Source organism: Equus asinus, chromosome 15 (assembly GCF_041296235.1).
Source record: "Equus asinus isolate D_3611 breed Donkey chromosome 15, EquAss-T2T_v2, whole genome shotgun sequence".
In the NCBI taxonomy this organism is placed as follows: domain Eukaryota; kingdom Metazoa; phylum Chordata; class Mammalia; order Perissodactyla; family Equidae; genus Equus; species Equus asinus.
Genome location: NC_091804.1, coordinates 7,277,899 through 7,338,846, shown reverse-complemented (window position 1 = coordinate 7,338,846; position 60,948 = coordinate 7,277,899). Strand labels below are relative to the sequence as shown.

Here is a 60,948-nt window from a genome sequence, read left to right as displayed (position 1 = left end):
AGTAGCATGCCATTATATACCATATAGATAGAACAGACATAAATAACCTCAAGGGCACGCATAATAGTAAAACGTAGTAAAATAATTAAGAAATAATGAGTTTCAGTATTTTTTACCTTTGTTTTTAATGTAATCTATTTCACTGTAAGTTTGTATAATTAAATTTTTAATAATGACTGTGTTTAACAAATTGCTCGAAAAATTCCTAAAAATGTAATAATCAGCTCTTATGAGCCAGCTGGCTTCTTTACACTACTGAATATAACAGTCATCTGGATAGGAGTGGAGTGCGTGTGCGTGTGTGTGTGTGTGTGTGTGTGTAAGAGAGAGAGGGATTGAGAGAGAGAGAGATCCAACAGGATTTGAAAATGTTAGGAAAATGAAACCGTGCATGTTTCTGTTGACATTTCTGCACACATCTCACTCCCTATCTGAACTGTGGGTCAGTGGCTTTATCTGATGCATCAATATGTTCCCTGAACACCCAGCCCTATGCCTTGATTCTGGAAAAACTCGCCTTAGGTTGTGTCTCCCCAGAAGAAGAGCTCGAGAAGAAGATTTGAGTGAAAGCAGTTTATTTGGAAGGTGGTTCCAGGAATCACCAGGAAGGCAGTGGAGAAGGGAGACAGGGGAGGGAAGGCAGCCAACAAACAGTGCATCGTCAGCAGGTTTCTGTTCTGGGCAACTGAAGCCAAATCCCATTGAGAAACTCTGGGAGACAGCGTGGCATATGCCTCAGAGTTACCCAAACGGAGACGCGAGGAGGCTGGAGGACTTATTCACTAGCTCCTATCCATCATGGGTTGAAGGCTGCTCCTGGCCTTTCCAGCCCACCCCCGAGAGAAAGCCCAGAGGAAGAAGGTCGTTGGGTTTGCAATCAGAGGCTGTTGATATGCCTAGGAATGGCAGAGGGGTTGTGAGCAGGGCACCAAGAGTGTAGGTCCATAGCTCATAAATATTTCTTGAATGAATAAGCAAACGAATGAATGAATGTGGGGCACTTTCAGCTCCTTTAAACGCAAATTTAGGTTTAAAGGTTTTTTTTTTTCAAAAAAAAAAAAAAACCTTCCCGTTTTCCGTTTATGATTGTGACACAAAGTGTGCTTTTTTTTTGTTTTTAATTTTTTTTTAAAGGTTGGCACCTGATCTAACATCTGTTGCCAGTCTTTTTTTTTTCCTTCTTCTCCCCAAACTCCCCCAGTACATAGTTGTGTATTCTAGTTGCGAGTGCCTCTGGTTGTGCTGTGTGGGACACTGCCTCAGTGTGGCATGATGAGCAGTGCCATGTCCGTGCCCAGGATCTGAAACGGCGAAACCCCTGGCGGCTGACGTGGAGCCCGCGAGTTTAACCACTTGGCCACGGGGCCAACCCTTAGAGTTTAAAAGTTTTAAAACAGAATGCAGATCCTTCCACTCCACAGCACATTTATTGTATACTTTTGCAAAATCTAGAACAGAAAACCTATGCTATCCCAGACGATTTAAATTCTGCAGCAGTGTTACTTGAAAAAAGAAAAAAATCTCTGTAGATAGACTATAGTAACTGTCAAAAAGAAAACTTACTCAAAGAAAATACATGGTAAGCATGAACTCAAATTACCAGTTTTTATGGTTACTAGCGATCATAAGAGATAACCGGGGTAAGAATGTTTGGTTTGTTGGATGGGTGAGTTTGGAAGTGAGCTTGGAGATAGGAGCTTTTGCAAAAATGGCAGTTGACCCAGTGGCTGGTTATAAGTGAGTCCCCAAAGAAAACTGGGGAAAAAAGTAGATGAATGATGTTGTCTGGCACCTTCCTGTCTCTTAAGTGCTTTGCAAATGATCCTTACTATAACCATGAGAGGAAAAGCATTGTTATTGTTATCCTCAGTTTAGGTGAGGCAGCTGACGTCAGAGAAGTGCAGTAACTTGCTCAAGAAATAAGCCTCGCAGACTCCAAAAATGGCGTCTTTCCATGACACATCCCTCTGCTTCCCCCACAGAAACATCAGTGGGGAAATGAGCAGGTATAACAGACCCTACACGAGTTAATGAAAGCTTGGTCCTTTCTACTGTCCTTCCAGGCCTCCATGCATCTCCCACTCAGCCTACTCCTTGGATAACAGTGAGTGCTAGGTAAGCTGTCAAAAATGTTTTAATTGAACTGAAGGCACCATCCAGTTGTACTGTCCAATAATACCGTCCTAGGAATTCTGGACTCTTACCTACCTCACTGTCTCAGACAGGAGGTACCAGTCATGAGAACGCCCTGAGGTCAGCCTGGCATGGCTCGATGCCACACACTGGACATCTTGGGACAAAATCTGAAGGCCTTTGAGTTAGAAGGCACAATGGGGCTCAACTTTCTGTCCCTGAGCAGACAGCATCCTTAACTAGCCTAGCTAGTTGGACATCTTGGATCTTCTCTAAGATTACCAGCAGTGAAGAACTCAGGACTCCAGACTTTATCCTCCGTTCCTGGTTTACTTTGCTCATTCATTCATTCAATAAATATTTATGGAGGACTCCTGCATGCTAGGTTCGAAGAAGTCAACAGAAAACAAGACAAATAGGACCTTATGCTCAATGAGCTTATAGTCTAGCAGAGATGGGGGAAGGCAATTAATAATTCATTAGACTAACATTCAGCTTGTGGTTAGTGCTCCAAAGTAAATAGAGTGAAATAGTATACAGGAACTGTGAAAGACCTAACTGTCTTCTTTTTCCTCTCTTTCCAGTCCATCCTGCTCCCTTTTAGCAAACTTAACTTTTCAAAACCACTCCTTCCATCTTGCCTTGCCTCCCCACCATCTCAAGTCTCTGTTCTCTGCCTGACTTCTGTGGAACCCCGGAGCCTGGCGCCCCCTTACTTTGCCAAGCTCCACCTATTCCTGTCTGTGCCCACCCTGTGCCCCTGCCCAGAGCACACTCCTCCCCCATCTTGAGCCATCCCCACACACTCCACGTTTTAAGGGCTGCCTTTGGTCATCCATTCTGGAATCAGACACTCAGTGTGCCAGGTCCCCTCTTGGGGGGGGAGGTGCAAAGTTGGATGGAACTTGGTTTCTCTCTGCCCTTGAAGAGCCCACAGAACTGCTTCCTCCACAAAACCTCTCGATACATTTTTCCCCACCATTGGCTCCATTTAGAGGCCACCCCAGCACAACTGGGCCTCAGAGTTCACTGGTAGGTTCTGTGTACAGGAATTATGATTCTTCAACAATGATGAAAGCTTTAAAAGGCCTGAGTCGTACTTTTTTCCTTCTGAATTCCCTGTGATTTCCAGTTCTGCAAGGAGCTGCTTTTAGCTCTGGGAAGTCCTTTCTTATGTCTATCTTAAATTACTGCTACCTCACTGTGTACTTACTTCTTAAAGTCTTATTCTTCTTGGCTTTAGGGCAGAGCTAAGGCACCCCACTCAACGCTGGGTGTCTGTTAAGCACTCACGGAGTGCGTGTCAGTTGATTAGGAAGTGCCTGGCACTTAAAATCGTTATTCTATCCCCTCCTCTAGGTTCTTCCCTCCGACTGAAAAACTGCAGCTCCTTAAACCTTTCTTCAATGTCTTCTCCCCAACCACTTAATCATTGTGTGACTCTTCTCAAACTCTGTTAATCAGCTTTAAAAAAAAAAAAAAATCGGTGGGAGGTTTGAAGAAGGTCTTTAAACCAAAAGCAATAAAGAAAGTATAACAAAATCCAGAAAGGGCCTGCAGGGCGACTGAGTTCAGCTCTCTGCCTTTGGCCTGGCAGCCGCACGACCAGCTAGTAGATCAAGCAGACTGTCTTGGCTGGGCACAACTGTCCAGCCTCCCATCTGAATGTGTGTTGCAGAAAAATTAGATTTAGAGGGAGGAGAACTTAGCTTGTAGCCCCATCGACACTTCTTCAGACTACTGATGACCACTGGGTCAGAAAAATCCAGGCCTGGGCAGGATTTAGTTAGTTGGTATAATTTTGGGAACTTTTATTTCTTCCAGTGTCATTTTGTTGTGAGTCCACAGACCCTCACAGAGTTTAGGTGCCATCTGTATGTGTGGGAGTGTGTGTGTGTGAGAGAGAGAGGGAGATGCACGCAGACTAATTCACACTAAAGTTTTCCTGACTTACTATGCAATGACTCTAAAACATTTTCACCAAACTGCCTCTAATGGCAGGGGAGAGAGAGGGTGGACCCTGAAGACTGGGGCCTCTGGCCTCTAAAGCATCTGTATCAGGAAAGCATTAAAATTTATAGTAAAGATCCATGTGGGGGCTGGCCCGGTGGCGCAGCGGTTAAATTTGCACGTTCCGCTTCAGCAGCCCAGGGTTCGCCAGTTCGGATCCCGGGTGCAGATATGGCACCGCTTGGCAAGCCATGCTGTGGCAGGTGTCCCACGTATAAAGTAGAGAAAGATGGGCATGGATGTGAGCTCAGGGCCAGTCTTCCTCAGCAAAAAGAGGATTGGCAGCAGATGTTAGCTCAGGGCTGATCTTCCTCAAAGAAAAAAAAAGAATCAAGGGAGTGCTTTTCCTGTATGACCCACCTACAAACCTAGATTAAGCTTCTTGGAGGGAGCCCTCACCCTCCTTCTGCAGAGCACTAAACACACCAGGGCCTACAGAAGTGTTTTCTTTCTTTCAGGCACGCACAGAAATTAATGAGCTCCATCTTTGGCATGGATTAGAAAATTCCGCTGTGGCGTTGGCAGGGCTTACGCCGGCACCAGAACATTAAAGAAACCTCGCATTGAGGGCTACGAAGAACAAAGGTAAGGACTAACGGATCGGGCCTGTTTCCTTGTTCACAGTCAGGAAAAGGAGGGAAAGGAGAAAGGAAGAGGCGCCTGGCTGGGAGAGGTGTGTCCAGCCGAGGGAGGGACTTTCCTCGAGCTGTTCTCAGACCGTCAGTCTCTGCAGGCAGCACAATGCCCTCCCTGTTCCCCGTGCCCTCACGACGCTGTGGCAGACTTGGAGCCTTACCTGGCACAGCGTCAGTGGCAAGCATTCAGCACTGTGGCCACCGGGCACATCTTGGGCAGATTCCTTCAGCCACGGGGGTGGGTTCCCACTCTCAGCAGAGGTGGGAGCCAGCTGCGTTTGCCTCGCAGTCTCTTGTTTTTGGGGAACAGTCGGCAGACTGAACTGAATAAATACACCATGTCACCTAGCGATCCATAAGTATTTGTTCGTCATCCAGTCAACGACTTTTGAGCACCTACCGTGATCGAGATCCAGCAGTGAAGAGAACAGACATAGACCCTCTACATAAGCAGGTTTGGGATGGGAGGTGGACAATCAGCATTAAACAAATAAACAAAATAATTTCAGGTACTAATAAAACAGGATGATGAGATAGAAAATGATAATGAGGAGCAGGCTATTTTAGGATGCTTAGGTAAAGCCTCAAGTGACATTACAGCTGAAATGTGAATCACCTGAAGGAAGATGGGAACTCAAAAATCTAGGCAGAAGGAATAGCATGTGCAAAGGTCCTGAGGTGGGAACATGTTTGACAGTTTCAGGGAACTGAGTGAAAGCTGGTGAGGAAGTAGTGGTAATGAACAAAGTGTAAAGAAAGGCAGGGACCAGACTTATTATGAGCAACATCACATCTAATGCTGCAAAGTGTGTTACAGTTTGCAGAGGGCTTTGAACACGCACTATCTCAATTCTGTCATCCAACAACCCTATTAAATAGAGAACGAAACAAGCTCAGGAGGTCACTTCTTCAAGGTCACAAAACTAGGAAGTAGTGGGACAGGGACTCTGACCAAGACTCTGTTTACACAACTCCAGAGGGTGCTCTCCATGCAGGGGAGGGTAATTTGTATCATTCCTTGTATCATTCCTTGGAGTTTGTGCAGTGCACAGCCTGGGCCACTGTATGCAGTGACCCTGTGCCAGCTCAGGTCTATTTTCTCCAAATTTCTATGTTTCTTTTCTGTTCTAGGAGATGTTGGCAATACAAAGAATAAAGATATTATTCTGAATCTTGGTGAGCACATGATATAAAGAGAAACGATATATGAAAAGATGGTGGCTGATGTAAGAAAGTATTTGTTTCTGGCAAGGACATTACAGATAACTTAGTAGGGGATGTGAGATTTGAGCCTGGCTTGAAGATTTAGATTGGTGGATACGCAGGAAAAAAGTCCATAGGACTTCATCACACAAATGTGCACTAAAAACGTAGTGTGTCATAAACCACCATAAGCGCTTGCTTCCAGCAGCTTGTGATTTAAAAAAAAAAAGAATATTTATTATTCTATCACTATGCCTTAAAATTCACGCATTTTAAGTGTGCAGGTAGATGAGTTTTGACAGATGTGTGTGCTGAGCAACCACCACTGTGATAGAGCTCTGGAACATCTCCTTTACACGACAAAGTTCTCTGTGTCCCTTCACCCACTGCCCTGGCCCCTCCTCCAGGCAGTCCCTGGGCTTATCTCTGCAGCCATAGTCTCACTTTGTCTGTTCCAGAACGTTGTATAAATAGAACCAAGTGTGTACTCTTTTGTGTCCAGCCTCTGTCACTCAGTGTGTTTTGAGGTTTATTGTGTTGTCATGTATGTACCAGTAGCTTGTTTCTTTTCCTTGCTGGGTAATAGTCCGTTATAATAATAGACAAGAGTTTGTTTCTTCATTCTCCTGTTAACAGACATCTGGGCTGTTTCCGGCTTGGGAGTGTCACGAGTGAAGCAGCTGTGAACATTCTTGTCCGATTGTGGAGATGTTTTCATCTCTCTTGGGTAAATACCCAGGGGTGGAAGTGCTGGGTCATAGAACAGGTCTGGATGTTTGACTTATAGAAAACTACCAAGCGATTTTCCCCAGTGGTTGTGACATGTTACAGCACACAGGGTTTCAGTTATTCCACGTCCTCACCAGCACTTAGTGTGGCTGCTCTTTTTGGTTTTATCCTTGCTCCTGAGTGTGTGGCGGTTTTCATTTGCATTCCTCTGACCACTAGTGATGTTGAGCAGTTTTTCACAGGCAAGTGTTTTCATAGTTGTAATTCTTTGTATTCTCTGCTTTTCAAATTTACACCGAATGTGACCATTCTTTTGTTACTCCATAGCCTTCATGACCATTATATTAAGGGCTCCTAATATTCCAACAAGGGAATTCTCTACAATTTATTTAATCATTCCTCTATTAGACATTTAAATTATTTCCAGTTTCCCACATTTCTAAATAACACTGAGATTAACGTGAGAGTGTATATATTTCTCCCCATATTTTAGGTTATTCCCTTTAAATTAATCACAAAAATAAAAGGATTGACTCAGGGCATTTTTGTGGCCTTGGCAGTGTGAAACACGAGGTGGACGTTTAGCCCACTGGTCTTCAAAGGCACAGTGCAGGACCCTGTCACGCTCTGCGCAGAGGGCTCCCGCTCCCGCCCCTTCGGTGAAGGTGGTCCTTTTCTCTAGAGGCCTAGCTAATGGCTGCTTTGTAACTAATTATTTTTTGAGTCCTGGGTAAAGCTGAAAAGGTTAATACTGTTATTGACAAAATGCTCCAGCCCTGGAGGCTTCGTTCTCCCTCTAGCCAAGTTAAAATAAGGAGAAAGAAGAACTCTGGGGGGCCCTGTTCCCTGAGAAGGACCTGTGCAGGTGCGCAGCCAAGCAGCACTTGGGTCCATTCAGTGGCAGCCCCAGAATTTCTGTAGATGAAACGTCTGATTGAAGCCAGGCTGGAACGTGACTTGAGTGTTTTTGGGCTGTGCACATTTGGATTGTGTGTTTGTGTGGGGGGGCTCTGGGAGGACCAAGGAGGATGAGGAGGAGTATGTGGGAGGAGTTGGGGGGACTAAGGCCCCTTGCAGAGGCACCTGAGGAGAGGGGTTAACTCTGTGTGGGCTGAGGCTGTGCATGGCCATGGCATGGGGGTGGGCGCCTAGGAAAGCATATTAATCCTATCAGGCCAGGAGAGAACCTTATTAATCCCTCTCCAAGCATCCAATTGCCCCCAAACCTGCCAAGAGCCATATTTTATATGGTGCCGGGTCCACCTCCGAATTCCTATTTCAGGAGGAATTTGCATAACAAATCAGTCTCCTGCAGGCACCATATTCAGGCCTACCTGTATGGAAGGAAAGGCCTTCGGGCCAGGTTGCCAGGCCCCTTCTCCCCTTCCCCTTCTCCCCTTCAGCTGAGCTCCTGCACTTCCTCAAGTTGCCCTTGACGACACTCCAAAGGGCAACCAGCGGAACGGCCTCCATCTGTCCTGAGACCTGACACTCACCAGCAATTCCTTTCTTTTTTCTTTTTTTTTTAAAAGATTGGCACCTGAGCTAACAACTGTGGCCAATCTTTTTTTCTGCTTTCTCTCCCCAAATCCCCCCCCAACCCCGGTACATAGTTATATATCTTAGTTGGAGGTCCTTCCACTTGTGGCATATGGGACGGCGCCCCAAAGTGGCCTGATGAGCAGTGCCATGTCTGCGCCCAGGATCCGAACCAGCAAAACCCTGGGCTGCCACAGCGGAGTGCGCAAACTTAACCACTCAGCCATGGGGCGGCCCCCCCCTTTTTTTTATTGTGGTAACATTGGTTTATAACATTATATAAATTTCAGGTTTACATCATTATATTTCGATTTCTGTGTGGATTACATCATGTTCACCACCCAGAGACTAATTAGAATCCATCACCACACACATGTACCCATCACCCCTTTGCCCTCCTCCCTCCCCCTTGCCCTCTGGTAACCACCAGTCCAGTCTCTTCACCAGAAATTCCTGACTGTGCTAAGCCACAGTACAGTCTTTCCCCCTCTAAATGTGAGCTTATCAAGGACAAAAACCTTTCCGTATTCATGATGTCTTAGTTTGGGTTCTCCCAGAAGCAGACCCTGAAATGAGAATTCAAGTGCAAGTCGTTTATTTAGGGGGTGATCCCGGGAAAATCTGACCAGGGGAGTGAGGACGTGAGCCAGGAGAGGGAGGGCAGAAAGATAGGGTGTGTTTTCAAGCCAGTTACCACTGTGGGCAACTGAGGCTCAGTCCTGTGACGGCCTCTGAGAGATGGTCCAGAGCACGCCTCCAAGTTACCACACCTGGGCGGAGGCAGCTGGGGTCTTTATCCCCCAACCACTAACAGTCTTGGTTGAGGATGTTCCTGAGGAGACTTCAATTCCGGGCCTTGCAGCTGCACTGCCTGTAGGCTGGGTGCGCTCCAGCAGCTGGAAAAAGCCCCCAAGCAAAGAAACACAGGTGCTGGCATCTGGAAGTCAGGCTACCTTTGTGCACTGAAGTAGTAAAGCCAAGAGTCTATGGGCCACGTGTGGACAACGTCTGCAGCACAGTGACAAGCAGATGCTCAGTAAAGCAGGCTGGTTGAACCCAGAGGCCTCAGCTAGCTTTGGCTCCAACGCTATAGCTCCTGTTTACTCTCCAGCAACCCCTGAACGCTGCCATTAGCCAGCAGCGCCATTTTAGGATCAAACCCAGGAGCCCAGTACCCCTTACACTTTTGAGCATTGCTTCTCAAGGTGTAGTCCCAGGACCAGCAGCAGCAGCAGCCCCTGGGAACTTGTGAAAAATGCAAATTGTTGGGTCTTACCCCAGACCTACTGAATCAGGCACTCTGGGGGTGAGGCCCAGCGATCAGCGTTTTAACAAGCCCTCCCGTGGGTTCGAAGGTATCCTGAAGTTTGAGCAGCTCTGTTTTAGACTCAAAAATTTAGAACAGTCTCCACGGCAAGGGCATTTGCCCTCTGGCTAGAGTGGTTCCCACTCCAGGCCTCAGGCACTGAAGGAAAAAGGAAATGGAAACTACAGACCTTTTAGACTTTGGCCCCTTTTGTGGGTTTTTCTTTTCTCTTCGGGCTTATTAAATACAGGTTGTACCTAATTACCTGCAATGGAAAGCGGTGCAGGCGTGTGCACCGTAGGAGATGACCTCACAGACACCGTGTCGGGTTTGACTGAAGAGGTCGAGGGAGGGCGGGGAGCTTTACGGGCCTGTTTGTTTTCCTGAGCTAATATTTAAGTTCTTTTGCTTGCCCTCTGCACACAGCTGGTGGGTAGTAGGAGAAAAGTCAGGGGTCTGCCCTGGACTCAAACCAATTGTAGAGAATGTGCAAAGGGACTAGTCGAGGGTAGCCCCTTCAGCCAGTTTGCGTGGGGAAACTGTAAAAGATGGACTTGATCTGCGTGCGCTGACCCAGGCCAGCAGGGGTGGGCACGCGTAGCATTGGGGTGGTTTCCTGAGCCGCCTCCCGGTTGGACAGTCTCTGGCAGGGCAGACACCCCTCCCTGCTTCTCCAGCAGCGCCGGCCAGGATCGGCACCCTTCAGGAGGGGCTTCCTGTCCCCTGACAGCAGACCTGGAGGGGGCCACCCCAGTGGTGTGACATCACAATGTAGCCCATTCAGGATCTTGGGACCCGCTTGCTCCTGGGCCCAGGATATAAGCTTAACCTCGCAGGGCTGGCCTCACCAACAGGGCCACGGCAGCAGAGACAAGCTCTGATCTACCAGGCACTCTGGGTGAGTACTCAGACTTCCTGAGAACCACGGAAAGAAATGCAGCCAATGGCAGGCTGGTCGCGCCCTGGGGTCTCGTGCTCACAGCAGCATTACCCAGTCTGGTAGCCAGGAGAGTGCCAGCACGTGCTGGAGCCCTTCCCGGGGAAGCCGACTCACCTGCTGCAAACGCCCCTTTTCCGACCTCTCCCTTGGGGCCCCTATCTCCAGGAAGTGTTGTTCTCGCACCTCCAGGCCCGGTTGCTACCTGCCCCAGCTCCCTGGGCAAAGGCCAACAGTGTGCTTGATGGAGGCTCCAGGGCAGGGAGGCCAGGCTCGCAGACGGCAAACCCGCCAGCACATCACTGCAAGTCCCAGCCAGGGTGGCGGGAGCCCTGGGCCCTGGGCCGCCCACACAGCAGTGTGAGCAGGCGTGCTTCGGGCGCTGTGAGGGATGCCCTGTGGCCCTGCCTCCCTGTGTGCTTTGCCTTCTCTCTTGGCTGTTTTTAAATCTGACTCCCCTGACCCTCCAGTGTGTCACATCTCCTCCTTCCCTTGAGGACAGTGAGAGAGATTTGAGACCATGACGGGAGGTGGGTACGTGAGTTAGGACTCTGGAAGAGCAGGCAAAGTCAAAGCAGGCGGTGGGGATGGGGCAGGGCCGGAAGCCGTCTCTCTGGGAGGACGCGGGCTCTTCCCAGCTGGGCCACCAGCAGCTGGCTGAGGGTGACCTGAGGCCCAGTGCCTTCTACAGCCAACAGTGGGGACCAGTGCGGGGGCACCAGGAGGCAGAGGCAGCCTCCCTCACTGTCACACGCTCCCACAGCCGGTCCGTCCGCCTGCTTCCTGCAGCCAGGTGGACCGCTCACCGTCTGCGAGAGCAAACAGGTGTGCGCGGCCGCAGCACACCTCACGCACCGAGATTTTGAGCAGACTCCCGGCTTTACTTGAGTGTGTAAGGCAGAAAGCGAGGCAGGTGTTCGGAGAAATGTTTTTCCTACGTCCAAGACGTAGTGGTCCACTGAGCCTGCTCCGTCTCAGGCCCCCCTGAAAGAAAAGAACAGTGTAGCGGCCAGAGCCACAGAGGCCTGTGGTCCTGCGCCAGCGCCAGCCCTCCTTTGGAGAGAAGGGTGGGGAAACAAACACTTATGAAGCACCTACTATGTGTCAGACCCACTGTGTGTGTGTTATTGCTCTTAATTCCTCCCAGCAGGAAGATGAGGTTGGTATTCTCATGCTTGTTTTATAGATACAGAAACTGAGAACCGTGTTCTGTGCCCAGTGCCACGTTTTAAGAGGGACATTAACCTAGAATTTATAGACACTCTGTGTGCAGACAAGCGTCCCCAACATCAGAGTGCTCTGATAATAGAGCGGGCTGCTTTGCGAGGTGGCAAGCCTGCGCTTTGGAAGCGCCCAGGCGAGCGGGTGCCTTCTGTCAGCAGGGCTGGGACCGCTGTGAGGGGTCGGGAGCCAGACCAGAAGATCTTTAAAGGCCATTCCGAATCCCAGTGAGCGGGGTCTGGGTCTCACTACCTTGTTAATCTCCTGTGTTTGAATCAAGTGGGTCAGGCCTTGCAGGGCGGCTGTGAACTTTGTTAGAGGGGAGAGCTGGAAGGGCCGTTGAGATGGGCTCTGCCGACCTGCTGGGCCCCGGGGAGCAAACAGGAGGCCAGGCTGGCTAAGGGGTGGCCCAAGGCCAGAGCCAACTCACAGGATGAATATTTGATAAAAGAAGGAAGGAAGGAATGACAGCTCCACGATGGGAACCAACCTGATGCTAATCAGGCATCCCTTAGCCCACCTCTCTTTCCTTCCTAAGACTTTCCTATCAAGATTATGATTCGACCCGCATTTACTGAGCACCCACTGTATGCCCAGTGTGTTCACAGAGATTGTTTCAGGTAATCCACCCTAACCCATCAGATGAATGTCATCGCCCCCATTTCTCAGATGAGGACAGTTGGGTAACTCCCCCAGAGGGCACGGAACTTGTGGAGATGTCACAAACACTAAATGACAACGAAGGTCTGGCTAACTCCGAGGAGAGCGTGCATCTCCACCTGCTGCCTCTCGGCTGGAGCGAGGCAGCCTTGTCCTCTGTGTCCTTCCTAAAGACAAGCTGCTGGGGACTTGCCCAGTCCTCAGGGGCTGTTTCAGCCCTCCTGGCCCCTGTCCTGGCTCCCATCGGGCCCCCGTGCCTCTCTCTGATGGGACAAGACAGAGCGACTGTTTCCACACCAGCAGATGTTCTGCGCCAAGGAAGAAAAGATGCTAATCGAAATCAGCTTCAGCTAATTGTAGCAATTTCCCTTCTGCGTGTTGCCCTGAAATAGTAGCCGTGCTCTGTTCGTTTTTCACATCAGGGAGCCCCAAATTGGCAGCGTAAATGAGGTTGCAACGAAGTCAGTTAAACAGGCCTCTTTGCTGGCGGTTGCCATGGATGAGGCCTTGAACGTTCTCTGGGTAAGACCTCGGCTCAACTGTTCATGGACTTGGCATCTTTCTTGCTCCCTGTGGATAATTTGGACCCACTGTTGGGCTGGAAGAGCCCCTCTTAATCCTGGGGAAAACCGGAACCTCAAGTGATTTAATGACTACCAAGCCCAGGAGCACACGGTCTGACCTTGGACCCTGGTTGACTTCTGATTTGTCCTCTAGCCAGGGCTGGCCAATAGAACTTTCTGCGTAGACAGAAGTGTTCTCATTGACACTGCCCCGTACGGTAGCGGTTGAGTGCTTGAAATGTGGCTAATGGGACTGAGGGACTGGATTTTCAGTTTTTACTTTATTTTATTGTAAGTTTAACTTTAGTGTAAAATGGCCTGTGTGGCTAGTGGCCCCTGAACTGGATAGTGTGGCCGCAGCCTGCCAACTTTTGTGCTGTCATCTCCTGACCTCGTCCCCCTCCCCCAGCTTTCCCGCTCCCTCAGCATCCACACCAGCCACCTGGGCCTCATGCAAGCCAGGCTGTTCCCTCCTCGGGGTGTTGGCGCTTGCTATTCCCTCTGCCAGCGTCCCCCTTCCTCTGGTCATCTCCCAGTCTGCCCCGTGTCACATCAGGGCCTCAGATCAAGTGTGTTTTGTCGGAGAGACCATCCGTGCATTGTCAGATATTGTCCCCACCGCACTCCAAGTTGCTTCGTATCTCTCTGAAATCATTGTGTATTTTAGTTCAGGCTGCCATAACAACGTGCCGTCAACTGGGTGGCAGGAATTTACTTCCCGCCGTTCTGGAGGCCGGAAGTCTGAGATCAGGGTGCCCGCGTGGGTGGGTTCTGGGGAGGGTCTGCTTTCACGTTGCAGGTGGCCGTTTTCTCCTTGCCCTTCACATGGTGGGGAGAGAGAGTGCTGGCTGGAGTCCCTTTTGTAAGGGCACTAATCCCACTCACGAGGGCTCCACCCTAATCACCTAACCATCTAATCACCTCCTAATGCCACCACACAGTGGGTCAGGGTTTCAACACAGGAATCTGGGGACGCAAGCATTCAGTCCGGTGCATTGTGTTTGTGTTTTCCTGTCTGTTGCTGTCTCCCTGGACAAGAGCTTCAGTTCCACAAGAGCAGGGGCATGGTCCATCCTCGTCACTGCTCTACCCTGGGGCTGGAACAGTGCCTGGAACAGCACGTGGCAGGTGGAAAGTGCTCAGCACAGTGTCTCGAGTGAGTGACCATCTTGCAGAGAGTCTGGTGGCCATTCCTCAGCTGCCTCCTCTAGTGAGGAGGAAAGACAGTCACTGCCTCAGTATTCTTGTGCTGTGTAACAAAATAACCCCAAAACTTAGTGTCTTAAAACAGCAAGGATTAGTTATTTCTCCTGATTCTATCGGTCAGAAATTTGGGCAGGGCTCAGCTCCATGTGACATCAGTGAGGGTCACTTATTCAGCCACATTTAGCGGGGGGCTGGGCTGGACGAAGCAGCCCAAGAAGGCCTCCCTGAGCCTTCTGGAACTCACAGGTCCTCCAGGTGGCGTCTCCGTGCGGTTAGCTTGAAGGTCTCAGGGTAGCTGGACTTTTTATGTGACAGCTGCCTTCCCAGAGAGGAAGGGGAGCTGCCGTGCCTCTGGGGGCTGGGCGTGCACTGCCAGCACCACGTCCACCACATGCTGCTGGTCCAAGCAAGTCACAGCTGAGCCCAGAGAAGAGGGGAGGGGAATTGTCCACCCCCGGTGGGCAGGGCAGCAGTGCATACAGGCAGGGAGGAACCCATGGCGGCCACCTCCACACACAGCCACAGTCACTACAAATAACCCTGCAGTGGCACTTCTTAAGCTGGAAAGTGCATCGGGACCACCTGGGGGCTTGTTAAAATGCAGGTCCTGATCCAGGAGGTGTGGGCTGTGGCCTGAGCTTCTGTATTCCTAACAAGCTCCCAGGAGATACCGAGACTGCGGTCCTTGACCAGCCTTGGAGTAGCAAGGCTGTATTCGGGCACATGCTGTGAGGGCCGGTCCTGTGTTTAGGTTTGGCCTCACAGTGTCCCAGATACCACCATGGTTCGTCACTCTGCCGGGTTAAGCATTGCCCGCTCTTGCCGGGGTCCATGTGATCAGTCCCTTCTCCCTGGCACCCAGGCTTGTGCCTACACCATGCCACGGGGAACTATCCTGCTCCGCCTCCCAAATGCTTCCCAAGTGTTGCTTCACCAAATCTACAGCCCCTTGCTCTTCTAATTTAACACTTGATGCTGGCTGTGCCCCTTGTAAAACTGGTGGGATGGGGCTCCTTCAGTTACAGGATAGAACCAAACTCAAAATAGTTTAAAGGAAAAGGATTGATGGAACATACCATGGCTTCAGGAATGGCTGGATCCAGACCATCAGTGATGTTGTCAAGTAGCTGTTTGTCACCATCTTCAGCTCTGCCTTCTCTTGGTATCTCTCTGGCAGGCTATCCCCAAATGGAAGAAGAGACGACCTCCTGCTGTGCAACCACAGCAGGATAGAGGCACCATTTCTTTCCTGATCTTTCCAGCAAAAGTGACAGAGTTCTTTCTGGTCGGCCACACTAGGGTCCATGCCCACAATGAACTAATCACTGTGGCCAAGAGGATGTGTTACCTCATTGGACAGGCCTAGGTGTGTGTACCCCCCTGGAGCCAGGTGGTGTGGCCAGCCTGACCCAAGTCACGTGGAATGAGAGCAGGAAAGGTGATTCCCCCCGGAAAACTAGAAAGGAAAGAGAGCTGTTGGAAAGCCAAGAAATTACCACGCTTGACCATGAGAACTGATGTTCTCTGATAGCTGGGGAAGCAAAGGGCAGGGGTCTTATCAACTCCAGGGAGCACACAACTAACCAGACCTCCTGACCTCCAGCACCAGAAGAGACTTGAAAATTAGCCAAGGCCTGTTCCACTGGCCCAAGGGATGTTAACTGACCTTACTTAAAAGGCTGTGTGGTCCAGAAAGGTTAAAAGAAGATGGGTTAGGCCAAGTCAGCAGTTCTATTGCTGTGCAGGACTTGTCAGGGCATTGAATAAGCTGGAGTACGCTGAATCGCCAGGGGCATGATTAGAGGGTATCATTCTGTTGGGCACACTTTGGGAAATTATTAACCTAACTCCACCCATTTTATAGATGAAGCAACTGAGGCTGAGAAAGAAAAAGTGACTTGGGCAAGGTCATGCAACAACTTAGTACCGAGCTTGTCCCTAGCTGCTGTCACAGTGACATATGTGAGGCTGCATGGAAGCCTCGCCTTGTGCCTCAGGGCGGCCCTGCCCCCAGCACTGGTCATTTTCCTGCCCTCTTTTCTCACAGACATGCCTGCCCAGGACTCTCAGGCCCTCACAGTACGGCCTCCATGAGGGCTGCGGCCCCCCAGAGTGCTGACCCGGCCTGGGACGTGCCCCCCGCTGCTGCAGACCTGAAGGGGACTGTTGACAGGGTAGGAAGCCAAGTGGCTCCTAACTCAGGAAAACACAGCCGCCCTACCAGCCGGGTGACGGCAGCAGGAGGCTGAAGGACTCCAAGCTCAGCCAAACGTGAAAGAGCGACAGCCAGGGGCAGTGAGAGTGCTGGCAGGAGGGCCGGGCCGCTCCCTCACCGCCTAGGCCGTGCGTCAGGCCTGAGGCCCGCTGACGTGAGGCGGTGGTTGCACCAACGTTGTTTTGAGCTCTTCTCTGGGCTGGCACTTCACGTGTGCTCCTTCCAAGTGGCTCAATGACCCACATTTGTGAAGAAGAGAAAGTGGCCCTCACACGAGGGGGTCAAGCTCTTCTCCTTGCCAAGTCGTCAGTCTTGCACGAGTATTGAACTCTCCTGACCTCAGCTGCGTCATCTGTTAAACGGGGCTGGAATGAGTTCCTGCCTTGGAGCTTTGTTGTCTGTGAAGTAGCAGCGGCCTAGCCCCTCCGTAGTAAGGACTCCTTCAGAGGTGGTGGCAACGGAGAGGTGACATCAGGTCCAGGTTACCAGCTAGGAAGGGACAAAACGAAGGTCCAGAACGGGTCCCCAGCTCCCCGGCTTGGCTCCTGCCTGCCCCTGCACTGCCGCTCAGAGAGGAGCCACATTCATGAGCAGACAGCTATGGCTCAGCGCCCAGAGAGGGTCAGAGGGCTTTTCTGAGTCTTCCTCTGTGTAAGATGAGGATGGCATATGTGTCTCTTTGGTCACTTTGAGATGACTCTGTCCAAAGGCCAGGCAGATGAGTAGATGTGGTGAGCAGGGTTGGGTGTGTGTACCTGAGCCCTCAGAGCAGAGCCAGTGCCAAGTGTGACTCAGGTGGGTATCTGCCATCAGCACTCGAGGCCACGTGGAGGGAAGACACTGGGCTCACACCCAGGTGTTTTCAGCCAGGTGTGCCTGCACTGGAAACCAAACCTTCACCAGCGGATGCTTTTGAGATGAAAATCCCCCATGGATTTCAGGGAAGGCACTGGGAGTCCTGTCTGGCCACCGAGTGGGAAGGTGGAAGTACAGGCAAGAATGGTGGTTTCCTGCTTGTGGACACACTTCCTGGGGAGGTCAAAACAGTCCCCAGGAAACCACGTCCAAGGCTGCAGATGGGAACCACTTACCTAGGATGAAGATTTCGTAAGCGTCGACGCTTGACAGCAGAGCTTCCTAATCTAGGGTCCTTGGTCCACAACCCCCTGACATTTGATGTCCAGTTTTATCTATATGTGCAAGTTGGGTATTTTTCTGGAAGGAAAATCTACAGCAGGAGAGGTAAACTGGTGGCATGGCTTTGTTTTGCTGGGTTCACATCACGTTACAGATATTTGAATTACTGCCCAACATTTAAAAATTGGGAACTTGCACATAAAATTCTAAATTTTTGACCTCTCTTGAAATAACAAGGTCTGGCCACCAGGGACGCACATTCCTAAGAGGGAGCTGCCTCCTTTAGGTGGATGTGAGACCCCCAGCATCCACAGTCCACACCATCTTGTGACCTCCCTGATGAATGCCATGTCAGTCCACGTTTATCATTGCCCTCGCACTGTTTGTCCTCACTGATTTATTTTTCTTCACTTGTCTGGATCCTCAGGGTTTTGCATTTATAACCCCTAGTCTGAACTTTTAATAGATGCTCAAGAGCATGTTTGATTTCCAAAAGGTGATTGAAACGAAGATCCCTTCCAGCCTAAACTCTTCCATGACAATCCAGTGTTGAGACTTGACCCTTAGTAGGAGTAGAACATGGCCCTGCCCAGGCCGGGAACCACCAAATCTCTCCCCACAAGGAATGCGGTTGTGCTTTGTGTCCAGGATTGTGTTTACAAATAGGCAGGGTTGTCTTTTGATGGCTACAAAACACCAAAAGATCTCCAGAAATTACCAAAACTCCGGGGTACAGTCTCTGCCCCAACCCCTGCCCCGAGTCCTATTTGCAATACAAGTAGTTCGTTATCTGCTCAGATGGTAATGCAGTAAATGAAATCAATGGCAATCTTTGGGAAATCCTTTCGTTGTGACCTTGAGAACCTAGCTTTTGAATGGAGACAAATCAGAAAGAGAAGAACAGAACTCTCTGGCTGAGACCTACTTTCTGAAGCCAGGGCCAACAAGGCTATGATTGTTTTGAGTCCTAAGTAAGTCTCTGGCGTTTGGGAAGACTGAGCAAGTCACTTAGAGTGGATTTCTGAACTGACATTCACAGACGCATAGACGCACACTAGCACAACATGAGGAACTGTAGGGCCTGAGAAGGTACTGGAACTGCTGTGCTGAGGACCAGCAACAAAGGCAGGTGCACACACTGTGAGAGCCAAGAGATAAGGGAAAGTTGACTCCTGGACTAGGCGCTCTGTCTGCCAGGAGACACACGGCAACATATGGGCCTTCCTCATCTTGGAATGGAATGAATGAGATGCTTAACACACCGCCCAATCACACAGCTCCACCTCTGCCACGAGCTGTCGCCTTGCTGTCCCACAGCCCAGTGCTGCAGCCCCAGTTTGCATTCGCACCCGAGGAGAAGAATTCACTTCAGAGCTGGAAGGAGACAAAATGCCCAGAAATCCAACAGAAGCCTCTCTCAGCGACTCAGTGTTTGAGCGCACACGAGTCTGGGGCACCCCTACGTGTGAGGCCCACAGTGCCCTGCGTCAGTCCCTGTATCTTGTCTGTAAGATGGGGCTAATCACAGACCGAACTCCTCACCCAGGTGGGCAGATTAAATGAGATATTACGTGAGAAGAGCTCCGCACAGTGCCTTAGGAATGAGGGTAGGCACTAATTGTTATCTTAGATTGGGTTTCCCAGGCACCAGCCCCGAGAGTCTAATTTAAGTGCGAGTAGTTAATTTGGGAGAGGGTCCAGGTAACACAGGTAATGGAGTGAGGGTGTGAGGTAGGGAAGGGAGGGCGGCCGCTCGCCGTGTTCCAGAGCAGGTTACTGCCACAGGCAGTGGAGGCTCAATCCCTCTGGGGACGTCTGGGAAGGAAAATGAAACTCGCCTCAGAATTGTCCCACTTGAGCGATGCAGAGACTGGATCTTATCCACCTACTAGAGCCCATCGGCTGGGGCGGCTCCCAGGGCTGTCTCGTCCCCAGCACTCCAGCCCTGCCTGCTCGCAGGGCAGAGAGGCACAGGTGCTTGCCCTGGGGACTGTGAGCCCTGAGGGATGTGGCAGGCAGGGGCGGCATCAGCTAAAGTTGCATCTCTTCTTCCTCTGACTCCTGATCCTGGAGAGGAAAGGAGGTGGGTTTTGGAGACACCCAGACCTGAGCTTCTATCTCATCACTACCTTCTAGTAGATGTGTGACCCTCTTTGCCCTCTGGGCCTCCGTTTCCCCATCTCTCAAGATAGGAACAATTCTCCCGTACTGCCAAATAAATTTTGAGGACTAAGTGTGGTGACGGCCACAGAGGTAGGCACGTAGTAGGTGCTCAACAAACGTGAGTCCCCACTGGTTCTGTTTCTCCCACTTGCCTGCAATTCTTATTCTGTTCTAGTCCCAGGGTGAGTCCCGCCTGGCACCAGACGTTCTTTCCAGATGAGCAGGAACACGCTGACATTCAAACTGGTGTTTGCCTCCGAGGCGATTTCTGAGTGACGTGTCGTCCTACCGCAATTATCTCCCTAGCTATGTATTATCGTGCTGTTTCCCTTTTAGCTGAGAGCTTTGAGAGTCTGCAGCTTTCATCACATCCAGGGAGGAGGGCATAAGCAGCTGACCTAAAAGAGGCCAAGCCAGGAGAGAAATCCCAACAGGAAGACTTTCTGACCCCTGCAGCTCACCCGGCAGCCCAGGGTCCAGAGTGTGGGCAGATCCAGAGGCTCTGCCAGCTCAGCTGGTGTGGGAGAGGGCTGCCAGGAAAAATGCAGGATGCCCAGTGAAATCGGAATTTCAGATAAACAACAAATAACTTCTTTAGTGTAAAAACGTCTTGTGAAATACTTGGATCATGCTTATACTAATAAGTTATTTATTGTTTCTCTGAAATTCAAATTTAACTAGGCATCTCCTATTTTTATTTCCTACATCTGGCCACACTAATCTGGAGGAACAAACCCTCACGGGAGGTTTGGGTTAGAGACCAGCCCAGCAACCACCCAGTCGGCCCTGCAGGCAAAGAGGAGCGGAGAAAGGCCACCTGCACCCAGATTGCATCTCCGGGGGCTTTACTCCAGGGCCGGTAAACCCCTCCTCAGAGTCATCGTTGCCTTAATACATTGCTAACTGTACAGTGGAGTCAGTCACAGATCCACTCGCACTACACTTAGATGTGCAAAGAAAATGCGCTTCTTTATTCGCGGGCAGCACCACCCTATGGGGTACATACAGGGAGCCGTGGACTAGTCGGCAGGGTGCTGTGTCCTAGGTGGGTTCCAGGGAGCAGACCTGAGACCAGGATTCAGGTGCACGTGGCCCAGTGAGCAGGAGGGGGTGGGGAAACAGGAGGGCCCGGGAAGGAGCTGAGCAAGGCTGGTGCCAGCTGGAGTCCGCTTCCCCTGATCTCACGGGAGCTCTGGAGCAGGTGCCAGAGAGGTGGTCCCATCTAGAGACAGGGGGACTGGGTTTTTGTATTTCAGTGCCAGGGTCCCTGGCTGCCATCAGACAGGATCTGGACCTCCTAACCTTCTAGGTGTCTCCAGGTGGGATGGCTTCCCTTGCCAAGGCAATACTCCAGGGAAAGTCACCCCAGGGAGCTTTGGTGGCAGCATGCAGCAGATGGGGGTTGGGGCACCAGCTGGTCCAGGGGACCTGGGTGTGGTGCCAACAGCACCTAGTACGCTCTCTCTCTTCAGTTTCAAACTGTGTCCTTTCAGTGTGAGTAGTCAGCAATCCAGGCGGCTTTAAAGAGTCTCTGTGGGGAGTGTGTCTCCGTAGTGTCCACTCTCCCCTCCCACCCCGGGAGTGAGGTGGCTTTGGGGTAGGAGCACCACCTGTGAGGCTATGGCGGTGGGGAGACAGGGCTTTGAATACTCGTGGAATCTGCAGGATGAAGGCCTGATCCAGTGTGGCTGCTCTGGTCCACAGCAGTGACCGGACCCCTCTGGCCTCTTAGGGATATCTTGGCACCCGCTTCTGGGGGCTATGGCTTGGTCCTTTGCCCTGGTTGTAAGCTCCCACTTTGGGGACCTCTTTGTTCTGACTCGGGGCTTCGGCTCACCCATCAGCCCTCAAAGAGCCTTCTGCCCTGTGCTCAGGCATGGCTGTCTGGCCACCATTCATGGTTGCTGTACCGCTGCCCAATACGCTCTGGAAGTGGCTTGTTCTCATCGTCTCCTAGTGAGCCCAGGGAAGCAGGCCGCTAGATCTCATGCACCATTCCCACAGCCTGGCCAATGTTCCGGACTTTACCCTCTGGATCTAACGTGTCTGCCCACTTTGGGACTTTTGTCCTAGAGAGGGAAGGTTGAGCCCCTGCCCCTGTCACCTACTTCCCAAACATCTTCCTTCTTGTGGATGATGGGGTGAACTTTCTCCTTCTTTCTAGAATCCATAGGGCAGGAGAGGTAGGCTCTCCCTTTCTCTTTCTTTCTTCTGGGGAAACTCCTTCTCCTTCCCCAGATGACATTGCCTTCCCTTCTTTCTGGGGCATATGGCAGAGAGAGGAGGATTCAAAAAACTCTACCCATAAGGAGGTGTAAACCAAGAGGTTTAAAAATATGTATTACACTACACCCATTTCATAGCAGAATTATCCTCAATAGTCAAAAGGTAGAAGCAACCCAAATGTCCATCGATGGATGAATGATGGTAAAATTTGACATACAATGGAATGTTATTCAGCCTAATAAAGAAAATTCTGACACATGACACAACAAGGATGAAACTTGAGGACATTATGCTAAGAGAAATAAGCCTGTCACAAAAAGACAAATACTACTGTATGATTCTACTTACATGAAGTACCTGGAATAGTCAAATTCGTGGAGCCAGAAAGTAGAATGGTGGTTGCCAGGGGCTGAGGGGAGGGAGAAATGGGGAATCGTTGTTTAATGGGGATGAAAAGTTCTGGAGATGGGTTGCACAACAATGTGAATATACTTAACGCTACTGAACTATACACTTAAAAATGATTAATGGTCAATTTTAACACAAAAATTTATGTTTTGTGTATTTTACCACAATTAAAATTAAAAAGTGAAAAAGTGTGTGTGTATATATATCCATTTATCTATATATATATATATCTGTTCCAAATACAGATGTCTTTTCCATGGAGGGCACCTAATACACTCATCCATTCCTTAGATGACTTATTTTATTAGATTGGCCCCTGATCCTTAGCAGAGAACAGGACCCCGAAGGAGAGGAATATTTTCTTGAAGGAAAGATGCAACCAGAAAGAGCCCCAGCTAGAACCACTATCCAGACAAAGGGTGTCCAGCATAGAAGGGGTTTTAGAGAAAGGGGACAATTAGATTCAGGGGAAGGGGCTTGGGAGACTTAGGGTCTTGGGACAAGAAAGGTGGAGTTTAGACAAGCTGGGGAGACAAGCGGCTTCTGGGGTCCTTGCAAGTTGTCTTGGCTGCAGGCTCACTGATCTTAGTGCAGGTCTACAAAACTTTACTCAAAACTGCCGGGGCCAGGAATTTTGGGCCATTCCCATGTTTTTTAATTTTAGAAAGGCGATATGGTGCCTCTGCTGTATATTACAGCCCACTCCCAGTGGAGTCTGCCCAGCACCCTGTAAGTAAACCCGTTCATGTTCCTGTGGCAGAGTGTCTAACTATTCACGCTAAGTGGGATAACAAAGGCTATAAATAGCCTCCTGTCAGTTCAGGCCAGGTTTTTCTTCCAAATATTTTTCAAAAAAAGGTCTCCTGGTTTTCAGAGCTTTTTGGATTTGAAAATGACAAAATTGGGATTGTGGGCCTGTATGAATTTTGTACCATCTAAAGGCTATAAATTAACAAAGATGCAAAAAGTTGGAAGGGACCAGAACGATGAGTTCCAGCTGATCCAACGTTCTGATTTTGTAAATAGGAAACAGAGGAGACTTGCCCAAGGTCACCCCGCTGGTCATCGGCAGACCTGAGACCAGACTCAGCTCTCCTACCCCCAACCCAGCACACCTGGAGGGGTCTAGCAGCCCTGGGTTGCCCTTTGAGTGGGGTCTGGAATCCACGATGTCAGTCCTTGCTCTCCTTTCTAGTCCCCTGAAGAAGTGAGCTCTTGCCTCTGGGAATGTGCCCCCTTCTCACTGACTGCACCCTACTTGCTGGACCTCATCATGGGCCAGTTAAGCTTTTTCTGGGAGAAGCCCCTGCGGAAGGCCTTGTCCTGTGGGTTCACAGACTTAACTCAAGGTTTTGCATACAGGCGGTGCTCAGTAAAGGTCAGAGAATCATTGAATTTATTTGGACGTTTAACACTTGTAGACCCATCTAGAGAAAGATCCATAATTAAAGTATGTGTAAAACAGCCCCCAAGATCTTGTTTGCCGTTGTAGAACTGGAGCTGAAGGCAAGGAAGGCAAATATTACCTTTATTTTTGAATGATAAGCATTAATGGTCATTGGAAAATGAGTTTGTCCATCCCTGATGCTTATGTCATGGGAGTGATCCTGCTCCAGAACTCTGGGTGGAATGAAGATGCTTCTGTGACCAGTATAGGACTTGGCACATAGTGGGTGCACCACAAACACCTGTTGAACGAGTGAGTGAATGAATGAATATTGGGGGTGTATTAGTTAGACTCCTTGTTCCAAATAGCACAATCCCAGCTTAACCTGAATGAAACGAAAGTAGGAAATATTGCCTGACATAATTGAAAAGTCCAGGGGTAGGTGCCTTCAGGCATGGCTGGATCCAGGCCTGCAAATGATTATTGGGGAATCTCTGTTTCCTTCTCTCAGATCTGCTTTTCTTCACGTTGCTTCCTTCTCAGGCGGGCTCTCAGGCACAGGTGATGACAAAGATGCTCACCAGCAGTTCTGCACTCATATCCTACCAGCCGAGCAATCCTTGCAGAGAAAGACAGCATTTTTTACCAGTAATTCCAACAGAAGTCCCAGATTTGGCCTGGGCTAGGTAATGTGCCCATTTCTGAACCAATCAATTTGCATTCTCCATATCTTTGAAGCTTTGAGCACATAATAAAGCAGCTTTTAATAAAGGGTGTGAGTACTTTGAGCACATGAATTTAAGTTTTAAAGTAAAGGTAGGAAGAGAAAATGACAACATTTGAGCAAAGGAAGCAAGTACGATAACTACAAAGGAAAGGAGATTTTAATCTGTGCTAGTTACTCTATATGATCCAAACTTAAAGCTTCCTAGTAGGCTGAGTAAAAAGGAAAATATGATATTTAAAAGTTCTTTTTATCATAAAGGTAGAATTATACTAATTTTTAAAGGCGTATTTTTTTCTTTGCGTTAAATTCCAAAAGATTTATCATGTGGGACGTTTTGTAGAAGAAAATGTGGGCAGCAGCCTCCTCAACAATGTTACCACGTATGCGGATTTCCCCCTTACCCCTTGTTACCACTCAGTAAAGGGTGAGGGCAAAACATGAAGTGTAAGTGTATGGCAACAGCATGGGTGCCCAAATATAAAGCAAACACGAAAATAAGATAGTCCCTCATTTTCTCAGCAGGAAGACCCCCCCCCAAAATAGTTTTTGGCCATTTGAATATATAAAATTTTAGAGATAGAGATATAGATAGATGTCTACTTCTACTATTTGATTTTATAATCTAATTATACACATTTAAAATCACATATTATATAAAATAATGTATTCAGAAAGAAATATTGCACTTGTCCCAATTACATTTCCAGAAAACAATAGCGTTCAAACTATATTCTTGTATCATCATGACACATCAGTGTCTTCATCATCAGAATCCCTTTTCGAGTCATCTCATATGGTTTTCAGAGAATAATGACTTCACTGCCAGCTAATCGTTGTTGAGAGATGTCACTTTTGGGGTTTGTATATAATGCTTTCACTGGAAATTGTATCCCAAGCCCCACATCCCCGTTTGTGTGGCGTTAGAGCAGACCCCACTGCCACCCCGTTTGTCTGATAGGGGCCTATCTGTGATGGCCTCCTCGTAAAGGCCTATCGTATAGATTTTTTAAACAATATTTAAATGATGTCATATGTTTGCAACTAGAAGGTCATTCCTTTGGGAATCATGATTAAATACCATTGACTCTTCTATTCCTCATCTAACCAGGTGGGTGACTTCTCTGAGCATAAACCAGACTTGACTGAAGTCATTTCCTCCCAATGTGTCCTCCCCAGACAGTGCTTTGTGGCTCGGAATACAGTAATTGAGAGGACACCCTGTGACATGAGCGTCTCTGGCAGGGCGGGACTGTGTTACGGGGTTTGCAGTAGTTTGGTCCTATGGCGGCCGAGTGCTTGTCTGACCATAAAACACAGCCGCACTGAAGCCCACCCAGGAGATGCCGCATGACATGGACGGGTCCCCCTTTGGAGGGCTCGCTGAGCTTTACTTGGTGTGTGATCTTGAGCAGGTCACTTAACTTCTTGGGCCTTGGTTTTCTTATGGATGAAATGAGGGGTTTAGGCTAGAACTGAAAGGAGTTTCGGGGTGCACAAGGGGGACCATGGGGATGGCTCTGTGCTTCCAGGGGCAGGGGGCTCTGGTGTCCTCACCTCATTCCCAAGTCAACAGAGTAATTCTGCTTTGATCTATTTTATATAAAGGGATTCCAGGTAAAATTTCCTTTGAAGTAAAGATCCCTTTAAAAAAAATTTTTTAAAAAAAAAGGACTAGGCCGTTATTGAGGTCTGCCTGCTCTGAAGTTCTCGCACTTCAAAGCCATCAGGGGTCATAGTTAAATCTTCCTACTGATGGCTAATGAGGATATGATGTGCCTGGTGACTGGGGGAGGGGGTGGACACAGCCTGTGAGTCAGTGAGCATATGTCATCTGGCGACACAGAGTTACGGAGCCCAACAAGAAGTCCCACCTAGCTGGAATCACGTCATCCTAGAAAACGTGCTCATAATTTTGTGAGAGACAAGCAAATGGCAAGGAAGCAGTGGTTCTCCAACTTTGAAGTATATTGGAATCATCTGAGGGGTTTTTAAAAATCCCAATCTTTTGGTCTGGGGCCTGGCCCCATGGCCGAGTAGTTAAAGTTCTGTGTGCTTCACTTTGGCAGCTCAGTTTTGCGGATTCAGATCCCGGGCATGGACCAACTCCACTCACTGCTCACACTGTGGCGGCAACCCACGGACAAAAACTTAGGGGAAGATGGGCACAGATGTTAGCTGAGGGCTAAGCTTCCTCAAAGACAAAAAGAGGAAGATTGGCAATGGATGCTGGCTCAGGGTGAACCTTCCTCAGCAAAAAAAAAAAAAAAAAAAGCATTCTAATGTCCAGGCTACACTCCATGCTAATTACTTCAAACTCTGGAGGAGGGACCTAAGCATCAGTAATTTGTAAATCTTCCAATGTGAGTTCAATGTGCCATCAAGTTTAAGAATAAACAGCATTGGTGCAGCCACTATGGAAAACAGTATGGTGGGTCTTCAAAAGATTAAACAGAATTACTGTATGAGCCAGCAACCCCACATTTGGATATGTATCCAAAACAATTGAAAGCAGGACCTTGAAGAGAGATTTGTGGACCCATGTTCATAGCAGCATTATTCACAGTAGCCAAAAGGTGGAAACAACCCAAGTGTGCATCGACAAATGAGTGAATAAACAGGATGTGGTATATACACACAATGGAATATTATTCAGCCTTAAAAAGGAAGAAAATTCTGACCCATGTTACAACACGGTTGAACCTTGAGGACATTATGTTGGGTGAAATAAGCCAGTCACAAAAGGACAAGTACTGTACGAATCCACTTATGTGAGGTACCTAGAAGTCAATTCTTAGGGACAGAAGGTAGGATGGTGTTGCCAGGGGCTGGGGGAGTAGGGATGGGAGTTGTGTTTAATGGGGACAGAGTTTCAGTTTTGCAAGATGAAGAGTTCTGGAGATTGGTTGCACAACAATATGAATATACTTAATACGACTGAACTGTGCACAAAACTGGTTAAGATGAGGGGGCCGGCCCTGTGGCATAGTGGTTAAGTTCAGTGCGCTCCACTTTGGTGGCCTGGGTCCACAGGTTCAGATCCTGGGAGTGGACCTACACCACTTGTCAGCCATGCCGTGGTGGCATCCCACATACAATAGATTGGCACAGGGACAGTCTTCCTTGAGCAAAACTAAGAGAAAGATTGGCAATTGATGTTAGCTCAGGGCGAATCTTACTCAGAAAAAAAAAACGGTTAAGATGGTAAATTGTATGCTATGTGTGTTTAACCACAACTAAGTGTAAAATAATATAAAAAGAATAAGCCACATCATGTAACGCCTGCTACTCAGAGTGTGCTCTGTGGGCCGGCAGCCTTGGCATCTTCTCGGGAGTCTGTTAGAGATGCAGCATCTCAGGGCTCGCCCCAGACCTTCTGCCTTGGAACCTGCCTTTTTAACCAGAGTCCCCAGCGTTCTGTGTGCACATTCAACATGGAGAAGCACCTGAATGTTAGACCAGGGTTTGGAAGATGGAGCAGCCAGGGTCATTTGCCTACTTCTTAGAGAACCCGACATTCTCTGAGAGGCCGCATGCTCAGGAGGCTGACCTCACCCCTCCGCCATGCTGTCCCACACTCCTGGCCAGTGGCTGGTTTACGGGTGGGTGTGTTGCCTGGTTCTGGCCAATGAAAGGGAAGTTCTGCTGAAGAGGTACTGGGGACACCCAGGCAGAAATGGCCTCTCCTTCCTTTGGAAGTTTTCAGGTCTGGGACCCAAGCAAATTCTTTAGGCATCTTGGAACCTTGGGGGCACTAGCCTGGTCCTTGATGACGCAGAGCCCCTGACTGACAAACCCCTGGGTCCACCTCACCGATGGATTTCTGGGTGTGTGAGAGTGGAAATGCATTTATTGTTGACGACTGTGTGAGTCAGGGTCTTCTGTTACTTGCAGCCCAGAGTTTCTCAACCTTGACCCTATCGACTTTTGGGGCAGGGCGCTTCTTTGTTGTGGGAGGGCTTGGTGTGCCTTATAGTCGGTCTAGCAGCAGCCGTGCCCTCTGGATGACATTGGATGACAGGAGCACTTCCCCCTCCCTCAGTTGCGACACTCAGAAGTGTCTCCAGACACATTGCCAAATGTTTGGTGGGGGAGGGGGACAGCTCGCCCCCAGTGGAGAACCACTGTGGCAGACATAAGCCATCCTAATGCATGCGAAGACCTGTTCTTGAATGGGTCCTTTGGAGGGTAAATATGGCTCGTGTGCTCCCAAGTGTTCCAAGGATCAAAGTGAGATCAGGTGTGTGAGAAAAGCAAACACACACGAAGTCTTGCTAATCAAACCTGTCTGTGATGCTGCTGGTGCGCTGATAACACTGTTGTCGTTTCCATTTATTCTTTTAATAGGCAGAGATGTTTACCTTAACAGGTGACCAATGAGGATGGTGAGTGGAATTTTCCCTCGGTGAAGCTGGCGAGCCCTGCCAGCACTCTCTCGGCCTTCCTCCTGCTTAGAAATCCTGATGTCTTGCTGGCCAGCCCTGGGCCGGGCCACCCAACCCGATCCATCATCCTGTGAGGCAAGGGCTGCTGTGGAGCTTGCCGTTTAACGCATTTTCACAGATGAAAAGAGATCTTATTTAGCTGCTGAAGAGAAAGACCAATGCCCTACATATAATAGTGTACTCGCAGCTCACTCATCTGTGTATTCGAGACCCCCAGAGTCAGGGGACCTGGACAACCTCTCTTGCCTTATTTTCCCCTTCCTAGAATCAGCTGACACATTGAGACTACTTTCCTTAGGAGCCCCCTGACTCCTGAAGTCAGTGCCTTCGAATTCATCACCTCTTGAAGAGTTTAGTTTCATCGAAGTGTCACGAAACATCCCCCGGGGCAGGAAGGCTTCCAAGGGGAGCTGGACTTTACAGAAAAGTCTGGAGGAGAATTGGGAGCATGGGGACAGGGGAGGGGACCAGAGCTGTGAAAGAGGCATATGAAAGCAGTAGATGCATCGGTCATTTATGTTGTCAAGTGCTTACCATGTGCCAGGCGCAGTACTAGGGGCTGGGGCTGGGGTGGGGAGAAAAGGCCATTAAGAGGCAGCTGCGGCCCTTGGGGGCCTCAGAAGCTACTGGGGAATACGTGGTAGATGTGATCCTGTACCGTGGTGTGGGGTAACTTCCCCCAGTACCATGGCAACTGTCCCGATTCTGTGTTTTGTCCCCACCTCTGCAGCCCATGTGCTTTTCAGGTCATTAACTCGCTTTCCGAACCAGAGGTAGGACACATATATCAGGCCGTGGGCATGTTGTAGGGCCCGGCACATGATGATTTAGACTGCGGAAGGCATTCGTTGGTGGCTTCTAGGGAAAGATGGTGTTTTCTTTTGGAGGAGGGGGGCGTGACTTGCAAAAACCATGCCAGGCCCTGCTGCAGCCCAGTTGTTTCCACGAAGGAGTCAAGCTGAGGATTGAGCCCACATGCAGTCATCCCGCGGGATCCACGGGGGTTGGTCCCAGGACCCTCCAAGGATACCAAAATCCACTGATGTTCAAGTCCTTTAGTCAGCCCTCCCATGTCTGCAGATTCCACATCCAAGGATTCAACCAACCATGGATCGTAAGCATGGTGCACCACGGATATGGACGCCGACTGTATACACAAAGGCTGAGGCAAGTCAGTTGCAGGGAAATCAAGCCGGCGCCTTGATGGAAACATATCTGACCCACCTCTGGAGTTTTTGTAGCATATTGTTAATGAAACCTCCTTACTGTAAGCCAGGTTGAACTGGAATTCCTGTTGCTTGTATCATAAACCAAGGGGATGTGAAAATGAGCAAACCCTAAATGTGGATTGGCTGAGAAGAGATGTTCATGCAGAGAGCAGCAAGGAAGTCTTTGCTCAGACCGGGAGGACGGTCCTGGTTTAGCAAAATGGCTGGTCATGGTGGGCCTGTTTTACCCTGGGGTACAGACCTTATGTGTATGGAGACATGACATTTGGAGATCTGAGAGGGAATATTCAGGATGTTGGCTACCTTTGGCAGTCTTCATTAAGGTCCCATAAGACTCACACTTAGGGGGAAGGTGGCCCACTGGAGAGTGCAGAGGGATGAAAATACAGCTTTGCTAAGAGAGGGCCTTTCTGCCTACGGCCTGTAATCTAAAGTGAGTGGACATTGATGAGCAAGTCCTGCTGCATTGGAAAATCAGATTTATCTGGCTAAAGTTAGAACACAAGCAGTAGATCAGGTGAGTTAGCAAGAGAAAAGATTGGGGTCCCAGAAAACATTGCCCCCATTTTCCAGGTCTCTCCCGAGGATCTTGTCTTAAGGAAGTCACGTTTGTTAAAGGGGACAGTTGACATATTGTGAAGATGCAGCTGGGATACAGCTGGGGGCAAGGAGAAAATCTAGGGTGACTACCCACTTCAGAGATGAAAGAAAGTACCACTAATTTGAGATGCAGGGCAGTGGGCAAGACACAGAGGCCAGTTGCCAGCTCAAGGATTCTGACCTGAGATGATCCCCTGCTCAAACTACCAGCCTATGGACTTGAATAGAAGAAACCCATTGAATTCTTAAGGGAGCTGAAATGTCAAAGAAAGTAGCCAACTATTGCCTGAGATTGCCCATTCCTCAGGGCAATCCCTGGACATGTACCCACAAAAAGTAGGGTGCTAAAACAATGACTCTCCTTGGAAGGCATCAACCCCAGGCCCACTCACATCTTAACAAGGAAGTGGACAGGGCGATACCAAGCCCACAACTAGGGGCTTGCATCTTGTCTGACCAAGGGACTTGCTTTCCCACCAGGGCAAGGAGTCCACAATATCTCCTCAATATTGCATGTACTATTAACCAATGACAATTGAAGTATTTTCCATTCTCTTCTTCTCCACATATAAAATTCCCATTCTGGAAATTCTTATTGCGTGCAGCCTGGCTTTTCTCAACATTGCTGGCTATGTTGCTGGTAGTGAACTGCAGAATTTAGTTGACAGGTTACCGTTCCATGAGTAGCTACTTCCAGACATGTTGGGAAGTATGATGCATCTCCCAGAAAATATGCACTTGAATCTGAATCCAGTAACTGGGTGAATCACAGGGCTTCAGCCTTTGGGGGAGAGTTAAGTCTGTTTTAGCCAAGTGTGGTGTTTCTGATGATCACATAAGGGAAGAAGAATGTACGGATGTTGGTTCGCCAGAGGAATGGACCATAGTGGGATGTTATGGTTACTGCTTTAACACCCATCTCCCCTTCTCTAGACAACAATCCTGATTTTGTTCAGGTGACTACACTTCAACTCACAGCTAGTGTGGCTTAGGGAAAGCCAACGCCACTCCCAGATCTAGGATGGGGCATCCAGCCAACACTAAGCTCACACTGGTGATCCTGTGCAGACCTTCGAGACTGGGTGAGGCTCTGCTTGGAACTCCTCAGAGACATGTTCTCTCAATTCTTTCAGAGTGCAGTTGTTGGGAAATATGAGTGCTGAAGCAGCCATTTCACCACCATGAGTGGGACTAACCAAGACCGAAGCCGACACGAGGAGGAAAAGTTGAAAGAATCAGAAATGGGTCTGCGACCCTGGTCATACCATACCCACCCTTACTCTTGGGCTTTTGAGTTATATAATGTCTTTCTTAACATTTGAGCCAGTTTAAGAGTTTTCTGTTACTTGCAACCAAATGATCAGCTATTATAGAGTGCAGTAAATGCTAAAATGAAAGTATGAAAAAGGTGTTGGGTGGTTAAGAGAGAAGGTGGGTTAATTAGGTAAGAGAAGCAAGCTGTTTCCTTAGGCATTTAGGGTGGGAATTGTCGGAAAGGAGCTTTGCTGTTCCTAGCATTAAACAGACCCTTTTGGTGGGATTATCTGCATATCTGCAGCCACCGTCACACATCTCTTAGTCCATGCAGGTGGGAATGGATGTGTAAAGGCCTTCGGTGCAGGGCATTGACCTGGCATCTGAAAGTCCCCAGTTCATGTTGGATGGGGGGAGCAAACCTGCCATCTGTTGCCCGCAGTCTCTCGGTAGGCTGAGGGAGTTCCCTAACGTCCACTCACAGTGTGAGCAGCCAGCCACCTCCTAACCCTTTCCCTCCCAATGCTGTTGCAGAAGATGGATCACATGTCTCCCAGGCTGAGAGCCTTCCTCTCTGAACCCATTGGAGAAAAGGATGTTGTCTGGGTCGATGGGATCAGCCATGAGCTTGCAATCAATTTGGTCACCAAAGGTTTCAACAAGGTAATTCCTTTTCCTTCTTTCTCCAACTTCTTTTCCTCTAGTCCTGCCAGATGGCAGCTGCTGCCACATGTCCCTGCCATCAGAGAGCAAAGCTGCCACTTGGCAGGGCACCACATACTCTAATGCTCCTGACCCCACATGCTTGGGCAGACTCAAGGACCAGTGGGTAATGGGCAGATAGAAAGGCTTCCACTCAGAGCAGCGGGGCCAGGCGTGATTCACTTGGTGTTCAAACACCCAGGGGTCAACAGAAATCAGCCAGACCCCCAAGTCTGCTGAGCTGGCAGGATGGATGATTTGAACACACTCTTCACCCCCATGAAGAGACTCTCGTCCTGTCAGGGCACCAGCCTGGCAATGGCAGGTGGAGTAACAGCAGCCTGGGGTCTGCGCCGGAGTAGAGGGATGTGCATTGTTCTAAGATGTCACTCCAGTCCAAGAAGGAACTCAAGGATATCCAGCAGAGTTGGAGCATTCTTTTCTATGTAATCATTTGTTTTTATGGTGCTGTCATAAAGCTGCTTGGAATTTTAGGAGAGAATGGGAGATGCTCCCAAAGAGAACGCTAGAAAGTGAACACATACAGAGGCAATGGGAATTCACACAGAGCGTTGCACGCTCCGTTGAGAGAGGTGCCTGCAACAGACCTGTTACTGTTCATTGCCTTCAGTTTTTCAAGTCAGTCTACACTGCTGTGCAGGAAGATGTTTTGGAAACACCCAGAGAGTCTGGGAACCGCTGCACGCGCGGCTGAGGATCAGCTTGGTTTGCAGGGGCACAGAGCAGGCTGTTTCCAGGGGGCATGTGAACCACTGGGCCTATGGTTTTCTGATTGACACGCTGCTCTGCACCAGTTGTTAAATATTCTGAATGTCACTCCAATCTACTGGCCAATTTACTATCCAGTAGGTGGTATCGTCAGGAAGCTGGAGCTCCACGACTAAGGTCGACTTCCTTCCTTCCTCCGCATGAGGCAGATAGGACCACTCCCGAGCAGGTGGTGAAGTAGACAAGTCTGCATAGGGGAGACGGTTTTAATTAAAATTTCTCTTTCAAAAGAATTGATTGTCCGTTTTACTTTTCTATTGTGGTGTAACATACGTGCCTTGGTATGAAGCGTTCAGCTCACTGCGTGTTGACATTGTATCCACCCAGGGACTCAGTACCTGGATCGAGTGATTGGGCATCTCCATAATTCCCAATGGTTCCCTTATGCCTCTTCCCAATCAGGGCCATCCCCACTCCCAGAGGAAACCACTCTTCTGGCTTCTACCACCATTGGTTGAATATTTCCATAATTGTGAGGTTTTGTTGTTGTTCGGCCATACTCATCATTTAAAAAATATTTTTATTTATATACAGTAAATTTCACCTTTCTAGTACACAGTTCTGAGAGTTTTGACAAATGCGTGCAGTCCTGTAGCCTCTAGCAGAATCAAGACATGGAATAATCTCCATCACTCCAGAATGTTCCCCTTTGCCCTTCAGATTCCCCACCCTCAGCCCCTGGCAACCACTGATTTGTTTCCTGTCCCTGGAGTTTTGCCTTTTCTGTCTTAATTGTGTTTTAAATGAGTATTACAAGTGGGATGATAAGCATGTTTAAGACAAAGAGATGAATGACTAATGGAAAAATTTCAGGCATCTGAGAACTTAATACACAGAGTCAGGGCTGTAGGGAAGAAGGGAGTGTTTGTCTATGTGCATCTGGGCCCCTGGAGACACGCTCCTCTTGTGGTCACTGCTCCTGGACAGCACCATGACCAGCCCTCTGCTTGTAGGCCCTGCTTGTCCCAGGGCCACTAATTCCAGGCACTGACACCAGCGATTCACCTTTCTCCTTTGCTTTGAGCCCCTCAGCCACCTGTGAATGAGATACAGGTCGCTATCTCCCCTTCACAAATGAGGAGACAGAGGCTCAGAGGAGTTGGCGCCTTGATTAAGATCGCGAGTGAGGATCAGAATGGCTGTGGATTGTGCGGCCACGAGCTGCTCCAGAAGATCCAGCCCAGGTGGCTGCCTGGCAGGGAGGGGGCTTACACTGAAATTTGGTGGCGAGACCCCATAGCAGTGCCTGGAACCTGGCTGGTAAGAGGATCCAGGAGGAGACCCCTAGGTGACATCTACAAGATGAGCAAGTGCTTCTGGGTGAGGACTGGTCTGGGGTCAGGGCCAGCAGTAAGAGCCTCTGGGGCAGGCGGATCCTAGCAGGGCGGGGGTCTCAGAGTTAGCAGCTAAAAATGCAGGCTCCTGTGTTGCTTTCAATGGACTTTATTTTTTAGAGCACTTTTAGGTTCACAGCAAAATTGAGTGTAAAGTACAGAGTTCCCAAATTCCCCTGGCCCCCCTCGCCCATTATCAACATCCTGCACCAGAGCCTGCGTGTGTTACAGTCGAAGAGCCTACAGTGACACGTGGTTATCTCCTAGAGCCCGTAGTTTACATAAGGGTCACTCTTGGAGCTATACATTCTGCGGGTTTTGACAAATGTGTGATGACGTATCCACCCTTCTAGTGTCATACAGAGTTGTTTCACTGCCCTAAAATCCTCTGAGCTCCTGGATTGTTAGACCCTGCCAGCGGGAGACCCGAGCCTGGCATAGGGAAGGACATCTTTCTGGGTCTTTGCTGGCCTCTGTTGGGGTGTAGCGGCCCCTCCCCAGACCAGGGGTCAGCCAGGCTTTCTCCGCTGTGAGCGAACACAGCCTCAGGTTCCACCCTTGCTTGCGACCACTTTCTTGGCCTTGTCCCGGTGGTGCTGGCTCTTTCTGCACCCTTTCTGAGGACCCGCTGGGATGCAGACCCACTGGGCTGCCCTCAGCCCTGCTCGCCTGGGCTTCTCACCCAGCCTTCGACACTCTCCCGAGAACCCAGGGCGCTGGAGCACAGAGAGCTGAGGCACCGCCCCTGCCCGGGGGACCCCACTGCAATTGATCTGGGTATCTCCATCACCTATCTGGGGAGTTGGCCCTGCATGGGGGGCAGACATGGAGGCACCTTCTCAAGCTCTCATCAGCCTCTAAATCTAGCAACCTCTCCTCGATTACTGCCCCGCCAGGTGAGACTTTCCTCTCTCCTCCGTGGAAGGTGTGGGGCGCTGGGAGGGGCTGGCCCCTCGCCCTGCTGGGCATCCCCCGAGCTTTGGCGGTGGCATGAACTGTCCTCTGGCTCAAAGTTTCAGTCGTGACTTTCAAAACTAGATTCCATTATAGATTCACCCCAGTCTCTTCAGGAGCTCAAAAGTGAAAAATGTGTGTGTTCTCTCTAGATTGTTTCCTGCCTGCCCCTCTGCAGGGCAATTGGCTTCAGCCTAAGGAACTAGATCTGGGCCGTCAATACGGTGGTCACTGGCCCCTTGTACCCTTTGAGCGCCCATCTGAATGGACATGTGCTATAAATATAAAATACGCATGGCCATTTTAAAGACTTAGTACCAAAAAAAAGAATGTAAAGTGTCTCATTAGTAATTTTTTTGATTACGTGTTGAAATGATAATACTTTAGAAATACGGGAGGAAAAAAACATATTGTTAGAATTAGTTTGACCTTTTTCTTACCCCTTTTACTGTGGCTACTCAAAGATTAAAAACACCATCTGTGGCTGGCTCACATTAGATTTCCACTGGACAGCGCTGGTCTGGATTTAATGGCAGGAGGGCTGCAAGGGAGAAGGGAATTACCAAGAAGGGAAAAGACATGGTGCGCACGGCGCTCGAGGCCTTTCACGGCCTGGCTCTGGCTCTGTCTTATGTTCCTCTGGCCCCCCCATCCCCAGCCTCTCCCATACTTGAGCTGGACTGCCCGTGAACCACAAACACATATGGGGCCATGCTCCTGCAGACCCAAGACCCCTCTTGAAATGGACTGTCATCCCCTTCAAGGCCCCACTCCCAGCTCACATCCCCCGGGAAGTAAGCCTTCCTACTGCCCACCCCGCCCCCAGCCTAGCAGGCTGCATTTCTGAACACTGGGAGGATTCTGTGGAAGCCCTTGCTGGGACATCTGTACTGCTGACCATTTTTTCCACACATGGCCAAGCACTCACACTCATTGTGTTGGAGGCACAGCTTGCCTTTGGTGCCCTCCCACATCTCCTCTGAGGAGAGGACGGTTCTATGCTCTTTGTACTCCTCCTCTCCTTATACAACCCCACCCGGGGTGAGTGAATTTCCAGGCACTCAGTAAATTCAGAGACATCGGGCAGTGCCCTATGGCAGGGGCACATTACTGTGGGGATAATCCTGGAGTTATTCCAACAGCGTAGAAGTAATTTTAACATCTCAGCGAATCTAGTTTGGTTCAATACTCTCTGAAGACACTGTAAAGTCATATCCTCGAGCCTAAATCTTCCCCCTGAAAGATAGTTGGAAGATCAGAGTGGAGTAAATGTTCTGGGTACCCACCTGCTCCCCAAGTCTCTCCTACCTAATAGGAGAGCTAGCACATGATGTTTGTTACATGTCAAGCACTGTTCTAAGTGCATTACGTATGTTTATTTCATTTAATCATCAAAATCCTATAAGGTATACTATTTCATCTCTGTTTTACTGGTGGGGAAACTGAGACACAAAGCAGCCACATGACTTGCTCAAGGTCGCTCAAGGTGAGAGGGATGAAATTTGAATCTGGGCAGACACACTCTGAAGCGGGCAGTCACATAAGTTTGGGGTTACCCTGTGTAAGGTTGCTAGATAAAATACAGGACACCCAGTTAAATTTGGATTTCAGATAAACAAATAATTTTTTAGTGTAAGTATCCTCCAGGGAGACAGGCAGGAGAAAGAAAGGGCAAGCCCTGCGCTAGGCTGAGCATTCACGCTAAGACAAGGAGGTTTCAACCGGAAATAACTGAGAGATGCTGGATTTGCAAGGATGTCATTGGCTGTCAGTGGCCATGAAGGCTTAAGAGCCAACATCTGGTTAGAGAAAAGGCAAGTTGCTCATCACGCCATAGTCTTGTGGCGATGTAAGGTGCCTTCACTCTAGGCGCTGAGGAGCTGGGTTCAGCAGAGGGAAGGGGAGGGCTGGGACTAGGTATCTCTGTTTGAAAAGGCCGGGTACCATAGTGAAGACGGAAAATTTTAATTCGTGTGGACCAGCACTGGCTACCTAATGTGCAGAGCCCAGTGCAAAACGAAGATGTGAAGGCCCCTTGTTCATATTTATTAAGAATTTCAAGATGGCGGCAGCAGAGCATTAAACCAAGTGGGGGCTCTCTGAGCACAGGGCCCTGTGTGACTGCATGGGTCACACACAAGGGAAACTAACTCTAGTGCAGACTCACATATTACTACTATTTAGCAAGGAATTGGATGCGGTGAACTGGAGGGTGGTCCAGACCTGCTCACTGTTTGGCTTGGAGTGGAGGGGACGTCTGCCCTTGAGCCACCATCCTGCCATGTGGGCAAAAGCTGCCAGAGGAAGGAATGAACATCCCTGGCTTCGAGGTGGCCACTGTCCAGGGTGCTGGGAGGGTGGGAACATCTGCTCGGGGTTTCTGTGTCTCTTTGTCACCCTCCATGTAGCCAGATTTTTCTGAGCTTTGGCCCAAGGTGGGAGAGGGGCAGTTTCTCTTCTCCATGGTTAGGGTTTTCCTTTCTGCAGCCAGCAGAGAAACCGAGCAGGCTTCCGGCGGGCCCGTGATGGGAGCCCATGACTCCAGTTTCCCTCAGGAGCAGGGTGAAGCAGGCTAACTTTCCCTCCCCGCCACTGAAAGTTGGCAGGGTGAGACAAGTGAGAAAGTGGAGAAGGGAGCGTCAGGTTGCAACTTGGCTCTGGAGGCCGCAAGATGAGGCCCTTCTTCCTGCAACATTCCTGGCAAGTTTGCCTCTGTATGCCATGCATTCCTTGCCTTCCTGGCTGCTGAGCCTGGTGGGAACATGGACTCTGATTACCAGACTGGCTGATGCCAGTGGGGAGGCATCCAAAATGGCAGAGGACAACATAGGTGCCAGGCCAGACTGCAGATGGTTGGGATGTGCAAGAATGGGGCCGAGAAAAACAAGTCTTAACCTCTTGGATTCTCTGTGACTCAATCTGGAGAATGGGACGGGGTACATGTGAGGATCAGATGGATTAAAATGTGTCAGGGGTCTGGAGCCCATCAAAGATGCTCACAAGTGTCACTTATTATTGTTTATTATTATTATTATTAATGTGCTCTCTCCTTGGACAAAGCTTTGTGTTTCTTGATCCTGTTATATTCACCTCTGCACCTCCCATAGCTACTCAGCAACGGGCTCAATTGACATTCAATAAATGTTAATTTTTTTAAAAACTGAATTCAAACACATCTCAGTAAAATCCACCACTGAAAATATGAGGATACTGATAAAGTAAAATGAGATCATTCTAAGCAACTACGCTGCTTTTTAAAAAGATGGTTAAAGCAGCAGTTTAGGGGCCGGCCCCGTGGCCGAGTGGTAAAGTTCGTGCCCTCCGCTTCAGCAGCACAGGGTCTCACCGATTCAGATCCTGGGCGCAGACCTGGCACCACTCACCAGGCCATGCTGAGGCAGCGTCCCACACAGCAGAGCTGGAAGGACCTACAACTGGAATATACAACTATGTACTGGGGCTTTGGGGAGAAGAAGAAGGAAAAAAAGCAGTTTAAAATGACCGTGAAATCCTGGCTTTTTTCTCTTTTCGGCAACTGGACCATGACTAAAAATAAAAAACCCCAAACTCCAACGCTTGGGTATGTTTTATGACTGGTAATTTCTCTTTTAAAAAATATGTTCCTTTGGGTTAAGATGAAGTTTGCTTCGTTTTATGTAACTGAAAGTAAACAGATGCCAGCGGGTTTTCCTGGAGAGCGCCCAGAACTCGAGCGTGGACACTGGTTCTCGTTCATTCCAGGCTGGAGGGCGCCCAAACCAGCCCCGAGAGATGGGTATTTAATGTGACCTTAAATCTCCAGCCTTCCCGATTTAGTGGCTCAGCCAATCTATAGTCATACAGTCTTGGAGGTCCCTCTCCTGCTCAATAATAGTGTGCTAAAATGCTAAAAAAGAAATGAAATGCTGTGGGGGCTGGCAGATAGAAAACAAGAGAATGCCATAGAACTGTGAATCATGGTGTACTTAATCTTTATTTTACGTGTGTTTTTCATCCACAGAGACTCTTCAGAAGGGAAAGATGAGCAAGGTTTAGTGTGTTTTATACCTTCTATGCTCCGCCCACGGGGCTATGTATTCCAGGACAAAAAAAGAATTTGCGTTTTTCTAATGCTCACACACTGAGTTCTCCTAGTTCCATCTGCAGGGTGGGCAGGGCATGTTCTGGGCCCTCAGAAGAGGCGGAAACTGAGGCCAGGTTCTGCAGGCTCACACTTCACGTTAAGTGAGGGGCCTGAGGTCACAGAGTTGGTTTGCAAAAATAAATTGATGCTGAGATATCCTTTATCTGTCACTCCCACGTGCAGTGGTTCTCAGTTGAGGGAGATTTTGTCCCCAAGGGGACATCTGGCACTGTCTGGAGATGGTTATAATTGTCACAAGTCCAGGAGTAGGGGGTGCTAGTGGTATCTCGTGGATAGAGGCCAGAGATGCCGATAAACATCCTACAATGCACAGGACAGCCCCCCGCCCCCAACATAGAATTATCCAAAATGTCAAGTGGTGAGGGTTAGAATTGAGAAAGTAGGGGGATGAGGAGCGTCTCTAACTCTGTGTGTGTGTGTGTGTGTGTGTGTGTGTGTGAAAGAGAAAAACACTAGATCAGAGGCCGGAAGGGAGCATCAGAGGTATGCTAGGCTCTTGCTACTCAAAATGCTGTCCCTGGACCAGCATCAGCTGGGAGAAAAGCCGACTCTCAGGCCCCATCATGGACTTGCTGAGTCAGAACCTCCCTTTAACAAGATCGCCGGTGATTCATGTCTCATTAAAGTTGAGAAGGACAGGCTCTGGTTCATCCCAGGCTGGACAGCCCCTAAACCTGTTGGGAGAAATACGATTTAACTTGTGGCATCTCCCCGAGGGCCTGTCCCAGAATCCCCATCGCCTGGGTCAGGATTTCTCGTTCTCCCTCCAGCCTGACCCCAGCCCTCCCTTTGATTCTCACGTGAGCCCTCATGGGGGGTGGGGAGGAGCACAAGGGAGTGGTTTATTGTAACCTTTCCCGTTCTCCACCCCGCCACCCTGCCTCCCCGCCCCCCCACAGGCCTACACCCTCTTGGGACAGTTCCTCCTGATGCACAAGAACGAAGCCGAGTTTCAGAAGTGGCTCATTTGCTGTTTTGGTGCCACGGAGTGTGAGGCCCAGGAGAGCTCGAACTGTCTGAAGGAGTGGTGCACCTGCTTCCTGTGAACACACCTCCTCCTCAGTAAACAGCACGTTCTGCACCGAGACCCGGGCTCCTAGTCGTTATTTTTGTTTTTAACTTTAATGATACACGTTCCTTATAAAAAGTGGTTTAAGAATATAAAAAAGGACAAACACAAGAAAAACGACCCCAAAGTCTACCACCCAGAAACAACTATCATTCACCTTACATGAATATCACGCCAAATATCTCTTAGCGTAAATGTGTGAGAGAATGGATGATTCTATTTAAAAGTGGCAATTAAATTTTAAGTCAGTGTATTAGTTATCTATTGCTGCATAACAAATGAATGCAAAACATAGCAGCTTAACGCAAACAATAATTTTATCTCATGTAGTTTCTGAGGGTCAGGACTGAGAGCTGCTCAGCTGGCTGGGTCTGTCTCAGGGTCTCCCAGGAGGTCACAAGCTGTGGCCGGGGCACAGTTGTCTGGAGGCTGACTGGGGCTGGAGGATCAGCTAATAAGACGGCTCCCTCGCAGGGCTCTTGGCGGGAGCCTCTCCAGAGCACTGCTAGAGAGAGCAAGTGAGCAGGAAGCTGCGGTGCCTTTTATGACTTAGTCTCTGACTCACACGTCATCACTTCTGCCTCCTGTTTTTAGAAGCAAATCGCTAGGTCCTCAAGGGAGGAGAATTAAACTTGAAATAACAAATAATATGCAGACATATTTTTAAGAGCATCACAGTCAGGTTTTGAGGCAGAATTTACATACAGTAAAACTTGCCCTTTTGCGGCGTGCAGTTCTATGAATGTTAACACATGCATTGTCCTGTGACCACCACCGCAGTCAGGATGAAGAGCATGTTCATCACCCCAAAGAGTTCCCTAGTTCCTCCCCAGGTCACCCCCCCACCCCCCAGCCCTCCGCAACCAATGATCTGTTTTCTGTCCTTATAGTTTTGGCTTTCCCAGAAAGCCATATCAATGGAATCATACCATATGTAGCTTTTTGAGATTGGTTTCTTTCACTTAGCCTAATTCAGTTGAGATGAATCCATTATACAGGCTTTTTATGCTTAAGAACATTTTAGCAGGTGTTGTTGGTGCCCAGCCTTTATCCTGTTGGCACTCGCTGTTCTAGCAGTGTCCAGTAACTTCCCTCAGCAGGCGTCTGAGTACCTCTGCTTGATGGGGTCTCTGCTGCAGCAGTGGGATGAGCCCATGCACAGGGGAGGGGACGCCCTGGGAGTTAACGCCGGGAGAGGCCACAGTCCTGGATGGAAGTGGACTGCTCAGTGCAGCAGCTTCCTTGCCCTCCGGGTGGGGCAGCTCTGAGGCAGGCTCCGCCTGCTCCCGGTGCACTTGGGCCCACAGTGATCCCCTGCTCTCTACCCCCCAGCCCCCAGCATTTGCTTCCTTCCCTTCCCTGTCTTGCTTTCTCACTCTCCTACCAGCATTTCCTGAGATCACCCCCACAAAGAAATATCGAAATTTTAGTCTCAATCGGCTTCTGGAAGAACCCAACCTAAGACAAAAGTGTTGGAATTTAATTTTAACAGAAGAAAAAAAAAGTGGAACTGAATGAATTGCTGAACTTCATTGAATTTTTTTCTTCATCACTATATATAGTAATTTCTAAATCAATTTCTTTTGAGTTTAAAGAATAATGGGAAAACTGTAAGAGAGAGGTTAATATCGTTAGGTTTATTTTAAACTCTGTTTTTCAGTGTTAGATGGTATGAACACCTATTTAAAAACAGTAAAAAGAAATTAGCACTCTTACGTCTTCTCTCCTATTTTTAATTGCTTTTATTATTACTTTTAATTTGTTAAGGTTTATAGCATTTACTTTCTTCCCATAAGCATGACCCCTGCAGAGGTTTAGTCTTAGTCGTATTTTTAAGAACTTATCATCAATCCTTGTTAGTATCATTATTTTAAAAATCACAGCTCTGTCATTCCTGAATTCTTTATTTTGATACATCTCTTTGTTGGTTGAGTTGGATCATTGTATCAGTCAGAATAGGCCAGGTCATGCTGCTGTAACAAACAACCCCCCCAATCCCAGTGATTTAGCAACAAAGGTTGATTTCTCTCTGATGCCACATGTCCAGTTCATGTCACCGGGAGAGCTCTGTCCGTTGTAGTCACTCTGAGACTTAGGGAGGTGGAGATTCCCCTTCAACACACGCTTCCACGAGTACCACGGCAGTGGGCATGCGCCATGGTGACTCACACGCTGTCTTTCAAAGTCTCTGCCCAGAGTGATACGTTCCACTTATGTTCGCTTTTCATTGGTCAAAGCAAGTCACACAGTCATACCTAACCCCAAGGGGGCAAGGAGTCTTCTGAATTCAGAAGCAGCAGAAATATTTGGTGACAGCACTAATCAAGACCACAGTCGTCAGTTCAGTCCATTATTTCTATCCTGACTGCCTCACAGGTGCTATATTTCCTAAGTTCATAATATGATTAGGATGTTTCTATTGGGGCCTGCTTAACTCTTTCTAGCTCTGCTTCTCTAGCTTTCCCCTAGGAGAGGCCAAAGAGGAAAACTCCATGTGGGCCAACTGATTGGCCAAAGCCTTAAATAGCTCCGTCTCCTGAGAACTCAGGTTCTGACCATCCAGAGCTGTTCCCTTGCTCCTTCCGGCACAGCCCTCTTCGTTAATCTTCTACTGAAACAGTCTGGTATTTAGAAGTCACTCATTTTCTAAGACGAAAGCTGGGTGGTTCTAGGGAAAGGAAAGAAGGAAGTAGCTTTGTCCCTCGCTCTATTTCCACACACCTCCATATGTGCTCAAGTTCGTCCCTTTAACCGCTTGACGTCTAGGATCATATAGGAGGGTTAGGGAGCTGAGAAACCCGGAGGAGATGGGCCTCCAAGACTGAGGAGCCTTTACAGAGGGATCCTAGCACAGATATTGAAGACAAGAGTTACTGTTCCCTGTCTAGTATAATTGGAGGGACACTTGGGATAACCCCTGTTCCCAAAAATCTTCCCCACAGACATTAGGAATGCTCCCCGTCAGCATTTATTCCCTTGCGTTGATTTTGTCTTCCTCTCAGATAAAATCATTGGCTTCAGTCCTTCACATCTCCCTGTGTTCTGCACCTTTGTCAGGTGGTTTGCAGTCCCTCCCCCTGGAGGCAGAGTAACTCCCAGCCCCTGGACTGAGGCTTGGCCACCTGGCTTGATTTGGCCGATGATACGAGGCTGAAATGACAGCGTGCCAGTTCTGAGCCTCATCGCGCATTTCTGCTTGCTCTCTCGTGCCTCTGCCAACACTGAGACAAGAGCTACCCTGTGGATAAATGCTGCCCCTTCAGCCCGGGCCCCAGAACGAACCCGGGTGGAATTGACCTGAGCCTCACCTGCAGCAGGGCCCCAAGGCCAGCCAGACTCTTGATGCAAAGCTGCCTAGTTGATCCCAGCCTGGATCAGTCAGCCCTCAGCCAACTCACAGCTGTGTGAGCGACAATAGAGGATTGCTGTTCAAAGCCACTTATGCTTGGGACAGTTTGCTCTGCAGCAATATCTAACTGAAACATTCCTTCTAGTCTAAAATGTCCTTACCCTGCCAAGGGTGCTGCATTAAAGGCCAACCAAACCTTTAGCTGGAGCAGCAGCCTAGGGTGGGTGAAAGAACATTGCCGCTGGAGCTGCCAGGCGTGGGCGTGAATTCCAGCTCTGCCAGTCACCACCATATCCTGGGTGAGCTACTTAACCTCGCTGAGCCTCAGTTTCCTCCTCTGTAAAATGGGAGCGGGAAGGTAATTACCCTGCCTAGCAGGGTGGGTTAATTGAAATAGTACATGTTAGGTACGTGATGCATAGTTGGAGCACTGCTCCAACCGTTCTCCTTGGAGCCCGGCCTCCTGTGTGGTCATCGCATGGCGCTCAGGAGACAACTCACAGCGGAACTGGAAGGGAGCCCAGCTACCAGCTTATGCAATCTAGTCCAATTCTGTCCCAACAGACGAGTGCTGGACACTTCACAACTGTTAGGGACTACACACTCTGTAGTGGGTGTGTAAGAAAGGACAATCGAAGTCAGATTATTTCAGATTCTAACTGGGATCTTGTAAGGTCATATTAGCCCACTGATTCCCCGAAAGCATTTTTAAGGACACTTAAGAGGAGTGGGATTGTGTGTGAGTCTTCTGCCCGGTCACAGGTCATCTTCTCCTCGGCAGAGCAGTTGTTTCAATGATGTGGGGAAGGGTTCGTGCCTGAGAACACTGACCAATTGTCACAGATTTGACCAGCATCTTAAATAGGAGCTGAACCATCTGCAAGGAAGATGGGTCGGACATGGACTCTTGGCCCAATATCTGTGGTTCGGTGGTATCCCTGATCAATAAATGATTTGATTAGTATTTATGGAGTGTCTAAGGTTCTGAGCATGGTTAGGGGCTGTGGGAAGAGCAAGGGAAATACGTATGAGTTTCTCTGGCTTCAAGGAGCTGACAACTTAACAAGAGGTGATTGGGAGAAGGGAGGGCAGAACAGGCGAGGTGTCAGGAGGTGTATGTAGTTTGAGCTGCCTCAGCAGCAAACCCTAGGACGAGGCTCTGAGGGACAGTGGTGTATTCAGGAGTGTTCCCAGGAAATGCGGGGAGGTGAGGGGGAGCATGGCTGGGAGGGGAAATCAGGCCAGGACCGGTGAGCCAGCACTACTTATCACTGTGGGCACCTGGCGCTGATCCTGCACCTAGGGGCGGCTCCCTGCCACTCGGATCAGTCATTTGCTGAGGGCTGCTTCCCCAGGAAGTTAACCCCTTGGCTCTGGAGCTGCCGGTGTGGGAAGTGAACCTCACTGGGAAAGCGTCCGGGCACAGAGACGCTGACACTGGCACCTGGAAGTGGGGCGGCTGCATGCGCCAGGGCGGTCAGGGCAAGGGCACCGGCCACTTCTGCCGCAGGGTGGGTTTTGGGGTCAAAAAGGCCTGGCTTTGAAAACAGAATCCACCCCTTACCACCAGTTCTAAGACCTTGGGAAAGTCAGCCTCCAGGCCCAGCTGCCCATCTGTAAATGGTGGTGGTAATGGTATCTACTGAAGCGTTGGGCAGATTAGACAATCTCAGAGGGCGAGACAAGAGTTGTGAACTGTGTGACCAGTTGTGGGCGGCCTGAGGTGATTTATTCCTGGAAACCTCTGAAAGAAAGTTGACTCACGGAGATAAACCTGTAGCAAGTGTTTCTGGAAGTATGTATATAATTTTTAACTGTTTGCTGCTCTAAAAACCTAAGTATTAAAATGCGCAGCACTGTGTATCGTTATTTAAAGAAAGGAGAGGAGGGTATGGATGACAGTCGTCAGGGAAGGCTCCCAGGAGGAGGTGACATTTGAGCTTGGTGTTGAAAGGGGAGGTCAGCTTTGAATAAGCAGGAGATGGGGAAGAGGGAGGGGAAGAAGAAGGGGGACAAGGAGGAGGGGAGAGAAGGAGCTACGAGGGGAAAGACAAACCCATTGGCCCAGAGACAGTGAGTTGTGGGACCCTGTAGGAACAGGTAAGGGGCGGGGCTGGATCCTGTAGGGTAGGAAGCTTCCTCCCATGTCCCCCGGACAGAAGCCGAGTGGGAGCTGGGAGCTGGCCCAGCCTGAGAAGCCAGTCACTGCAGGGTCTCCGTCCTGAGGAAGGTCAGTGCCCTGCAGCAGGCAGTGGGGACCAGGCCCCCATCCATGCTGATAACCCAGAATAGGGTGGCCCAGCTCCCCGCACCTGAGAAAGACCCTGTAGTAACTGATTCTAGAAATACCCACAAACCTTCAGTCCTCCTTGTGTCCACACTGTACACATGACTTTGCAGCTCATCCTGCTGAGAGGCAGAGTCTGTCTGCCTACAGATCCGGACTACCTGGTGACTTGCTTTGGCAAAAAGAATATGGTGGATGTGATGCCATGACCCTTGGGAGCCTAGGCTTCTGCTTGCTCTCTTGTCCCCTTGTGACCACCATAGGAACAAGCCTGGCCTGCTTGCTGGAGGGTGAGAAATGCACGGCCCCGTTGTCTGCATTGCCTCAGCCAATAGCCAGCCAACCTCCAGACATGTGGGAGAGGCCAACCTGGACCAGCCAGCGCATCAGCTGATCTTAGAGCCATGAGTGAGTCCAGCTGGGATCAGCCCCACTTGGCCCAGACCAGAAAAATCACCCAACCAACCTGTGGATTCATTTAATAAATCTTATTGTTCTAAGCCACTAGGTTTTGGGGGCAGTTTGTTATGTGGCTGTAGCTGACTGACAGGATTCCCATGTGAGGCCTCAGAGTGTGAGTATCTCCAGGCATCAGTGGGAACCTCCTCCATCACTTATTTTTTCTAAAGCATCCTGAGTGACGTCCTGGCATGTGGTGATCGTGGGAGGGATAACCACGGCTTGTACGCAAAAACCGAGCAACCGTGGTGGGGTGCAGTGGGGAGAACAATGGAAGCTAGGCTTCCAACAGGAATTTTTAAAAAGCATGACTCAGGGTGGAAGAAGGTAGGACAAAACTATGACAACCTCAGAGAACGAGACAAGAGTTATGAAGTGTGTGACCAGTTGTGGGCAGCCTGGGGTGATTTATTCCTGGAAACCTCTGAAAGAAAGCTCCTCATGGAGATAAACCTGTAGCAAGTGCTTCTGGAAATATACATATATATATATAATTTTTAAACATTTGTGGCTCTAAATCTTTGCAAGCAGAAACACAAACGACTGATTCAGCGCACACTGGACTAGCATTCCCCAAATCCTCCTGGGGTGAGGTGGGGGTATTTTCTCTGTCTTACAGACGGGGAAACTGAGGACCAAAGAGGTTAAGTACCATGGCCACAATGATTCGGCTAGTTGCTCCAATCCAGATCTGCCTGACACGGAGGCTGTGCCCGCTGCCTGCAGAGCCACCCTTGGGTGGGCGGGGAGGGTATATCTGGTGACTTAAAGGTGCTCTCGGGGACTCAAAGATAGCACCTTGCAAGAACAGACAGGCATTAGAAGGATGGGGGAGACCTGTCCGAATGGCCATGGAGAGATGACCATGATGCGTTAAGGGGGAAAGCAAGTTACTTAAAAAGAATCATTCCACAAACATTTACGGGGCACCTACTAGGTGGCAGGTGCGGTTCCAGGGGCAGCTGCAAACAGAGCAGACAAAAGTACCTCCGCTCAGAGGTGGGCGTTCTCGTGGGAGAAGGCAGAAAACAAAGGCTGATGATAAGTAAAATACAGATGACTTTGAATGGTATAAAGCTGACTTTGGGGGCATAAAAGTGGTTGAAAATAGATAATTTTATATGGTTCAACCTTGTATGTTAGTTTCAGGATGAGTGCTCTGAAGAAAATAACGCAAGGGAAGCGGGTCAGAGAGTCGGGGAGAGGGGACTTTTTACATAGGGTGGCCAGGGGATGCCTCATGACAGAGGCTCAATAAAGTCCTGAAGGAGAGGCTGAGAGCTGTGGGAAGGCTGGGAGGGGTCCCTTGCAGGCAGAGGGAACAGCCAGGGCAAAGGCCCTGAGGGGGAGGTGTGCATGATGAATGCAGGAGTGGAGTGAGCCAGGTGGAAGGCAGCAGGAAATGAGGCTGGGGAAAAAATGGGTGGGGGTCGGATCATGTAGGGCTTTGTAGGTCATCAACAGGATTTTGGCTTTTACTTGCATGGACACAGAAATCCACTGGAGGACCACGTGATCAGAGAAAGCGTTGAGAAGGATCACTCTACCGTGTTTAGAATCGTCTCAAGGGGTGAGGGTGAGAACAGAGACCAGTTAGAAGGCTATGCAGTAATCTAGCTGAGAGATGATGGCGGGTCGGACCAGGATCTATTTTGAAGGTAGAGCCGCTGGGAGTGAGCACCGATAGAGAAGGGTTGAGGATTGAGGGCTGAGCCCCGGGCACTCCAATGTATAGAAGGCAGAGTGAGGAGCAGGAGCTATGAAGAGCCTGGGGTGGAGCATGCCAGAGGGCCATGGGGTCCTGAACGGGGAGGAAGGCGCTTCCAGGAGGAGGGAAGGAGCAAGTGTGTCAAATGCTGCTAATAGGTCAGGTGAGGGAAGGATCAGGAATCGATGTTGGAGAGTATTTGCTTGCTGTGCAGAGGATCCCGGAGAGAGGGGACGTGTGGTGTTGTGGGAAAGAGAAGAAAGCATTGCAGGCGCTGTGTCCCTGAGGAGGTGTCAAGTGGGGTCCAGAACACAGAAGGAAGGAGCACACATGGCTCCTCCATAGTGGACCATCGGAGGAAGGAAGAGCAGGGGCCTGACCACCACCGAAGTGGGTGGTCGTGGTGGTGGGAGATTACGGTGTTCCTCTCCTGTTTTCGCAACAGGAAATAAGACATCAGGCTGTGAGTGAGAACGGCGAGTGGAGTCGGTGGTCTAGGACAGTGGAAGGGCGGATGGATTTAACAGAGACAGATTCAATGTAGGTAGAGAGATGATAGATAGATAGATAGATAGACCCTAGCTATCCAATAGATATATGCATAGAAAAAGTCTGCAAAGAGAGACGCTGAACTGTCAATACTAGTTACCTTTGGAGGGTGGGATCACTTTCACTTTCCACTTTATACAGTAGTCCATCATTTCAATTTTTTAGCAGTAAGTATTACTTTTGTAAATCAGAAAAAAAAAAAGCAGAAAAAATGGAAGACATTTCCATTTTGGAACACAAAGAATTAGGGCTCTAGAGATGGGTAGACCAAGGCCCTTAGGACAGCCGTCTGTCCGGCGAACACCGCATCCTTCCCCTGGACTCTCCTGCAGGGCTGGTCTCCCCTCGGGAGCTCTGCCCCTCTAGGAAAGGGAAGGCTCCTAGAATTCTCCAGTTTGGAGACTTTGGGACCTCCTTTCTCACTCCCCCGGCTCTCTAGTTCTCCCCCTTACTTTCTTAAGGTCAAGGTCACCTTGGAGAAATGGAAGTAGGTAGTTGTCTTCATAGACCTATTCTTGCCCATTTCTACCAGATTCTTCATAGCTTTGCATTGGTTTCCCTTCTATAGTCAAATCTCTGGTTTATCTTAAGGACAAACTTTATATTGCACAAACTGTACTGTTTTATTGCTCAGCCTGGTCCAGTGATTGGATCTTCTTGGACCAAACTGAGGGGTCGCTGCAGCCAGGGCACCAGGCAGAGATTTAGAAGACCTGGGTAATGCCACCAAGTGGGTCTGGGAACCAAGGATGAATCATTTGACTTGTCTGTGAAATGAGGAAAATATCTGATTCTCCTGTCTCCCAGCTTTGCTTTGAAGCCAACTCAAAAGTAGACATAAAGGCATTTTAAATGGGAAAGGAGGTGGGGTGCCCCCCAGCAGTGTAGTGTTTAGTTACTGCATTATTTTATTCTGGACGGCAGCTACAGATGGCTAATGGTGGCACCAGCCCCTCAGATCTCATTGTTGACGCACTTTAGTCAGTACCAGCTGGGTTGTGCTGTGATAACAACAACAAAAAACCCCAAGAACTCAGCAGCTTAAAACAACAAAGCTTTCTATCTCACTCACATCGTGTGCCCATCTCAGGTCTGTGGGCATGGTTTTGTGCTGGCCTCGCTCTAGGCCCTGGGCTGACAGAGCAGCCCCCTCTTGAATGTTGGAAGGTCGCTCTCCAGAGAGCCCTGGGGGTGTCTCACACTGGCAATAACATGTTCTGGCTCAGAGGCGACATGTCACTTTCACTAACAAATCATTGGCCAGAACTAGTCACGTAGTCCCACCCAATCCCTAGGGGACCAGCACTGCTGTGTGCTGGAAGAGGAGAGGATGGAAAATCGGGCAAACATCGCAATTTACCACCTCAGGGATCTTTCTCAGGAGGGGACTGAGAAGAAGAAGGCTCTGTTCCGTGCCATGCTTGTCCCTCTACTTTGTCTTTTTGCAAATCTACCACCATCACTCAAATATAGGAGAATATATAGAAGAAAATTACTAACTCCTACCAAAAACTACCATCCAATATTTTATTGCATTTCTTTCTGGTCTATCTACAATTACATAGAAATACATTTGTTAATAACGGCTTTATTGAAATGTATTTTACACATGATCAGTTCACCCCTTTAAAGTATACAATTCAATGGTTTTTAGTGTATTCACAGAGTTGGGCAGCCATCACTGCTCTTTAATTTCAGAGTATTTTCATCATCCCAAAGGAAACCCTATTAGCAGTGCCGTTTGCAGCTGCTTTCCTGCCCTCCAGCCCAGCCCCTGGCAACCGCTAATTGACTTTCTGTCTCCATGGATTTGCCCATTCTGGACATTTCATATAAATGGAATCACACAAAATGTGGTCTTTTGTGACTGGCTTCTTTCGCTTAGCATAATGTGTTCACAGCTCTTCCATGTTATAGCGTGTACATGTGTACATTTTACAAGACAAACTGAGATCCTGTCAAACATCAGTTATCCTGTTTCCTTCATTTCTGTGTTTTAAACATTTTCCTTCAACACTAAATCTTTGAAAAACAGTTTTTAATGGTTCCATAACAATTTGTCAAATTTATGTGCAATATCAAGTTGAATTGTGCCCCTGGTTTCAAACTTCCAGGTGGTTGCCAGTTTTTTTCACTATTATAAACAAGCTTTGATAAATGAATGAATCCTTACATATAAATCTTTGCAGTATTTCCCATTCTTCCTTTAAGGAAGATGCCTAGAAATGGGTCTAACTGGGTGAAAAAACAGGGACATTTTTAAGGCTTTTGATTCTTGCTGCAAGTGCATTTCTAGAAAGGTTGACCCAGCCTGCTGAATGTGGCTTTGAGTTCGTCCGATCATCTCTCCCTCCATCTCACTTAGAGGAAAACCAGATTCCTACAGTGGCTGCAGAGGCCCGCACGGTTTGAGCCCGTTGCCTCTCTGATCGCCTCTTCTCTCTCCCCCACCGGCTGTCTTGGCTCCAGCCTTGCTGGCCTCTTGTTGGTCCTGAACCACGCCAGACCCACTCCCTGGCAGGGGTGTCAGTGCCCTCTGCACAGCTGTTCCCTGTGCCTGGAACACCCTTCCCCAGACCCCTCAAGGCTCGCTCTCCTCCTTCAGGGATCTCCTTATAAGACACTTGCTTGGTTGGGCCCTCCCGTTAAACCTGTCCGCCCAGCATTCCCTGTCTCCTCCCGCAGCTTTATTTTAATTTTTCTCCATAGCACTTATCACCTTCTAATGAACTGCATAATTTGCTTATTTTGTTTATTATTTCAACCCACTAAAATTAGCCGGTAGAGCCTGGCCCATTGCCTGGCCTGGGTAGGCTCTCAATAAGTTTGTGTTGAACTGAGTTGATGGGTGGCACTCAGAGCTCTCCTTATAAAATCTGCAGCCGCTCTGACCCTCTCTGCGGACATCAGGGACGGGCTCTGGTCTTCTAACAAGCCCTAGGCAGCTCTTCTTTCCTGACTCAGCTCTCGAGCTAACAGGATAGGGGCGTGGGCCGCCTGGAGGACTGTTTGCTCTGCCCTGTAGTGAAACCCAGAAGAGTTTACCCCTGACAGATGAGCCTGCTTGTGACTGGGGAGAAAAAGGTTTGTTTCTGGAAGGAGTGCAAACCTTCCTAGGTCCCACGCAGCCTCGGGCCCCTGGGCTGCCCCTCGGGGCCCTGTGACCCACCAGGACCTCCCAGGAAGCAGCTCCCCTGCCCAAACACGGGCAGCGGCCCACCAGCCTCAGCAGAGCAGGCGGCTTCCTGCACAGGCCGCGTGCAACACAGGCAACAGGCGGGAGAGGAAGAACCCACAGGAAGCCGGGAAATCCCTCCTCTGGCCCGGGCTGGCAAAGCAGCAGGGAGTCCCTCAGGAGCTTTCCATTGTGGGACATTTCCGGCGAGGCTCCTGGAGTTTCCAGTGCAGGCAGAGGATCAAAATTCCCAAACCCACACGGCCATGTTTTTAAAGGGTCCGTCAGGCAATGGACAAATAATGTGCCATAAGTAATGGTCTTAGGGTTGGGTCCTCAGCAAAGGAAGCAAATTCAGAAATGGTCCCAGTCCCAGAGGCACTCCTAAGGCACCTGCACCAGCAAGCGGGCCCTCCTGGACAGCCAAAGGGCTTTCCCTCCTGACTCCCCATCAGTTCATTGCCCACCCTCTCCCTTGAGGGGCCACCATCGCCTGGCTTAGGACATTTCTGGAATACCTCCTTCAGAATGACCACTAAAGCCCCAAATTTTTCTCTTAAATATTCTCAATTGCAAATCTCTGTCTTCTGAAAGTCCATTTAGATTTTGGGAAGAATGAAGTTATTTAGAGAAAAGTCTTATAAATATGATGGGTGACCAAGTGATGGAATATGGTCTTTTAAAAAATTTTTTTCTTGAAATGTAATGGACACAGGGAAAGGTGCACAAATCATAAATGAATGGCTTGGTGAGTTTTCAGACATGGAATACCCCCAGGTAACCACCACCTGGATGAAGAGCGGAACGCTACCCGCAGCCTGGAGGGCCCCTGGCCCGTCAGTCAGCTCCACCTCCCCAAAGCTCTGTGTATTCTCACCTCTGGCAGCAGAGATTGTTCAGCCTGTTCCTGAACTTGATGCAGCGGGAGCCTGCACACGTGCACTTCTGCATCTGGCTCTTTCCATGCTGTTTGTGAGACCCATGCACGATATTGCAGGCAGCAGTCATTCTTTCTCATGGCTGCATACTATTCCATTGTGTGAGGGGACGAATTTGTTCATTGATTATTACAGATAGTGCTGTGGAGAACATTCTTGGACGTGTCTTTCGGTGGACGTATTATCATTTATCTTGGGCATATAACTAAGAGTGGAATTGCTGGCTAATAGGGTATGTGTATGTTTAGCTTTCCCAGACATGGCCAAAAGGATTCCAGAGTGGACTACAGTAATTCAAGTGTTTCTCAAGGGGCGGGGGCTGGGGAGAGGCATAGAGTCCCTCTCAGGCTGGCATTTCAGAGTCCCTATACAGAATTCTTCAGACTCCCTATCTCCCCCTCAGCCCCAAGATCCCTGAGTGCCCACCAAGGGAAGCCCAGCCCCTGGTGCAGAAAGGCTGTTTGATTGGGAGGGTGCTGCCTCCCTCGGGAGGGTTGTGAGCCACTGTCTTATCCCAGCAGGCCAGTGAGGGTGACAAATGGCAGCCCGTTTTGGGGCATTGCCAGTGGCTCCACCCAGAAGTGATCACATCTTCTGGACCCCATGTCCAGTTCATCCTTTGTCCTGTCAGCTCCAACTCCAAATGCCTCCGCAGCCTTCCCACCTCCTCGGCTCCAGGCCACACCTCATTGCTCTCCTCGGGAAGACAACTGCTTCCCTGCCGATCTGCTGCCGCCACACCTGCGCCCTGTGGCTCACTCTCTGCCAGAAGGTCCTTTACAAACGCAGATTAGATTATGACAGCACATCCTGAAAACGGCAAACCTCAAACTCTCTGGGACTGCCCTGGTGCCATGTGACCTGCTCTCACTTCCCTGTGGACCTTGTTTGTGTTTCTCTCCCAGGGTGCTCATCAAACATCTTTCAGTCCTTGGGTTAGACCAGTTAGTTCCTGCCTCAGGGTCTTTGCACATTCTTTCCCTCCACCTACAAGGCCTTTCCCACTGATATTTGCATCGAGTTCAGATGTCACTTTTTCAAAAAGGCCTTTCCTGACCATTTAACCTAAAGTCATCTCCACCCATCACGTCACCTTCATAGTGCTTATCACCTTCTTGGAAGATCTTCATTTACTTCTAAAGTGCCTGTCTCCCTAGCAGCAGCGTGTGAGGTGGTGTGTCCCCACCTCCTGCAGGAACTCCACATGTATTTGCTGAGTGAATTCTAATGTGCCCCCAGCAGCAGCAGGGCCTGATCCTCTGGGACAGCTGAAGCACAGACGTCTAATGAGACGGCTCTGAGTGCCTGTGTGCCAGGCACAGTGCACGGTCCTGGAGGGAAGGAGATGGCGGTCATAAGCCCTGTCCTCAGGGAGCTCACGGTTTAGTCGGGGAAGAAAAATAACCAGACAAGTGCAATGCTGTTGGGCTCAGAGGTTGCAAACGTGAGTGTCCACAGGTGCTGGGCCGATGCTGTGAGATGCCCGCCTGCCTCCCCAGGCCCACCTGTGAGCCCACCTGCAGCACTGCAGACCTCCGCCCCCCCACACGCCCCCCTGCCCAGGCATGCTGCAGCTCTCTGCTGCTCTGAGGGCTCGTTTCCAGGCACGCTTGGCCGGCTGAGTGTGTGGGGATGTGTTGCCCCAGGGGTGGCTCGCAACTACTGAGGGATAACAGTGGGCGGATAAATGCGCAGCTTCCCCGCCCCTGTGGGGCCATCGGAGACACGTTCTACAGTCTCCCTGGGGTTCCCGCAGACGGACCCCCACTTATCCGCAGGTAGCCTGTCCATCACGTACCCCTTATTGGCTTTCTTTCCCCCCCGACTTGCTTCTCCAACCCCTCCCTGTGCTGTTTGGATTCACCTCCCAAACAAACGACACACCCCCGAGTTCTCCTCTCAGGGCCTGGTCTGCGAGGAACTAAGACAATGAGTGAAGCAGCCAGTTGTCGTACGATAGGGAACGGCAGGGAGTGCGGTGAACTGGAGCACCCATGCCCCCAAAAGGGGTGGTGGCCGCGTTGTCATCTTCAGTTTTTCAAGAGTTGCCAGAAATCCAGATTTCTGTATGATGTCTCCCAACTGTTTAACGTTGTAACAAATTCAAAAAGCTTGAAAAATGCTACGCAAGGGAAGCACGTTGGTAACTGTAACGTGCCTTACAGCCAGGAATTTGCTACCTCTGGTGAGCTGAATAAAGATGCATACAGGGAGCCCAGGGACCCCAGCCCCGAGGGTGGAGCAAGGGGAGGGCGCTTCCTGAAAGCTGTGATCCCTGAGTGGGGTCTTGAGGAGACAGCTGGGGGAAGAGGGTGGGGACAGAAGAGGAAGGGAGCATCAGGCAGAGGGAGAGGTAACGCCCTGAACCACGCGCGGAGAATAACAAGGGAGCCTCGGAGCTTTGGGGGTGCGGGGTGTCTGGAGTGCAGGATACACTTGGGGATGGCGAGAGAGAGCTTCGATTCTCCATAAAGACAAGAGACCAATGACAATCCACTGTGTTAAGCCAGACACAGTATTGAGCACTTGTGCGTTTTTCATTGCACCTTCATAACAGAAGTTGGAATTATTGTTTGATTTGTACGTGGAGACAATGAGGGACAGAGAGGTTAAATTATTTGCCCAAAGTCACACAGCCAGTTAGTGGAGGAGCCTGGACTCAGTTGGAGCCTTGTTATAGCTAGACAGGGTGGCGCCGGATCAGTCAACACCTCATGTGTTATTCTCAGATCTTTAAATTTTCTCGTGACTATAGCGGCAGAGAGTGGAGGGTTTAAGCAGGAAGGATCATGTCCCCAAGGTGATTGCAGGAATCCGCTGAGCGATGGTGGGGTCTCAGCCAAGAGTGTTAGGACATGAAATCAAGGAGAGAGATTTAGGAGACGTTCTGTGAGCCACTGCCCCCTCCCCAGGACTTAGGGACTGACTGGCATTGTGGGGGGAGCAAGAAACAGGTTTGTAGGGGATGCTGATAGTTCTATTTTGGACACGTTGAACAGGAGGTGTCTCTGCAGCATCTGAGGGCCAACGTCTTGTGAGCAGATGGCCCTGTGGGTCTGAAGTCAGGAAGAGAATTGGGGCCAGAGATGTAGCTTTGGGGGTCACCAGAAGACAGGTTGAAGACATGGGTCGGAGAGAGGTGGTCCATCAAGGACGACAGGACGGGGAAAGGAGCTGGGACGGAATCAGGGGGACTGTAGGGTCTCAGGGCAAGAGGGTGTAGGTGGACACACTCAGACACCAAGAAGGAGCAGTCGGAGGAGTGGAAGGAAGCAGAAGAGTGGTTCCGTGGACCACAGAGAGAGGAGAGTTTCCAAAAGGCAGCGTCAGTTCTCCAAAGGCCGAGCAGGAAAACGACCAAAAGTGCCCGTGAGATTTGGGAACAAGGATGCCACTGGTGAACTTAGTGAGGCCCCTTCAGTGGGACAGAGGCAGAGTGGGGTGTCTAGGGAGTGAACAGGAGGCGAGGGGTGGCGACAGTGAGAGTAGAAATGCTCAAGAACAGCACGGACCAGAAGCCTGCCTCACCCAGGGCCCCTTGGCAGGCTTCGAAGCTGGAGGCCTTTCAGCTTTCAGCTCAATGCCGTGTCCGGTGGGTGCTTTTAAATGTGTTTGCTTGTGTATCGACAGCCTCCTTCATTTGACTAGCTTTTGGGAGGGGGCCTTCTCTCCACTCTTTTGCCATCTTCTTGAAGAGTACGTACAGCTACTTACAAAGCATACGCTCACGCACATCATCTCTCTCGATGCAATTCCAGGCTTGCTGAGTTCTTATGATGGTTTAAAATCCTTATGATGGGGAAGTGGGTAGGCAGGATCCATACCTTTCAACTTTCACATCATGTGAAGTGACGAGGAATGGCACATTCACAGAGGCCAGGGAGAGCCCCCACGTGCTGCCTTGGTCCTGTCTAACCCAGTGTCTGCTGTCAGGGGCTTGAGAAGAAGTCAAGGCGTTAGAAACTCCAGCTCAGTCACTCGTGTCCTCACTCGCTAGTTTGTTCATGCAGCCAGAAGCCAAGCAGCAGAGCAGACGATGGGACCCCACATGGAGCCGGCATGGGGAGACGTGCATTTATGCAAGTGCTGTCCTTTGGAGAGATGCTTCAGGATGGGCTTTGACTTTGGTGGCTGATACATGAGAGTGATCACTGAGGGATTCCTTAACATAGATTTACTCATTCATTTATTCATTTAACAAATATTTATTGAGAACTGTTGAAGATTTTCTTTCATGGCTACAAATTATTTTACATTCCTCCCAGCAGGAATGAGGTGTAGATTCCCTTGTACCTATTTCGACCAACAGAGTATGGTGCGAGCTCTGCTTTGTGACTCCTGAAGCTATGCAACTCTAGCCTCGTTCATGGAAAAGCTAAGCCACCATATAAAAAATCTGATGACCCTGAGGTTGCCAGACTGGGCTCCAGCCAGCATTCTCAGCTGAGCCCAGCCCCCAACCGTCCCAGCCCAGGCACCAGATATGTGAGTGAGGAAGACGGCTTGGAAGTGGATCCTCCAGCCCCAGCCCAGCCCTTTGAGACACTTCCAATCACTCCGGTCTTCCCAGCTGAGGCCCCAGACATTGTGGAACAGAGACCAGCTACCCCTGTGGGCCCTGTCCGACTCTGGGCATAATAAAATGATGGTTGTTTTATGTCTCTAGGTTTGGGAAGGCCATTACAGATAGCAGCTGGGATAAGAACCTACTAGGTGCCAGGTGCTACTCTAGGCACTGCAGATAAGCAATGAGCAAGATAGGCACAGTCTCATCCCGTGTGGACTAACACTCCACCTGGGAAAGGCAGATAGTGTAAACAAACACTCAGGCAGTGACTCAGTGGTTCAAAAATATAAAACCAGGGAATGTGATAGTGATTGCCAGGCTACCATGGTGGGTGATAGGGTCAGGGAATATCTACTGGAGGAGGTGATATTTGGGCTGAAACCTGAATGGTAACAGGAGGATCAGGGGAACAGCAAGTACAAAGGTACCAGTGATGCTGGAGGAACAGCAAGCAGCCAGTGAGAGAGCAGAGCAGTGAGGAAGGTCATGAGTGGAGGAGACAAGGCCAAAGAAGCAGGCCAGGTCAATCCTGCAGGGCCTTGTGGGCCATGGCGAGGAGGCTGGATTGTATCCTAAGAGCAATGGCGAGTGACGTGGTATGTACATTAAAAAGACGGCTTTGGCTGCTATGCAGGAAATGAATTGCAAAGGAACAAGAGAGGAAGCAGGGACACCACTGAGAGGCCTTGTGTAGTAATCTAGGTCAGAGATTCTGGTGGCTGCAACAAGAGGGTCACAGTGGAGATGGTGAGAAGCAGTTGAGGGAGGCTGAGTTTTTGAGGTAGAGCTGACAGCTCTCATGAATGGACTGACTGTAAAAAGCAAGGGACAGGGAAGAATCAAGGACGACTCCTAGGTTTCCCTATGTCAAATAATTTTGGGTTCTATTCTAGGCGTTGTGGGTGCTATTTTGTAGAGGCTCTGGATTCTGTTATATTCCTCTGAAGAGTATTGGTGCTTTTTTGCTTACTTGTCTTATAAAGCAATAAACTCAGCTAGACTCAAACTCTGCCTTTGGGGCAGCAGTTCAAATCTCAGTTCAGTTCTGTTAGCCATTGCTGGGCTTTTGGAAGTATTTCCCACACACGTGTTGTTCAGGGGTCAGCCAGAGATTTGGACAGAGTTAATCACAGAGTGTGGGGCTTTCTTTCTCTCACCTCATTCACCTTTCTGGGATTCTGATCTCTCTTTCCAACATCTCTCGTTGCCCAGACTCTGCTTCTGGTTCTTCAGGCCAGAAAGACTGCAGGTTTCCCATTGGAGTTTTAGTTACCCCACATAGTTCAAGCTGGGAACTGCCGTCAGGCTAAAAGCCATACAAATAAAAAATGGGAAACTCTTCCTCTGACATTTCTTTATGGCCAAATGCAGAGCCCGCTCCTGTTTCTGCCTGCTTTTGTTCACTCTCCAGTGCATTTGGTCATGTTTTTAAAAAAATTAAGCTTTTTAATTTTGAGATAATTGTAAAATTACATTCAGTTGTAAGAAATAATAGATATCCCTTGGCCTTTTACTCAGTTTTCCCTGGTGGTAACATCTTGCAAAACTATAGTCCAATAGCACAACCAGGATATTGACATTGATACAGTCAAAATACAGAACATTTCCACCACCACAAGGATCCCTCATCACTCTTGTGTAGCCACACCCACTGCCTTCTCACCTTTACCTCTTCCTTAGCACCTGTCATCACTGATCTGTTGTCCATTTGTAAAATTTTTTCATTTCAAAAATATTATATAAATGGAATCCTACATATGTAACCTTTTGGGGATTTTTGTGTTTATTTTTGCTGTGTTTTGTTTTTGCTTAACATAATTCCCTGGAGATCCATCCAAGTTGCATGTATCAATAGTTCGTTCTTTTATTCCGTGGCATGGATATACCAGAGTTTTTAACCATTCACCTGTTGAAGGACTTCTGGGATGATTCCAGCTTTTGGCTATTATGAATAAAGCTGCTATGAACATTTGTATAAAGATTTTTGTGTCGACATAAGTCTTCATTTCTCTGGGATAAACACCTAGGAGTGCAATTGCTGGGTTGTATGGTAGTTGCATGTTTAGCTTTTTAAAGACATTGCCAAACTCTTTCCCAGCATGGCTGTACCATTTTACATCCCACTAGCCATGAATGAGTGATCTGGTTTCTCTACATCTTCACCAGCATTTGATGTTGTCACTATTTTTTATTTTAGCCATTCTGATATGTATGTAATGATATCTCATTGTGATTTTAATTTGTATTTCCCTAATGGCTAAAGATATTGAGCATGTTTTCATGTGCTTATTTGCCATCTGTATATCCTCTTTGGTTAAATATCTGTTCATTTCTGAGTTTTGTCTTTTGGAAAGCAAAACAGTACTTGTAATTGTAATACCTGTGTTCCCTGTAAGGCCCCATGTCTGCAAGCGCCCCATCTTCCACCAGCTGAGGCACCCACAGTCATGGATGGTTGATCTAGGGCTCAGGAGATGATTGTGGGTCTAAATCACCCACTGGGTCAGTGATGAGGTCGGGGATAGAGAACACCAACCTCGTGGTGTCCTTAAACAGAGAGCTGTGGAAGGGACTCCTTATCTCTCCCCACCTCACTCCCCTTTTATGATCTGAGCAGAGGCTCCTGACCCAGTTGCCAGGGTCCCATCCCTTCTATATCTTCCTGAAGCATCCTCTCCCACAGCCCCTCTCAAAGCTGCAAAAAACTGACCACGCTGTGTTACACAGAGTAGGTGCTCCATAAATACTTGGATTTGGTGGGTTGGGTTTCATTGGAATCCTTGGTGTGCACGTGACGGAAACCCAGTCAGAGCTTGCTGGGCCCAGAGCAGGCGTTTGTTGGAAGGAGTCGTTTCTGAGATATCTCAAGTTAGTGCCGGAAGGGAAGAAGCGAGCCTGGGTCTCAGGCAGCTGGAATCCGTAATGTCACCCTATCATTGCTCTCTCTTTCCTCTTATCTCTGTCTGTCTCTGCCTAGGAGCTTTGTTCTCTCTG

The 60,948-nt window shown here is 49.3% G+C and overlaps 1 protein-coding gene across 1 annotated transcript; it reads left to right on the top strand.

Annotated features, from left to right (window-relative positions):
* The first annotated feature begins 4,601 nt into the window (after nucleotides 1-4,601).
* Nucleotides 4,602-40,959, top strand: BANF2 (BANF family member 2). The gene is made up of 3 exons (XM_070485531.1): nucleotides 4,602-4,728; nucleotides 32,465-32,593; nucleotides 40,753-40,959. The coding sequence occupies exons 2-3, from the start codon at nucleotides 32,468-32,470 to the stop codon at nucleotides 40,897-40,899; spliced, it is 273 nt and encodes a 90-aa protein (XP_070341632.1). The 5' UTR covers nucleotides 4,602-4,728; nucleotides 32,465-32,467; the 3' UTR covers nucleotides 40,900-40,959.
* The last annotated feature ends 19,989 nt before the right edge of the window (nucleotides 40,960-60,948 follow it).

Bases quoted from the DNA above. Each gene is read 5' to 3' on its own strand.
- BANF2 (XM_070485531.1), top strand. From the start codon at position 32,468: ATGGATCACATGTCTCCCAGGCTGAGAGCCTTCCTCTCTGAACCCATT. The intron at 32,594-40,752 runs GTAATTCCTTTT...GCCCCCCCACAG, and splicing joins TCACCAAAGGTTTCAACAAG to GCCTACACCCTCTTGGGACA.